Consider the following 71,912-nt stretch of genomic DNA (forward strand, 5'->3'; position numbering starts at 1 on the left):
TTATATAGATAGTATGTATCATGAGTCATAGTGTCTTGCCCTTTTGCAACAAGGAAGCTCTGAGTCAAATTTGTATATGTATCCTACTTCTGTGTTGAAGGTGGCTTGATCAGATATGTTTGAAAGTCTGCTTTAATTAGAATCAAAGCTATTCAGGAGTCAAATAATTTTACAGACTGTTTAGTCCTTAGCTAACTACAAAACACACACACACACACACACACACACACACACACGTGTGTTGACATGTCAAAATCTGACCAACTTTAGAAAGTTTAGTGAATCACTCCTTTCTCTGTTCAGTGGTTCATAACTCAGGGTGTGCATACATCCATGTACAGGATGGAAAGAGAGGAAATAGAACACACAGATTTATCTGGAACATATATCATTACAAACAACTGAAATCATAATTGTGATTCACCAGTAGAGGACAAAGGGGTATTCACAGCTTGAATAAACCCAAATATCCCATAGACAAATTGCTGGCAAGTCAATTATTCCAGGGCATTAACTGCTGGTTACTAGATCTAAATTTAAACTGTTAAGCTTTGTGTGGACACATCACACAGTATTTCTTTTCTTTTAATTTATTTTTTATTTAAGAAAGGATAAATTAACAAAACCATAGGGTAGGAGGGGTACAACTCCACACAATTCCCACCACCCAATCTCCATATCCCATCCCCTCCCCTGATAGCTTTCCCATTCTCTATCCCTCTGGGAGCATGGACCCACGGTCATTGTGGATTGCAGAAGGTAGAAGGTCTGGCTTCTGTAATTGCTTCCCCACTGAACATGGACGTTGACTGGTCGGTCCATACTCCCAGTCTGCCTCTCTCTTTCCCTAGTAGGGTGGGTCTCTGGGGAAGCGGAGCTCCAGGACACATTGGAGGGGTCTTCAGTACAGGGAAGCCTGGCTGTCATCCTGATGGCATCTGGAACCTGGTGGCTGAAAAGAGAGATAACATACAAAGCCAAACAAATTGTTAAGCAATCATGGACCCAAAGGTTGGAATAGTGGAGAGGAAGTGTTGGGGGGTGGGGGGTACGCACTACAAACTCTAGTGTACTTCTGCTTTCAGGTATATATTTTGCAGTAGTTTATGGATACGTGTGAAAATATGCTCTCACAAAACCTGGTGTATATCTAGGTTTTGGGACTTTGTTAGAAAGTGATCCACCTGGGATGGGATTAGAGAATGCTATGAAAGGAAAGGTCTCACCCGAGTAATGAAGCTGAAGGGTTGTCATTCCACACCTGAAGTCTCTGGATACAGTCTGAGCTAAAGCATGTTGAGGTGGCAATCGTTGCATTGATTAGGTTGCGATTGGCTGATGCAATATTATTTGATATGGATTGGGAGAGGCATGCGGGAAAGTGGGCCCTATCCTAAGGTTCCAGGACTGGGAGAAATATATGCTCTATAGTGGAGATGTGAGGTTCCTGCTGTCTTAGGGTTCAAAAGGACAATGCATAGTTAATGTTATCATCACATTATTTGGTAATTGTGTTCACTTTGAAAAGTCCTTTTGTTAGGGTCTTTCTTAACATGGTCCTTTTGTTAGGGTCTTTCTTAACATGGACACATATACCAGCTTGCCAGGTGGTGTGACTTTGTTTTAATTTATTTAGCCATTTATTTTTTCTTAATATTTTATTTATTTGTAATAAATATTAGAGACATAGAGAAATTGAGAGGGGAGGGGGAGAGGAGGGATGGAAAGATTCCTGCAGCCCTGAAACTTTCCCCCTGCAGGTGGGAACTAGGAGCTTGAACCCGGGTCCTTGTACATTGTAACATAAGCATTCAGCCAGGTGTACCGCTATCTAGGCCCTTAGTCCTTCGTTTTTAATATGCAGCTTATATTTTTCTCCCAAAGCAAAATTATGCAACATCTATGGAATACTGCCTAAGAACATTTGTGTACCACGTCGAAAAAGCATAAATGGGATCATGACTATGTTCGTTACTGGTTCACCTGTACAACAGAAGTGGATGGAACTCAGCGCCCACAGTGTGTACTGTGTAACTTTGTGCTTTCCGATGCTGACCTCAGACCATCAAAACTGTCCAACCATTTTGACAGACAGCACAATGGTATAGGTGGACACGATCTCAGTAGCCTGAAGCACATGCCGACACCATCCAATCAGAGACCTTGAAAGCACTTGGAGTTACCTCTCATGAGGATACCTTGTTACAAGCATCATATCAGTTTGCATATTTATGTGCCAAAGAGAAGAATCTTCACACCATAGCTGAAAAACTAGTGAAGCCTTGTGCTTTGGAAATTGCACAGATAGTTTTAGGATGAGATGCACAAAAGAAGCTTTAGCAGATCCCCCTGTCAGATGACATGATCCATTCTTGGATTGACGAAATGAGCCAGGATATACTACAACAAGTTCTAGAAGATATCAGAGCCAGTCCTCTTAAAGTGGGTATTCAGCTGACTGAGACAACGGGCATGGATGACCACAGTCAGCTCATGGCATTTGTGAGATACATAAAAGAAAAACAGATCATAGAGGAATTTCTATTCTGTGAACCCCTGCCATTAACAACAAAAGGAGTGGATGTCTTCAATCTCCTAAGAGACTTCTTTTTGAAACATAAGGTATCACTCGATGTGAGTGGTTCTCTGTGTACTGATGGTACCTCCTCGATGCTAAGACAAAATTCAGAGTTTGTTGCTTATGTGAAAAAAGAGGTACCTAACATTCTGGTCACACATTGTTTGTTGAACCCTCATGAACTGGTCATGAAAATATTGCCTACACACCTAAAGGGTGCCCTGCTTACTGTGGTCAGGGTAATAAATTTCATCAAAAGGCATGCTCCCAATCATCGCCTATTTCAGGCCTTCTTTAAAGAAATTGGTAAAGAATATAGTGTTCTCCTTTTCCATACTGAAATGAGGTGGCTTTCCCGAGGCCAGATATTGACTCACGTTTTTGAAATGTATGAAGAAATAAACCAGTTTCTTCATCACCGAAGCAGCAGTTTAGTTGATACCTTTGAAAAACAAGCATATAAAATTCACCTAGCATATCTTGCCGATTTATTCAAACATCTAAATGAACATCCATGCAAAGGACTGGAATGAACACAATATCAGCTAGAAAGAAGTTGTCTGTTTTTATTAGGAAGTTTCCATTCTGGCTGAACAGAACTGAGAAAAAAAATTTCACTAACTTTCCTTTTCTCGAACAAATAATTGTTTCAGAGAAAGACGGAGTGTGCATTGCCACTGAAATCACACTGCATTTGCAACAGTAGAGCAACTTCTTGCATGGGTATTTTTCCATGGGAGATCTTGATGAGGCAAGTAAATGGATACTGGACCCATCTCTTTATAACCTGGATTTTGTAGATGATGGTTATATAATGAAACGTGATCTTGCTGATTTACAAGCTAGTGGTCAAATCCTAATGGAATTTGAGACAATGAAGCTGGAGGGTTTCTGATGTGCTAATTTCTTTGTGTTTCCAAACCTAGCTAAGATAGCTTTAGAAACCCTCGTACCGGGAGTTGGGCTGTAGCGCAGCGGGTTAAGCGTAGGTGGCGCAAAGCACAAGGACCGGCATAAGGATCCCGGTTCGAACCCCGGCTCCCCACCTGCAGGGAAGTCGCTTCACAGGCGGTGAAGCAGGTCTGCAGGTGTCTATCTTTCTCTCCTCCTCTCTGTCTTCCCCTCCTCTCTCCATTTCTCTCTGTCCTATCCAACAACGACAACAACAATAATAACTACAACAATAAAACAACAAGGGCAACAAAAGGGAATAAATAAATAAAATAAAATATTAAAAAAAAAAAAAAGAAAAAAAAAAGAAACCCTCATACCATTTGCAACCACATATCTTTGTGAGTTGGGACTTTTCAGCCCTTTTACATTTTAAAACAAGATCCAAAAGCTGCTTTAATGTGAGTGATGACATTCATTTGCCTATTTCAAAAACAGTTCCTCATTTTCTCAGACATCATTGAACTAAAACTGCAGCAGAAGTTACTGTAAGGTTATATATTTTAATGTATGATTTTATATTTGTCCTTAATTTCATTGTACAATTAAACTACCATTCTGTCCCTTTTATGTTTTTGTTATATGGAGTACTATTTATGTTGTTTTAGGAACTACTATGTTTTTAAAATTTTAGTGATTTAGACTTTTAATGAGGCACATAAAGTTATGTATTGAGAATAGAGACATAAAGCAGCAGACAAGATTAAGTACTACTGCCTAACTGATAACTTAGTTTTCTTTCTGATTTATTATTTTTATCCACAGAGACAGGAAGGCAGCAAGAGATTGAAAGAGTTTCTTTCATTACAATGAGAACCAGGCTTAAACCTGGATCATGCCTATGGTAAAGCAGCACACTATCCAACTATCCAAGTGAGCTATTTCCTGTTCCTGTTTGATTGTTGGGGTTTTTTTTTGTTTTTTTTTTTTGATAGCTTTTGTTATCATGGGGATGTTTTCTGTTTTCCCTAGTTGTAAAGTTAGATCAGAGGAAAGAGAATGGCATGGACTTCATGAAGGCAAAACTGAGAGAATCAGAAGTATGCTGATTCAAATTTTCTCTCAACTGTTGGCTGGTGCCAAGTTATTTAATAAATTACTTAACCCCTTCTAGTGGGACAAGAGTAGGATTGTCATATATCCAACTATCAAAGAGAACTGAAAAAGAAAAAATGCATCTCTAACCCAACAAAAATATTGCCATATCAAAAACTTGATCATGTAATATGGATGAAGCATCTCTTGTAATCCTTAAGGATCTCTGTCTGAAGATCAACATCCCATAGAGATTCCTTTGCTCTCCCAGTTTGCAGCAATTTTGAATCTACTGAGGCCTAGCCACATCTTGCAGAGATCAGGAATGGAAAGGAGTATGTAAGGTATAATGTACACAGCTCAGCAAAGAACAAGGGAAGTGAGAGATTATCTCCCCACTTGGCATTGAAATGATACATTCTTATACTGAGTTTTAGTAACAAAAATTTGGTGAAAGTCTCATAACTGTGAGATGGATCTCACTGATGTCTCCCTGCCCCTCCAGATTTTTTTTTTTTAATTGCCATCATGGTTATCGTTGGGACTCTGCCTACACAATGAATCCATTACTCCCAGTGGCCATTTTTTTCCTTTTTTTTTCCTTCCTATTTTATTGGCTAGGACAGTGAGAAATTGGAGGGGGGACAGAGAGAGAGATACCTGCAGACCTGCTTCACCACTTATGAAGTGTCCCCCTTCAGGTGGGAAGCAGAGGCTCGAACCCAGGTCCTTGTGCATGGTAATATGGGTGCTTGAACAGGTGCACCACCACCCAGCCATGATACTTAGAAATGTTTAATTCAGATTATCTGTTTAACCGAATGCTATCACAGTTGATTAAAGCACTAGGATATCCAGCTAAATAGTAGAGTAGACTAGGCATAGAGCTAAGAGAAAAGACTTTCCAGCACATACATCTTCATTTAAAACAGAAAAACATAAGAACATACTGAGTCCTTCCATCTCCAAGAGTGTTGTTATAGGGAGCTTAATGAAACCAGGAGAAGAATTATGAAATGTTAAAATGGGAATTATTCTCTTTTACATAAGATTTTAAAATGTATACTTTGGACTTAGGCTAATGATGTTTATTCCTCTAGCTCCCTTACTCTAAGTCCCATTGTCATTAATAAATATCCCAATATCCAATTGGTTATTCTTTGTCTCCTTTCCAGTTACATTGGGACACAGAATGAGGCTTTTACAAAAGATATCTCAGAGGCTTATCTTAGAGACTGTGACCTAGAATTTCTGAGATATAATCACAAATCTGCTTTCTTAATCAGTTTTCATATAGTTCTTTGGTCCTGTGGTATCATTTTTTTTTGTTTGTTTACTTAAGCCTTTTTTTCCTCAGTTTATTCATTCATATTATATCATAAGTGGTAATACTTTATATAGTTTTCTGATGGGTGCAAAGCTTTTAAATGAACCAGAATATAGCTAGCAAGTCAGCAGAAAAAAAAAAAAACCTCACTGAGTTAATTCAGGGCCAGCAAAAAAAAATTCCTAAGGGAATCTCAATTAATATGCTTTTTCTGGATAGTAATTTGATAAAACATAAGTGTTGGACTAGCTTCACGGGTGTTTCTTCCCAGGCACATGCTCTCTGGGTAGGAAAGAACTCGACTGGAGCCAACCTGGGCTGCTGCTTACTCAGCGATGTGGGAGAGGAACCAGGAACTCATGGCAGAGTGGGAACACAGTGCAATGCCTTTATTGATCAGAGACAACGCTTTTTATATATCTCTTTAACCAGAAGTGGCAAGTGGGAAAAGGAAATGGCTAGGAGAGGGGGTGGAGAAAAGAAAAGAGCTCGAATGTAGAAAGCTTCCATAGCAGATGTTCCGAAGGTTCTAACCAATGGGATAAACCAATACCCTGCAGGCAGGGTAGGTTTCAGGCAAAACAATGATTGTGTAAATAGACCATAATATCAAGATGGAGCAGGGCGGGCATAATGCCCAACACATAAGTAAGTTTACATTTTTATTTCAAAACTTCACTGTTTTTTTTTATTTCTTTATTGGGGGATTAATGTTTTACAGTCGACCAAAAATGGTAGTTTGTACATGCATAACATTTCTCAGTTTTCCACATAACAATACAACCCCCACTGGGTCCTCTGCGATCATGTTCCAGGGCCTGAACCCTCCCCCCACCCCCCTACACATACCCCAGAGTCTTTTACTTTGGTGCAATACACCAACTCCAATCCAAGTTCTGCTTAGTGTTTTCTTATCTTGTTTTTCAACTTCTGCCTGAGAGTGAGATAACCCCATATTCATCCTTCTGTTTCTTTTTTTTTTTTTTTGTATATGCATAACATTTCTCAGTTTTCCACGTAACAATACAACCCCCACTAGGTCCTCTGTCATGGCTTTCCAGGACCTGTACTCTCCCACCCACCCCCATCCCCACCCCCACCCCCAGAGTCTTTTACTTAGGTGCAATACACCAACTCCAGTTCAGGTTCTATTGTTTTTTCTTTTTCCTGCTTTCCTTTTCACTTCTTGGGTATAATACACAGACACAGTGTTTTAGGTTTTTTTTTAATATTTATTTATTTATTCCTTTTTGTTGCCCTTGCTGTTTTTTTTTTTTATTTATTTCTTTATTGGGGCATTAATATTTTACATTCAACAGTAAATACAATAGTTTGTACATGCATAACATTTCCCAGTTTTCCATATAACAATACAATCCCTACTAGGTCCTCTGTCATCCTTCTTGGACCTGTATTCTCCCCCTCACCTACCCACCCCAGAGTCTTTTACTTTGGTGCAATATGCCAATACCAGTTCAGGTTCTGTGTTTTCTCTTCTGATCTTGTTTTTCACCTTCTGCCTGAGAGTGAGATCATCCCATATTCATCCTTCTGTTTCTGACTTATTTGACTTAACATGATTTCTTCAAGCTCCATCCAAGATGAACTGAAAATGGTGAAATCATCATTTTTTATAGCTGAGTAGTATTCCATTGTGTATATATACTGTTGGGTAGTATGCCAGCTCTGCTGACTTAAAGCCTCTGTCTCTAATCCTGATTAACTAAGCACTACCATGCCTGCAGGGTTTGATCCCACTTAATGCTGCGGTCTATTTACATAAACCACTGTTAACTAACCACCACCCTGCCTCCAGGGCATTGGTTTAATCCCACTGGTTCATACTCTCTTTTTGCTTCGCCCCCTCTCCTTGTCATACCCTGATTTCCACCAATCTTTTTTTTTGCTCCACCCTCTCTACGTCACATCCTGTTTCCACCCTACTTGGCGAGTATATATATAACAGCTGCTCTTCTATTTTAACACACTTAGAATTGCTTTCTGGCTCTGAGAGTTTCAGAGTGTATCTCCTGCGATGCTAGCTTGGCACGAGTTCCTGATCCCTCTCCCACACAGCAGCCTAGGTTGGCTCCAGTTGACCGAGAGAGCACTTGCTCGGGGGAAAAAGCACCCTCAGGCTATCCCGGCAATATACCACAACTTGCTCAGCCACTCATCTGTTGTTGGACACCTGGGTTGCTTCCAGGTTTTTGGCTATTACAAATTGTGCTACTATCAACATGGGTATGCACAAATCTTTTTGGATGGGTGTGTTTGGTTCCTTAGGATATATCCCCAGGAGAAGAATTGCAGGGTCATAGGGTAGGTCCACTTCTAGCCTTCTGAGAGTACTCCACACTGCTGTCCCCAGAGGTTGGACCAATTTACATTCCCACCAGCAGTTGTCCCCACAACCTCTCTAGTATTTGTAGATGCTATCTTTTCTGTTGTATGGCATTGTCACAGAAGTGAAGTGGTATCTCATTATTGTCTTTATTTGAATTTCTCTAACAATCAATGACTTGGAGCATTTTTTCATATGTTTGTTGGCCTTTTGGATCTCTTCTGTGGTGACTATTCTGTTCATGTCTTTTCCCCATTTTTGGATGGGGTCATTTGCAAAACATCATTGTTCTGTCAAAATACTATATGCTCAATGTTGGGGAGGAGGGATCCTATAATGAAAAAATAATGCAGCTCCTCCCTTCCCTCTTTCCTTCCTTCCTTCTACTTTCCTTACTTTTCTTTTTTTTAATAAAAAAATACATTTTTTAATTGGGGAATTAATGTTTTACATTCAACAGTAAGTACAATAGTTTGTACATGCATAACATTCCCCAGTTTCCCATATAACAGTACAACCCCACTAGGTCCTCTGAATCCTTCCTGGAACTGTATTCTCCCCATCCTCCCACCCCAGAGTCTTTTACTTTGGTACAATATGCCAATTCCATTTCAGGTTCTACTTCTGTTTTCTTTTCTGATCTTGTTTTTCAACTTCTGCCTGAGAGTGAGATCATCCCATATTCATCCTTCTGTTTCTGACTTATATCACTCAACATGATTTTTTCAAGGTCCATCCAAGATTGGCTGAAAATGGTGAGGTCACCATTTTTCAGAGCTGAGTAGTATTCCATTGTGTATATATACCACGACTTGCTCAGCCACTCATCTGTTATTGGACACCTGGGTTGCTTCCAGATTTTGGCTATTACAAATTGTGCTGCCAAGAACATATGTGTACACAGATCTTTTTGGATGTATATGTTGGGTTCCTTAGGATATATCCCCAGGAGAGGAATTGCAGGATAATAGGGTAGGTCCATGTCTAGCCTTCTGAGACTTCTCCAGAATGTTCTCTACAAAGATTGGACCAATTTACATTCCCACCAGCAGTGTAGGAGGGTTTCTTTGACCACATACCCTCTCCAGCATTTGCTGCTGTTACCTTTTCTGATGTATGACATTCTCACAGGAAAAGTGATTTTTCATTGTTGTCTTTATTTGCATTTCTCTGACAATCAGAGACTTGGAGCATTTTTTCATGTGTTTCTCGGCCTTTTGGATCTCTTCTGTGGTGAATATTCTGTCCATGTCTTCCTCCCATTTTTTGGATGGGATTATTTGTTTTCTTGTTGTTGAGTTTGGCAAGCTCTTTATATATGTTGGTTATTAAACTCTTATCTGATGTATGGCATGTAAAGATCTTCTCCCATTCTGTGAGGGGTGTCTTGGTTTGGGTAGTGGTTTCTTTTGCTGTGAAGAAGCTTTTTAATTGATGTAGTCCCATAGGTTTATACTTGCCTTAGTCTTTTTTGTAATTGCATTGGTTTCATTGAAGATGTCTTTAAAATGTATGCAGAAAAGAGTTCTGCCAATATTTTCCTCTAAGTATCTGATAGTTTGTGGTCTAACATCCAAGTCCTTGATCCACTTGGAATTTTCTTTTGTATTTGGTGAAATATAGTGGTTCAGTTTCATTCTTCTGCATGTTTCAACCCATTGTTTCCAACACCATATGCTGAAGAGACTCTGCTTTCCCCATTTAATAGTCTGAGCCCCTTTGTCAAAGATTAGATGTCCATAGGTGTGGGGGCTTACTTCTGGGCTCTCAATTCTATTCCACTGGTCAGTGTGTCTATTCATGTTCGAGTACCAAGCAATTTTGATGACAATGGCCCTATAATACAGTTTGAAATCTGGGAGTGTGATGCCTCCAGTTCTGTTCTTTTTTCTCAAGATTGTTTTGGCAATTCTAGGTCTTTTCTGGTTCCAGATAAACATTTGCAGCATTTGTTCTATTCTCCTAAAAAATTTGGTTGGGATCTTGATGGGGAGAGCATTAAATTTGTAGATGGCTCTGGGTAGTATATTCATTTTGATGATGTTAATTCTACCAACCCATGAACATGGAATATCTTTCCACTTCTTTTTCAATTTCCTTGAGTAGTGACTCATAATTTTCAGTATACAAGTCTTTCACTTCTTTGGTTAGGTTTACTCCTAGATATTTTATTGGTTTTGTTGCTGTAGTAAAAGGAATTGATTTCTGGATTTCAGTTTCTTCTAGCGTAGTGTTTGGATAGAGGAATGCCACTGACTTTTGAATGTTAATTTTATAGCCTGATACCTTACTGTATTGCCTGATGATTTCCAAAAGCTTCTTGCTGGATTCCTTAGGTTTTTCTTTGTATACTATCATGTCATCTGCAAATAGGGAGAGTTTGACTTCTTCTCTTCCAATCTGTATCCCTTTAATTCCTTGCTCCTGCCTGATTGCTATGGCAAGAACTTCCAACACTATGTTGAATAGTAATGGTGATAGTGGGCAGCCCTGTCTAGTACCTGATCTGAGGGGAAATGCTTCCAGTTTTTTACCATTGAGTATGATGTTGGCTGTAGGTTTGCTATATATAGACTCCACTATCTTCAGGAATTTTCCATCTATTCCCATTTTTTGTAGTGTTTTGATCATAAAGGGATGTTGCATTTTGTCAAAGGCTTTCTCTGCATCTATTGATATCACCATGTGGTTTTTGGTCTTGCTTTTATTGATGTGGTGAATCACGTTGATTGATTTACGTATATTAAACCACCCTTGCATGCCTGGGATAAACCCCACTTGGTCATGATGAACAATCTTTTTAATATACTGCTGCATCCAGTTGGCTAGAATTTTGTTCAGTATTTTAGCATCTATGTTCATCAGAGATATTGGTCTGTAGTTTTCTTTTTTGGTTGTGTCCCTGTCTGCTTTTGGTATCAGAGAGATATTAGCATCATAGAAGCTGGCAGGGAGTATTCCAGTGTCTTCAATCTTCTGGAAAACTTTTAAAAGTAGGGGTATTTGTTCTTCTTTGAAGGTTTTGTAGAATTCATTTGTAAAACCATCTGGTCCAGGACTTTTATTTTTGGGGAGATTTTTGATAACTGTTTCAATTTCATTAGCTGTGATGCGCCTGTTCATGTTAGCCACTTCCTCTTTACTTAGTTTTGGAAGTTGGTAGGTATCTAGGAAATCGTCCATTTCCTCCAGGTTCTTTAGTTTGGTGGTGTATAGTTGTTCATAGAAGCCTCGCATGATATGTTGAATTTCTGCGATGTCTGTTGTGATATCTCCTCTTTCATTTACTATCCGATTTATTTGGGTCTTCATTTTTTGTTTTGTGAGTCTGGTTAACGGTTTGTCAATTTTGTTCACTCTTTCGAAGAACCAACATTTACTTTCATTGATCTTTTGTATGGTTTTCTTATTCTCAATGTTATTTATTTCTACCCTAACTTTAGTGATTTCTGTCCTTCTGGTTGCTTTAGGGTTCCTTTGTTCTTCTTCTTCTAGGTCTTTAAGTTGCGCAATCAGGCTGTTTATTTGTGCTTTTTTTTTTTGTTTCCTAATGTGTGCTTGTATAGCTATGAACTTCCCTCTCAGTACTGCCTTAGCTGTGTCCCAAATATTTTGATAGCTTGTATCTTCATTTTCATTGAAGTCTCAACACATTTTGATTTCTTCCTTGATTTCCTCTTTGACCCAGAAGTTGTTAAGAAGTGTACTGTTGAGCTTCCACATTTTGGGACTATTACTAATCTTTTGTTGATTGTTAAGTGTTAGTTTGATTCCATTGTGGTCTGAGAAGATGCTTGTGATGATTTCAATACTCTTGAATTTGCTGATGCTGTCTTTGTGGCCTAACATATAGTCTATCCTTGAGAATGACCTTTGTGGATTTGAGTAAAATTCCAGTTTCTTGGGATGAATGACTCTGAAAATGTCCAATAGTTCTAATTTATCTAGCTCTTCATTTAGCTCCCTTATGTCTTTATTGACTTTCTGCCTGGATGTTCTGTCAAGTTGAGAGAGTGGGGTGTTGAAGTCCCCTACTATGACTGTGTTGCTGTTAATATATTTCTGTAGCTCTTTCAGTAGACGTTTGATGTATTTAGATGGCTCCTCATTGGGTGTATAGATGTTAATAATTGTTAAGTCCTCTTGATTGACTGACCCTCTGAGCATTAAGTAGTGCCCATTCCTAACTTTTTAATTTTATGTGCTTTAAGAGTTACTGTGTCATATATGAGAATAGCTGTTCCTGCCCTTTTTTGTAGGCCTTTTGCCTGTATGACAGTTTTCTATCCTTTCACTTTGAGTTTGTGTTTGTCTTGTTGAGTTAGGTGTGTTTCCTGTAGACAGCATATTGTTTGGTTGTGTTTTCTGATCCATCTTCCTACTGTGTCTTTTAATAGGTGAATTCAGGCCATTGACATTTATTGATATCAAAGATTGAAGATATTTTAACACCATTCTTGTAGAGTTTTAGAGTGTTCTCATATATGTCCTATTTATGATTATCTGACTGTTTATAGAAGACCTTTCAGAACTTCTTTCAGGGAAGGCTTGGTGATAGTTGATTCCTTCAACTGTTGCTTGTCTCAGAAGGTTTTGATGCCTCCATCTAATCTGAATGACAGTCTAGCAGGATATAGTATTCTTGGTTGAAAGCCTTTCTCCTTGAGTACTCAATAGATATCTTGCTATTCTCTTCTGGCCTGTAGTGTTTGTGTGGAGAAGTCTGCTGCTAATCTTATGGGTTTTCCTCTGTAGGTGACTCTTTGTTTTTCTCTTCAGCCTTCAGTATCCTTTATCCTTATTCTTTTTCATTCTAAATATGATGTGTCTTGGTGTCTTTAAGTCTGGGTTAATTCTGTTTGGGACCCTCTGGGCTTCTTGAATCTTTATGTTTTTGATGTTGTCTATACTAGAGAAGTTTTCAGCTATTATAGCCTGAAGAATGCTTTCTTCTCTTCCCTCTCTTTCTTCCTCTGCTAAGCCAATAATGTGCATATTGTTTCTTTTGAAGTCATCCCATAGATCTCTGTTGTTTTTTTCAGCATCTCTTAATCTCTTTTTGAGATCTCTTACTTCTTTTTTAGTTGTCTCTGATCCATCCTCGATCTTGCTAATTCTGTATTCAGCCTCATTGATTCTATTCTCTCTGCCCTCTACTGTTTTCTGGAGTTCATCTATTTTGTTTCCCTGTTCTGATACTGTTTTGGCTTGTTCAGCTAGTTGTGTTCTTAGCTCAGCTATTTCAGCTTTCAGCTCTCTAATAACCTTGAGATAGTGTTTTCTTCCAGAGTCTCATTTGTTGTTACTGTATTTCTGATTACAATTCTTTCAAACTCTTTACTCACTTCTGTGATTATTTCCTTAGCTAATGTTTGGATGTTGAACTCGTTATTTTGTGCTTCACCCTCTGGGGGGCTTTTAGCTGAACTGTTGTCCTGGTTAGTTTCTCCAATATTTCTTCTTGCTGGTTTACCCATTTTATATATTATGTTATGAGTTCCCTCTCTTAGTACTTTTCAAATTACTGATAACTATTTCCTGGATTGACTTGTGTCTAAGTAAGGTAATTAAAGGGTTCACAGTGGTGGAAGTTAACAGTTGTTTCAATAGTATTTTAATCCCTGAGTTGGAGCTCAGTGATTTAAAAGCCTCTTTTTTTTTTTTTTTTTTCTTCTCTGTAGGCTATGGGAGCCTGAGGGCTTCTAACTATAAGTAGGCTTCTTAACTTAATCACTGACTCCTGACCAAGAGATAAGGCATGGTGTGGCAGAGATAGTCCAGTGGTTATGCAAAGAGACTTTCACAGCCTCACAACTATGCCACTGAGGTATAGGTCTTCTCCTGAGTTTCCTGGTTAAACCTCTGTCCCCCGGTGTCCCTCCCTGCTGCTGCTCCAGATTCTGAGGGCAGTAGCAAAGGAGACTCAGGGTTGTACTTGGTGAGTCTCTGGGGATTCCTCTCCTCCCTTCAGCTGTCCCCTTGTTGATGGAACAGACTGGAGGTGGTGTCTCAACTGATAGACGTCAGACTGTTACCTGCCACTTAGTCTCTTCCTATGCTCCTCTCTGTCACCAGTCATGTGTGTTTGCACTCACCATTGATTTGGTGGGTTCCTGTAGTCATTCTAGTCTTGTCTTGTTTCAGTCCCAGGTGGTCTCCTTTGATATTCCTAGTTGATCCCTTTCTTTACTTTTCCTTGAAGAGTGTACACATTCTCACTTGTCATCATGGACATAGTTGAAAAGTAAAGCCAAGGAGGCTACCAACAATATGAGCTCAATCTCATATTGAGAATCTCAGCTTCAGTTTTTGTTTCTAGGAAAGATTGGATTGAACGAATGTTACAAAATATAAAAACTACATTAAGTCTTCATTTCTACTTATGTGGTAGTTGACTTGATACAATGCAAATAAAATGAAGTTGTAATCCAGAAGTATTTCACAATCTGATAACTAAGTCATTACTTGGTTAGCGAATGTCGGTTTCTGATAGCCAGGTCCCAGACATCATCTATGTACCATACTTTGGAACTAAGATTTTGACCTGTTAAAAACCATCTCAACTTTCCTGAAGGAAGCTTCAGTGCTACAGTGTCTTTATCTCTGTTAGAAGGGGGGAAAAAAAGTCAACCTGCAATGATAAAGTCCTAGTAACAACTAAAAACTTCTTCAGTTTTAGCTACTTATAGGTAGACCCTCTTCTCTGTTTATACCCATGCACAATCCACTCCTGATTTATTAGCTTCTGAAATTATATAATGACACCTGTAGTTAGTAGATGAGGGCTGAACTTATTAAACAGCCATTTTCTCTACTCATAACATTTATTTATTTAGATAGAGACAGAAATTGGGAGAGAAGGGAAAGATAAGGAGAAAGACATGCACACACACCTGCAGCACTGCTTCACCACTTGTGAAGCTTTCCTTCTACAGGTGGGGACTGGAGGGTTGGACCTAGGCCCTCATGTGCTCTCCCAAGTGCACCACCACAAAGCCCCTTCTCATAGTTTATAAAATCATATTAACACTAGTTTCAGTTACTCTCAATTATTTATAGTCCCTTGAGACGTTTTCCACCATGGAAAGAAGCAGACGTTCTTGAACATATTTTTTTATTATTTCTTTATTGGGGAATTAATGTTTTACCTTCGGCAGTAAGTACAATAGTTTGTACATACATAACATTTCCCAGTTTTCCATATAACAATACACTAGGTCCTCTGTCATCCTTCTTGGACCTGTATTCTCCCCCTCACCTACCCCCCCCAGAGTCTTTTACTTTGGTGCAAAATTCAGAATATCAGTAAACATGTCTTCTTTTATTTAAAAAAGCAGTTATAAAATACAAGTTCTGATCTCCCCTAGTATAGTCTAACATCAATAGAAGTGGGAAATAAGCATCCAAGAGGTGGTACAATGGACAGGATTTGGGATTCTCAAGCACGAGATCCTCAGTTCAAACCCTTGGCATCCCATGTAAAAGGGTGGTGCTGTGGTTTAAAAGCAAGCAAACAAACAAACAATAAATAAGTAAGCAGTAAGAAGACTTAGGCTTGCAAATGTGCAGTTCCAAGTTTGATCTCCAGCATCATTTGTACCAGGGTGATAATCTGGTTCTCTCTCCTCGCTGTAATAATAAATCAGTCTTTAAAAAAAAACCTAAAAAGTGGGGAATTTTTTCCCACTGTAGTTTTAACTAGAGTACTGCTCAACTCTGGCTTATGCTGGTGCTGGGAATTGAACCTAGGACTTTGGAACCTCAGGAATGAAAATCTACTAAATAAATCACTGTGCCATTCACCTGGGTGAGAAGTGTGAAAATGTTCTAAAGTTGGTATAACTTTGGAAATCCAGCTGAGTGGGTATAAAATTTAATTGCATATCCAAAGATAGGAAAGAAGTGGAGCTGGGAAGAAGGACATATGTGCAGCCTAAGGCTTAACGACATAGGACTGTGATGAAATGCCAGAAGCAAATGACCTGTGCTTGACAGTCATCACTAAGTCCACCAGAGCTTTCTCATAGACCAAATTCATTCATTTCTGCTCTGAAACAAAAAACCAAAGAAGACTCTAAAGGAATTAGCTGCATATTTAATATAAATTCTATAATAGTTTATTTCCCCCTGGTTGAGGACTATATTAAAATGAAGCTTAGGCATTTTTTGATTAGTAATTTAATAATGGTCAACAAAATTGTGGGATAAGAGTGGTGCTATTCTATACAATTCTTACCACCAGAGTTCCATATTCTATCTCCTCCATTGGGAATTTTCCTATACTTTAATCCTCTGGGAATATGACCAAAGATCTTTATGGGATGTAGAAGGTGGGAGGTCTAGCTTCTGTAATTGCTTCTCTAGCTTGGTTATTTTTAAAGCTTTTTTGATTAATTTATTTATTATTAGACAGAGTAAGAGAAATTTAGAGGGGAGAGGAAGATAAGAAGAGATACAGAGAGACATCTGCATCCCTGCTTCACCACTCATAAAGCTGCGCCCCTGCAGATGGGGACCAAGGGACCTGGACCTGGATCCTTGTGCACTGTAATGTGTGCATTTAACCAGGTGCACCACCATCGGTCCTGCTTAGGCATTTTTAATCTAAAAAATATCTCCTGTAATGATATGGTCTTTGGTGTATATGTCATATATATCAGCTTCTTTTTCTCCTGAGGAAGAAACTATTATTTTCTTACCTATTTACTATATAGTCAAGGTAATTGATAAAACAAAAGGAAGTCAAGGCAGAATAAAAATATGATCTTTTTAAAAAATTACTTATTTAATAATGAGAGATAAAAGCAGAGCATTACCCTGGCATATGCAATGCCAGGGATCAAACTCAATTTTTGTATATGTGTTGCCAAAACGAGCACAAGGGATCAAACTCAAGACCACATACCTGTGGGTCCAGTAAGATGTAATCTTTATGACCAGCAGGTGGCGCTCAGCATACTGGTTGAAAGCAAACTTGCTTGCATTGTAGATTGTACCTGGCATCTGATTTTAAACATTTTAAGAAAAGAGAGTAGTGGCTTGAATTAAATGCCCATCTGAACCTCAGGTGGCATAAAATGCCAGACTGAGAGCTCTGCTGGAGCCAGGAACTTGACTCTGAGAAATCATTGGGGAGCAAGGTAGGAAAATGGGAGTGGAAATACCATTTTTCTCTTAGCTCACTTGGATAGCATACTGCTTTGCCTTGTACACACCTCAGGTTCAAGCCAGGCCACATCACACTGAAGAAAGCTTCTGTACTATGGTCTCTCTCTCTCTCTCTCTCTCTCCCACCCTCCCCCTCCCTCTCCCCCTCTTCCTCTTCCTCTCTCTATCTAAAACAAAACAAAAACTGTTTGCTCTAAAACTGACGAGCAGGCAAATTGCACATACTGACTGATTCTCATCCTCTCTCTCTCTCTCCCCCTCTGTTTTTCCTTCCTTTTTACTTAATAGGACAGAGAAAAACTGAGAGGACAGGGGGAGAAAGAGGGAGAGAAAGTGAAACACCTGCAGCCCCGCTTCATGGCTCATGATGCATCCCTCCCATAGGTGGGAGACAGGGGCTTGAATACAGTTCCTTGCACATGGAACTGTGTGCACTAAACTGGTGTACCACTGCCCAGCCCCACTTGACTGATTTTCTAAACCACCCAAAGCTACCTGAAGTGGGTAGATAGGTCAGCACATTTAGACTAGATCCAATGGGAGTCAAAAGCAGGTGTTGAGGAAGAGGCCCCGCTTAATTGGCGTTGTTTTAGAAACTTACAATTCGGAAGGATGGGTCCTAGATTTGGCTGTTGCTACAATCTCTGAGCAAGGGCATGCTAGGGCTTACTCTGAAGTGTGGGAAAAAATGGAAAGTTTCAACCACTGCTAGAATCACCTCTCATTATTAGGGTGAAGAATCACTGCAGAGAAAATACAGCAGTAGTTACCTGTACTTCTGACTGACTGGCTGTGAATCAGAGGTTTCTACCACCCTCTCCTTGAGCTCAGTTAATTTGCTCAAGAAGCTCACTGAACTCAGGGAAACCCACTTACTTGTTAGGTTGCCAATTCATTACAAGGGATAAGCAGTTAAATGAAGAGGTACATAGGGTCTGAACAAAGGAGCTTTTCTCCATGGCACTTGGGGCTGATGTGTGTAACTCTTGGAAGCATTCTGGTTTCATAATCTAGGAGATCCCTGAGTTGCCTTTTATTTTAAATTTTATTTATTTATTATTGGATAGAGACAGAAATTGAGAAGGGAGGGGGAGATAGAGAGGGAGAGAGACAGAAAGACACTGCGGCCCTGCTTCACCATTCGTGAAGTGTCCCCCTGCAGGTTGGGACCAGGGGCTTGAACCTGGGTCCTTACACATTGTAATGTATGTATTTAATCAGGTGCACCACCACCTAGCCCCTTCCTGAGTTGCCTCTTTGGTTTGTTTGTTTGTTTGTTTTTGTTTTTTGTGTGTGGAGGCATTATTATATAGACCTGATTAAATAACTCATTGGTCACTGATGACTAAGTCAGCCACTAGTTTCTCTCCCCTAGTTCCTCTCCCCTACCGGGAAATGGGGTGGTACTAAATGTTTCAGCCCTCTATCCTCCATGGTTGGGGCTGTGGAAACTAGCCCCTTATCCTTGGATGATCTTCAAAAATTACCTCATGAACATAGACCCAGTTGTGAGAAGGAGTCAGTTATAAATAAGACATCAACTTTACCTTTAGGGCCCTGAAGCATGTTTTCACCAGGGGACAAGTAACAATGTTTTTTGTTTGTTTGTTCCACAAAGCCAGGAGATAGCTCAGTATCACTGACAACATCTTGGAGGAGGACTGGAGGGTGGGGTGAGAAGCAGAGTTTTTGTTTTTGTTTTTTAACCTGCTCTTTCCTCTCTATTTTTTCCTTTTTATTTTTTTCCTTTCTCTTTTTTTTTTTCCCTCTCTCTAAGGATATAGAACAAACAGACAAACAAAAAAGCTGGGGAGGCTGCTCATTGGTCTTGTGCGTTTATTTGTGAGACCCTCACTTCATTTCTTAAAGTCACCATAAAAATGGCTCCACAAACCTTCCAGTGGAAGGGATGAGATAAGGCACTCTCGTGTTGGAATTGTATGATTTGTAGCCCTCTTATCCCACAATCTTGTCGACCATTATTAAACAACTAATAAAAAAAGAAGTTGAAAAATAATAAAGCACAACTTGCACTGGGTTGGTGTATTGCACCAAAGTAAAAGACTCTGGGGTGTGGGGTGGGGGGGGGGTTCAGGTTCTGGAACATGATGGCAGAGAAAGACCTAGAGGAGGTTGAATTGTTATGTGGAAAACTGAGAAATGTTACACATGTACAAACTACTATATTTTACTGTAGACTATAAACCATTAATCCCCAATTTAAAAAAATGGCTCCACAACTGTCTGCTTTCACAACCCTCACAGCACAAGCATAAGACAGCCAGTGCTCCTCTCAACTTTTAAATCACTAGAAGTCTGTTATTCCCCTGGTGAAAACATTTCTCCTCTGGAAACTGAGACACTCAAACTCTCAGAGCTCAGTTGTAGTATGGCAAATGAAAATTCTGTGAGTGTTCTCATTTGAACCTGATCCCCAATGCACTAGAGGAAGTTTTGATGCTGTAGTGTGGTGTGTCCTCTCTCTCTCTCTCTCTCTTTCTCTCTTTCCTCCCCCTCCTCCTCCCTTCTCAATTTCTCTGTCTCTATCTAATAATAAATAAATATATTTTAAAAATAAAATATTTTTCTAAAGTTGTGGAGAATGCTATAGGTGTCTCTCCTCTTTCTCACACTCTTTGAGAGAAACAGAGGGGGAAGACAAAATAAAGAATAGAAGAAAGAGGTTCTAAATATACAGATTCAGTAGAGATCAGGGGTCCACAGCCTCTTAATTTCATCATATTCAAAATGCAAGAGATGTGACAAATTAGTCCAGTTAATATCCAAAATGGATGCTACAGTTGAGAAGGGATTTACACCACAGTGAGATGGTAAACAGACTGGGATGTGGGCTAGGGGAAAAGAAAAACCTGATTTGTGGAATTTGCTGTTTCCATGGTGCAGAAGCCCCACTATGACATTTTCAAGCTGCCATCACAATGCCACTAAACTCAAGGCTGGAAAGAAAGGCACCCAAGTGGCTGCTGGCTTCAGCAAGCACCAGCTAGGAATGCAAAGAAAGCATCGTCTTCAGACAGTCCTGAGAGGATTCCATGCCAGAGGAGAACTACATGTGGCAGGATACAGCATCTAGCTTGGCACATACTGGGTGCTTATTGAACTAGTTTTTAAATTTTTATTTATTAGTATTTGATTTTAATTTGATAGAGAGAAACTGAGAGAGGATTGGAAGATAGAAAGGGAGACACCTGCTGCACTGCTCCATCACTCAGGCAGCTTCCCCTCTGCAGGTGGGAACCAGGAGCTTAAACCTGGTTCTTGAACATAATAACATGTCCACTAAACCAATATGCCCCCACCCAGCCCCTAATTATTTGTTGAATGAATGTTTGGTGGGCACATTAGTTTCATTCTCCAAAATTATTTGCAAGAGGTGATATTAGTGGTGACTATCTACATAGTTCAGTGTTTTAAAATGCCTCTGCAGGTGAGTATCTCAACTTTGGAAGAAGGAGACAATATAGTAGTGTAATTATTCTCCCTATTCTTCAGAAAATGAAGCACCATCTCTGAGGCAAAGACTTGTTTCAGGTGGCCGGCACAACATGAGAATCCTAGTGTGTACCTGCATTAAGATACTGAGCAGAGGGGGAGTCGGACAGTAACGCAGTGGGTTAAGTGCATGTGACTCAAAGCAAAAGGACCAGCATAAGGATCCTGGCATAAGGATCCCAGCATAAGGATCCCAGTTCGAGCCCCCGGCTCCCCACCTGCAGGGGAGTCACTTCATAAGCGGTGAAGCAGGTCTGCAGGTGTCTATCTTTCTCTCCTCCTCTCTGTCTTCCCCTCCCCTCTCCATTTCACTTTGTCCTATCCAACAATGATGACATCAATAACAACAACAGTAACTACAACAATAAAAAAAGGGCAACAAAATAGAACAAATAAATTAAATAAATAAATAAAGATACTGAACAGAGCCTTAGGGGTCATGAACCATCTGTTATGCAGATGCTCTGGCAGCCAAAGGAAATAGCAGTAGCTCCAAGAAGATAGTGGAATGGAATTGGAGTATTACACCAAAGTAAAAGACTCTGGGGTGGGTGGGAGGGTGGGGAGAATACAGGTCCATGAAAAATGATGAATGAAATAGTGGGGGTTTTATTGCTAAATGGGAATCTGGGGAATGTTATGCATGTAAAAAAAAAAAAGAAGTAGAAACGCAAAGCAGAAATTGACTGAGTTTGGAGTATGGCACCAAAGTAAGAAAGCAGAAGTATACTAGAGTTTGCAGTGAGTACCTCCCTAATACTTCCTCTCCACTTTTCCAAGCTTTGGGTCCATGATTGCTCAACAATTTGTTTGGCTTTGTATGTTAACTCTCTTTTCAGTCACCAGGTTCCAGGTATCATCAGGATGCCGGCCAGACTTCCCTGGATTGAAGACACCACCAATGTGTCCTGGAGCTCAGCTTCCCCAGAGACCCATCCTACTAGGGAAGAGAGAGGCAGACTGGGAGTATGGACCGACCAGTCAACGCCCATGTTCAGCGAGGAAGCAATTACAGAAGCCAGACCTTCTACCTTCTGCAACCCTCAATGACACTGGGTCCATGCTCCCAGAGGGATAGAGAATGGGAAAGCTATTGGGGGAGGGGGTGGGATATGGAGATTGGGCAGTGGGAATTGTGTGGAGTTGTACCCCTCCTACCCTATGGTTTTGTTAATTAATCCTTTCTTAAATAAAAATAAATAAATAAATAAATAAATAAATAAAAAAAGAAGATAGTGGAATGAACACCAAGAAGCAAAAGCCAGGCCTCCAGTGGTTTTTCTTTCCTGCTCACTACCTAGACAGAATGGATTGGTGATACTGCCAGGAGATATCTCAATGATTTGAAACTGGGCCAGTGAGTTAGACACACCAGCGAGACTGGGACAAAGGGGTGCCTGTCCACACTGCTGTATGTGTAAACACTTGCATCTGGACAAAATCCACCTGGAGGCATGCATATAGAATGCACCACTGCACACACAGGTGCAAAATGTAGACATCTGATGACCATAGCCTCATATGGGGTCTTCACTGAAATGGGATCCAAACTCACATGCAAGCATTAAGGCTCAACACACCTCCAAGCTACCGTTGTGGTGTGCACCTGCAACTGAAGTGCACTCACTCACAAAACACAAACTCACAAAAAGCAATCCTGGACATTTGCATGTGCCCCCAATGCACATTTAGATACATGCATTTGTAAGTGCACAGGCCCAACCACACATGCACACACACACAACTCACACTCACTGGCAAGTACACGCTCAGTACTCTGGGGAATGCAGCCTGCTATAAACTGGCATGCCCACACATACCCTCTGAGCCACAATGAGACAGATGTATGCTCACCAAGCAACACTGATGACTGCAGGCATTTACTTGCACGCGCACCCACACATTCCTGTGCAGAAGCCCAAGCAGCAATCCATCTCTTCCAGGGAAAGCTTCAAATCCACTGATACGTTCTGTATGGAAAGATGCACGGACAGACCCAAGTGATCACCAGAGCTTGGTTGGTTTCTTTGTTTGTTTTTTTGTTTTCCCAGCCCATGCAAAGCCAGAGTGCCGACCCACGTGACCGGGGGAGGGCGCTCTCTGCCGTGACGGGGTGGGAAAAGTATGCCTGGGGCGGCGGCTGCTGCAAGAGGCGGACCGGGAGGTCGGCCCAGAGCCTCCGTGCTCAGGACGCCCCTGGAGGTAGTGGCCGAAGGGTGAGTGTCCTGGTGGCCGCAGGGGCGGGAGTGCTGCGGACAGGAAAGGGGTTCAGCACTGGGGTGCCCCGGGGCCCGTGGGGCGGGATGGGGCGGTCCCGGTGCTGCCAGCGCCTCTCCTCCTCGCAGGCCCTGCAGCCCTGGAATTCCTGGCTCCCCACTTCTGCCCTGTGAATATAACAAGATCGCGTGAGTGCAGAGTGTCTACTGTGCGTCAGCTTCTGCGCTGAGTGATTTCTTCGCGGGTGAAACAACTCTGCTATTTATTGAGCTACTACTTTTGTGCCAGGCTGGGTCAACCATCCCTTTCCTACCGGTCATGTTTCATCTCCATGACAACAGGTTATCCCACCTGCAAAAAACGGGAAAGAAAGGGGCGCACAGACGTTCTTGCCTTGCTCACGGCTGCGTGGCAAGTAGCTGACCGTAAAAGAGTTTGAGTCCTAGGAGATCCCAGTCCAATGGCCAGGGAAACGTGATGCTTCACATTTAATGTGTGTGGATCATCTCATTTGTGCTTGTTTGTTTTTACTTTTACTCATTTTAATCTTAATTTTTCAATGTTCATTTATTTTTATTATTTCATTATTTTTACCAGTCAGCTCTGATTTATGGTGGTGTTAGGAGATTGAACCTGGGACTTAGGAGCCCATGCATTAGGTCATCATGCTATTCCCTCAGTCCATATTTTGTCTTATTTATAAATACTTTATACAGGCTGACAAGCTGAGTTCAAGTGGCAAAAAGTAACAAGCTGAGATTCACACCCACTTGACAATTCTCTTCACCCTCCCTGCAACTCCAATTACCTCTAAGACTTGTCCTTTTTACTTTGTGGTAATTTCTCCTTTCACCTGCCCCGTTGCAGGCTTCTGTGTCTCTGCAGATGATGACAGTGGCCCTCCACAGCCTCCCAGCCTATGTTTTACCCCTAACACCTTCGGCAGATGCACAGCCTCAGTGCCATCCACACTGCTCTTTGCCCACAAAACTCTCCAGCCTGGAACCCTTCAAAGGTCAAGCAGGGGAGGTGGCCCAGAGGTTGAGTGCAGGACTTGCACCTGAATTTGATTCCTTCCACTAAGTATACTGGAAGGATACTCTGGTTGTTTTCTTTTATCAAGTGATATATATATATATATATATATATATATATATATATATATATATATATGTAAAGAAAGATAGAGAGGAGGGAGAGACATAGAGAGAAAGAGAGAGACACATTGCTTCACCACTTGTAAATTTTCCCCCACCTGCAGATGGAGACTGGGAGCTTGAGCCCCCCTCCCCCCTTGCCCATTGTAACAGGTGCACACAGACCAAATGAATAAACTTTTTAAATTTAGGACTAGGGAGATACCACAATTGTTACTCAAATAATACTAATGCTTGAGGCTTTGAAGTCCTATGTTTAGTCTTTAGCACCACCATCAGCCAGAACTGAGCAGTGATCTGGCCTCTTTCTCTGTATCTCCCTCATTAAAATAAACAAATAAAGTGGTCCAGGAGGTTGTGCAGAGGATAAAGCTCTGGACTCTCAAGCTTGAGGTCTTAAGTTCAATCTTCAGCAATACATATCTACCAGAGTGATACCTGGTTCTTTCTCTCTCTCCTATCTTTCTTATTAATAATAAAATCTTTGAAATAAACAAATAAAATATTTTAAATATTTATTTATTTATTAATAAGAGAGAGTGAGAATGAAAACCAGAGCATTATTCTGGCATATGCAAAGCTGAGAACTGAACTCAGATCATCATGCATGCAAGTCCTATGCTTTATCAAAACACAACCCCAGACTGTAGTAAATAGGTGTTACAAAAGAAAAGTTCTTTCCTTAGACCAGTCATCCAAGAGACCTCAAAAAACTAGCAGCAGTAACAATGACATGTCACCCTAGACTGCTTATGCTCAGGGCACCATATTATTTATTTTATTTTATTTTATTTTTCATTTCTACCATGGTTATCACTGGGGCTTGGTGCTGGCATTATGAATCTACCTCTCCCAACAGCCGTTTTTTTTTTTCTTTTCTTTTTTCTTTTTTTAGCCATTTCTTCTCCTTCTCCTTCTTCTTCTCCTCCTCTGTCTCCTTCTTCTTCTTTTTTTTTTCCTTCTAATTTCTATTAGGACAGAGACATTGAGAAAGGAGGGGAAGATAGAGGGAGAGAAAGAGACATCTGCAGACCTGCTCCACTACTCATGAAGTGTCCTCCCTACAGGTGGGGAGTGGGGGGACTCAAGCACTGGTCTTGCAAGTGGTAATATGTTTGCTTAACTGGATGTGCCACCACCTGGCCCCTCAAGGCACAATGTTTAAAGTCCTCACTTGTCCCTCACTCCTGCTCTCCCATCTGCTCAGCTCTCCTCTGACTTAGTCTGCGCTCATGTCCATCATGTCCATTCAGCTGCCAGCTCCTCAGCCCCCCTCACACTGTTTAGGTTATCCCCTCTACCATCCCATCTGACCTCAAGTGCCCACAGTTTGTTCCCTTGCCAAATGTTAATATCTGACGTGTCCCCAAGCCCCACAGGCACACTGACTTTGCCTTAAATGTTCAACTTACCTTTTGTTTTCAGTGACATAAGCTAACAGCCCTGGTTGGAAGAAATTCATACAGTGCTAAAGACAGGATATGAAGAGTAAAAGCCACACTTCTTCCCATTCTGATAAGTACCCATTTGAACAAGATGTTGTGTCCCTTTCAGAAATTCCCCAGATGTTTATGTGTATCTGTCTATGTTTGCGTGTATTTCTTTTTTTAACTCAAAGGAGGGAATATTTTCCAGTCCATCCTGCAACTTTGTTTTGTTGTTTTTGTTGTTTTAATGATCTCATGCATCATGGTTTGCTTTTCAAAGGAATTCTATGCCAAATGTTCTTTTGGGGAGATAATCCTCTCGGATTTTTTGTGTTGCTATGAATAGTTGTATCTCTCACAAACACACACACACACACACACACACACACACACACACACACACACACCTGCCTTATCTTTTAGGGCTTAATATACACAGGTCCTGTTTCAAACAGATGTACTATGGTAGAGAGGCATGTGCTTTTGTCCCTGAGTCAACAGACCCGGGTTCTATCCCAGGTCCTGGTTTCAAGGCCACACTCATGCATGCTCTCCTACACAGTCTTCTGTCCATTGCTAAGCTAAATAATATCTCTTATAGTCACATATCTTTGTATCTGGGAGCATGAACACACTAGAGGACTCAGATATGCGGAGCAAAAATAAACACCCCGTCCTCCCCTCAACTTGAAATGTCAGGACAGACATGGAGGTCCTGCATGGCTTTCTAGGACTCCTTTTTGGTAGCAAGTGACAAGTCCACAACTCAAAGTAAGCTTAAGTGAAAATGGAGAGGTTATTAGAACTGATTAGAAGAATTAACAGACCTCCACCTGAAATTTAGCCAGATTCACAAAGAGAAGTCAGGACTGCTTTCTGCTGTTCAACTGTGATTGGGGATAATGAGTTTTAAACAAGGCCTTAGTTTTGGCATCATGTTTAGCTTTTAACAAGCCCGGGTTTTGTCCCCATTGCCCAGGCAGCTAAGCACAGCTAAGGTCTGGTTTCTGATGTGCTTTGGTGAGTACCTACCAAGCTCAGCCCTGGGACATCCTGAATCTTGAGAGCCATTAGGGTTTGACTGGTTCTTGAATCTCTTCTTCTTCTTGACTAGGCCAGAACCGGAGGGAAAGAGAGAAAAAAACAGACCCGATTATTTCCTGAGGCCATGGGACAAGTGGACCTAATGATTCTGGATGCTGGAAAGAATTTGAGGTCCCTGAAAGAGACTATTTGGTGAGGTCTGTGTCGGGAGAGGCCCCTAACTCCTCCCTTCTCCATCCTGTCTTTTCTCCCAGCTTTTCAGAGAAGCTGAAGGGGGTTGTTTCCAACTTGTTGCCTGGAATTCAGAGAGGACTGAGAGTGTTTTTCATTATAGAAGTCTGACTCTCCTCAAAGTGAATTTTCAGCAAGCTTCATCTGCTAGCAAGTTTCACCCCAGCCCTGCCACCGGCCCTTCCTTTTAGCTGTTAACACAGGGAGAAATGTCCAAGTTAGATTCAATACTAGGCAGCCCCAGTCCCCAGCAACCTAGGGGCTGTATGTGGGAGGTCAGGCCTGCCCACTGTTAGTTCAGCTGCAGTTGGCAGCAATTCTAGTTGTAAACAAGGCTCTAACTTTCCTGTCATGTTTTGCTTTCAGCATGCCAGCTATCTTGTTTGATCCTCTCAGTCACCTGGTAAAACCAAGGGTGAGCTTTGTTGTTGCTTTATCACTTTCTATCCCCTTAGTTCAGGTGAGAAACTGGAGGCTCAGATAAGAAGAAATGACTTTTCCATAGTCACATGAACAGCAAATTACTAAAACAAGGACTCAGGCCTTCCAAATCCAACATCTGTCACTTCACTGGGCTTTCCTTGGTGGCCAAGAGGGCTTGCTGAAATCCTTCTGTGCCATTTTGTTCTTTGCTATGAAAGTGGCCTTATCATTCAGAAACCAAGTGTGGAGCACTGAACTTTGTGTGTATATGTGGCAGGCACTGTGCTGGGCTCCTAAGCAGTGACAGAAGGCCCTACAGTGATTGACTTCAACCCTGAGGAGAGTCACAATTTCCAGGAAACAAGAAAATATGTCAGCATATTGAGCCAGGAGCTTTGACAGGAAGCTCAGGGTGGTCTGAGCAAGTGAGCAGGATTGGGAAGATACCACCATATCTCACTGAGAGACAGGGATAAATTCATAGAAATGTATTGGTAGGCGATCCTGTGTCTATCATAGGGTGTCATTTCACAGTGTTGTATGGTGCAGTTATCTGAACACCTTTGCTCCATGGTATGCCTTACTGGGACCTGTTATGTGGTCATGTGTCACATGATTGTACTTTAGCTTCTGTGACTGAGACAGGTTTATCTGAAGAGCCAGAGATAAGCCTGATGTGAAGACTGAGGCAGGAAGCTGAGGATTCAGGAAGGAGGGGGATTTCAGACAGAGTTCTCTCTCAGTGTGAACATGTATAAAGCCACACACTGGGCTAGAAGCTTTGAATACATGGCCTCGGTATTCCGTGAGGTGGATATAGTCTCATTTCTACTGAGTAGGGGAGAAAAACAAGTGGCTGGATTTCCATGCTTATGTATCAAGCGTTCAACATCCACCTCCCTGCCAGTGTGTCATGACCTCACCCCCAACAAGGCAGATGATCTAAATGGAATTTTATTTCCCCATATCTAGAAAAGAGTATCCAGAACTAATGCATCCTTGCTTAAGGTCTAGACAAGCATCCTGGAACTTCTACTGACAGACCATATCCAGGAAGAACCAGGGAGAGATGATCCCACCTCTTGCTCAGTCTGGGTGCAGGGACCTTGGAAATGAACCCAGAGGTTGGGGGATGTGTTCTGAGAGCCAGGACAGAAAGGAAGAGGGGGGCTGCTGTCACCCTGGCAATGGATTCAGCCTGGGACACTACAATTCTCAATATTTTCCTAGAGCATTGGATATTTATGAGTCATTAGCTACTTAACTAAGAGATGGATGGGGAGCCCAGGGACTGGGCAAATTACAACCAGACTGGACAACCTCATGGATAGATTACAAATTACTAATTCCATTTGAGTTAGGTGTCACCAACTAACACTTTTTTCCTTTTCAGCCTGAAGATGATGGTGTAGCCATCCAGCTTTCAACTCACACCAGAAAGGACAATTTAGGAGCTAAGAGATGAGGAAGGACCGATGCTTTTTCTGTTCTGACTGATTAAACAGATTATTTATAACACACCTACTGTGAATGAAATATTTTGCAAGTCTGGCATGAGAGTGGGGACCCTGCACTCTGGGAAGTGAAAAGGATGAAGGGAAACTCTGGTTTGATTCAGAAAAACATGAAAGGAGGAAACTGGTTTGAATCAGTTCCCTTTGGATTTAGGCCACTGCCTCATTTTCCTTTCACTGTAGATTTTCTCAAGGTTGGAGAGAGGTTCATTAGTCAAACAAATATTTCTTTCTTTTTTAAACTTAATTTAATTTAATTTATTTATAAACTAGCAAATATCAACAAACTTATAGGATAAGAGGGGTAAAATTCCACATATTTCCCACCACCAAAGTTCCACATCTCATTCCCTCTACTGGAAACTTTCCTATTCTTTATCCCTCTGGGAGTATGGACCCAGAATCATTATGGGATGCAGAAGGTGGAAGGTCTGGCTTCTGTAATTGCTCCTCCGCTGAATATGGGCATTGGCAGGTCAATCCATACTTCCAACCTGTTTCTATCTTTCCCTAGTGGGGCAAGCCTCCAAAGAGATGGGGTTCCAGGATACATTGATGAGGTCATCTGCCCAAGGGAGTCAGGTTGGCATCATGGTAGTATCTGATACTTGGTGTCAGAGTACTGGAGCTGAAGACTTGACATTACAGGCCTGTCATCTGTGGACATCGTCTGAAGTGAAACATATCAAGGTGATCCTGGTTGCATTGATTAGGTTGAGATCAATTATCAGTATCAATTGATATGGGTTGAGAAAAGCCTGCTGAAAAACGAGCCACTCCCCAAAGGTTGCAGGACTGGGAGAGATACGGGTTTTGTAAAGGATGGGGAGGGTTCCTGCTGTCTTAAGGTTTAAGAAGGGAATAGACAGTTATTACTATAACCAGGTTATTTGGAAATTTGATTGACTTTGAAGTTCCCATTGTTAGGATTTTCTGTATAGCACAAGACCTCACCATGATTTATGTCATTTAATGCTATTTACATATAGCTCTAATATAGTGACTCAGCTAGTTGCTTCTGAAATATATTTTTAAACTTTTTTTAATCTTTATTTATTGGATATAGACAGCTAGAATTTTATAGGGAAGGGGAAGATAGAAAGGAAAAGAGACAGAGACACAGCTGCAGTACTACTTCACCACTTGTAAAGCTTTCTCCCTGCAAGTGGGGCCTGGGGACTTGAACCCAAGTCCATGAGCATTGTAACATGTGCACTCAACCAGGTGCACCACCACCTAGTCCTGCAAATATTTCTTTCTTTTTTTTATTTATAAAAAGGAAACACTGACAAAAACCATAGGATAAGAAGGGTACAACTCCACACAATTCCCACCACCAGAATGCCATATCCCCTCCCCTATAGCTTTCCTATTCTTTATCCATCTGGGAATATGGACTCAGGGTCATTACGGGATGCAGAAGGTGGAAGCTCTGGATTCTGTAATTGCTTCCCCACTGAACATAGACATTGACAGATTGATCCATACTCCCAGCCTGCCTCTCTCTTTCCCTACTGGGGTGGGGCTCTGGGGAATCAGAGCTCCAGGACAAATTGGTGGGATTGTCTGTCCAGGGAAGTCTGGTTGGCATCATCATGGTAGCATCTGGAACCTGGTGGCTGAAAAGAGAGTTAACATATAAAGCCAAACAAATTGTTGACTAATCATGAACCTAAAGACTGGAATAGAGCAGATGAAGAGTTGGGGGCGGGGGTCTCTGTTCTGTAGATAGCTAGAAGGCACATTTTAGCTATATTCCAAAGGGCCTGTGACTGTACTAGTTTTTTTGTTTTTCCCTGAGTCTGAAATCTGATATACAGATGGATCAAAGTTATTGTCTGGGGAGATGATGTCATGGCTGAAAAAAGGACCAGAAAGCTGGATCAAGGAAGAGAGTAGCTCCCAAATATGGCAAAGGTGTATAAATATTGCTGACTGTAAACCCCATCGATTTGATGTGATCTGGGGCCCATATTCAGCTTAGGAGCCTATGTGACCTCTGCATCCCTGTAGATCTGAGTTCACATTCTGTGGTCATGAGTAGGAATGTTCCAAGCTGCCCCAATTTCAGGACCCTTCTTCCTCAAGTGGAAGATAGAGTATGTTGTCTACCCTCCCTTCGGAGGATGGAACATTCTCTACTATTGTTGATGCAAGTTGAGGGCAAGGTCCTATGGGGACCCACAAAGGGGTCTATTGTGTTGTTCTTGTTAGAGATGACTGGTAACATGGGGAGAGGGACTTATTTGAGGTTTAGGCCTATCATGTCTGTTTGGGAATCTCAGGACTCCTTGACTAGGGCCCCAGCTGGTGGGGTGGCCTGATAAGTGACTAAAGTATGACTAAAGTTATCATTAAAGTATGACAGTCTCTTGCTCTTATTGAGCTTTCCTGCAAATATTTCTCTTTTTTTAATATTTATTTTCCCTTTTGTTGCCCTTGTTATTTATTGTTGTTGTAGTTATTATTGTTATTGATGTCATTGTTGTTGGATAGGACAGAGAGAAAAATGGAGAGAGGAGGGGAAGACAGATACGAGGAGAAAGACAGACACCTGCAGACCTGCTTCACTGCCTATGAAGCAACTCCCCTGCAGGTGGGGAGCTGGGGGCTCAAACCGGCATCCTTATGCCAGTTCTTGCGCTTTGTACCATGTGCGCTTAGCCTGCTGTGCTACCGCCTGACTTCCATATTTCTCTTTTTTAAAATTTTTTAAATATTTATTTATTTTCCCTTTTGTTGCCCTTGTTGTTTTTTATTGTTGTTGTATTAATTATCGTTCTTGTTATTGATGTCATCATTGTTGGATAGGACAGAGAGAATTGGAGAGAGTAGGGGAAGACAGAGAAAGAGAGACACCTGCAGATCTGCCTCACCACCTGCAAAGAGACTCCCTGGAAGGTGGGGAGCCGGGGCTTGAACCAGGATCCTTACAATGGTCCTTGCACTTTGCGCCACGTGCTCTTAACCCGTTGCACTACTGCCCAACTCCCTAAGTATTTCTTAAAGAGTCAGAGAGAACCAGAGCAGTATCACTCTGGCACATGCAATGCCAGGGATCAAACTCAAGACCCCCATGCCAGCAAGTCCAGGGCTCCAGCCACTGTAACACCTCCTGGGCTGCTGAGAAAATATTTCTTAAATGTCCACAAGGAAGGATGGAAACTAGCAACCCCAGAATATGGCAGGTTGTAAGCTGGAGCCCTTGCTCACACATAGCCAGGGCAGTGGGCCCAATGAGGGGGTAAGTGGGCATACTGGGCCATGAGGGAGAGCTTTAGTCAGGGTTAGAAGGAAGCAGACTCAGAGCCAGCATTTAAAGGCTGCCATCTGAGAGGGCACCCCAGAGGAGCCTTGAAGGAAATGTTTTCTATTATTATTATTATTATTAATTATTATTATTACCACCAGGGTTTACTGCTAGGGCTTAGTACCTGTACTACACAGGCCACCCCTCTCAGTAGCTATTGTTTCCTTTTATTCCCCTCCTTTTTATTTGATAAGATAGAGAAATTGAGAAGGGGGAAAGATAGAAAGGGAGAGAAATGGAGAGATACTTGTAGCATTGCTTCACCATTCATGAGACTTTTACTCCCTGCAGGTGAGGACTGGGGACTTTAACTCAGGTCCTTGTATGTTGTAATATATGCACTTAACTAGGTACACCACCAGCCAGGTTCTGGAGGAAGTGGCTTCTAAGCCTAAGCAAATGGGTAAGGAGCTAGCTAGTTTTAGGTGATTGAGAGCTAGATAGAATAATGGTTATGCAAAGAGACTGTAATGTCTGAGGCTCCAGAATCCCAGGTTCAATCCTCCTTACCACCATAAGCCAGAGCTGAGCAGTGCTCTGGTAAAGGAAGGGAGGGAAGGAAGAAGGAAGGGAAGAATGGAAAGAAAGAAAGAAAGAAAGAAAGAAAGAAAGAAAGAAAGAAAGAAAGAAAGAAGAAAGAAAGAAAAAGAAAGAAAAAAGAGAAAAGAAAAGAAAGGAATGCAGAAATAGGCAGAGGATGAGAAAAGGTTGTGGGCAGGAGGAGGGTCCAGGGAGGAGGAGGGAGGAGCTAAGGTTGTATTGGCACTAGAGGGATCATGTAGGGCCTTGTTCCCTTATTTGTAGCCACTGGAGCAAGCCTCCCCAGGAAATGGTGGCTTGCATGAGTTTTGTAAGAGTTCCTTCTGGCTTGGGCAAAGAGTTGCAAGTGGGCAGATCTCAGGCCAGGAGAGCAAGAGACTATGGAAGAAGCTTCTGTCAGGGACAAGCTAGAAATGAGCTGATACCATGGGGTGTGTTGAGGTGCAGGAGGCTGCCCCCACCTCCATCATCTTGGTTAAACCAAGTGCATGGCTTGAAAGAGACAGATTTCTGCAAGCTTCCATTTGTTCCAAGTATCCTGAGGATCCAAAAACATCACTTTGACATCTTCAAAGTGTGTGTGTGTGTGTGTGTGTGTGTGTGTGTGTGTGTGTGTGTGTGTGTGAGAGAGAGAGAGGGGGGGGGGGAGGGAGAGGGAGAGGGAGAGGGAGAGAGAGAGAGAGAAAGGAAGAAACAAGATTCAAGATGTTAAATTTCTTTGTTGCTGTGGGTAGCTTAGGCCTGTGAGACTCAAGGAATCTTCTGTAATCTGGAATATTTAGGAAGAAAAGTCTAAGAAACTCTGACATAATGGAAAGTATTTGGGCATCAAGGTCAGCCAAACCCAAGTTCAAATATAATTTCTGCCATGAACTAGTTGTGAAAGCATGAGCAAATTTGCTTCTCTGAGTCTCAGCTTCCTTGTCTATAAAACAGAAAATACATCAGGAGACTATTAAGAACTGTCAGGAGGACTAGGGGTAGGGGAGTGAGTATATTCTGAGATTCCCTTGAAAATGGGGTTCACACTGTCCCCTTACTCCCTGAGTATGGCTTTGGGTAAACCACTGCCTTTTATCAAGTCTCTGTTTCATCTTCTGAAAAAAAAATAGACAATATATGTCATATTATTTTGTTAATAGTATATGTTAGTTAATTCAGGTAATGAGCTTCCTAAAGTGCCCAGAATATTGTAACTGTTCAATAGGGTCTGTTTGCCTCTGTCTCAGTTTCCTTCTGTGTAAACTGAAAGGGTTGGAATAGACAGTAACTCAAGAGCCTCCAAAAGTTTGAGTCTAAATTTTTTTCCTCCAGGGTTTTTGCTGAGACTCGGTTCTCATACTATGAATCCACTGCTCCTGGCAGCCATTTATTCCAATTTATTGGCTACGACAGAGAGAAATTAGGAGGGGAGGGAAAGCTAGAGGGAGAGAGAAACATAGACAGCTGCAGACCTGCTTCATCACTCATAAAGCATCCCCCCTGCCGGGGAGCGGGGGCTTAAACCTGGATCCTTGCACTGGTCCTTGCACTTAGTGCTCTTAACTGGGTGTGCCATTGCCCATCTCCCAAGTTTAAATATTTGTAAAAGACCCAGAAGACTCAACCAGTGTGATCCTTTAGGGCCTCTCTCCCCACCCCCCCAAGCACCATCACCCAGATCTTCTCACCAGGAGATATGCAGAGCAGGCTGGAAGCTTAAGATACAGGGAGCAGGGCTGTTTGGAGTCCCATTTTTCTTGGAGGTATCCTGAAGGCAAGGACACACTGCTGCTCCCCCTCCCTCTCAGTTTGGAAGCAGAACCTTGGCTCTGTTAGTTCCAAAACACACCCTGCCTCCAAATGCTAGGGCTGCAGGAAGCTCCAGCCTCTGAGAAATCCCTTCCACCCACTGTGCCCCAGTGCCTTGAGCCCCCACCCAGGCATTGTACCTGCCCTGGTCCAGCTGCCACTGAGATGGACCCTCTTGTTTGAAGAAGCTGGTTGGTGTAGGGCAGATATAGCTGGAAAGCAGAGCGTCTATCCCTACTCCCACCCCATGTGGTACATGTGGCCAAGAGAGGGGAGCAGGGAACTGGAACTGATAGCTCTGTCTTTCTCCTTCTCTCACATCTCTCTCTCTCTCTCTCTCTCTCTCTCTCTCTCTCACACACACACACACACACACACACACCTCTCTCCCTCTCCCTCTCCCTCTCCCTCTCCCTCTCCCTCTCCCTCTCCCTCTCCCTCTCCCTCTCCCTCTCCCTCTCCCTCTCCCTCTCCCTCTCCCTCTCTCTCTCCTGTCTGTCTTCATTTGGCTCTTTGCTTGGCTTCTCTGCCTGGGAGACACACCCACTTCCTTCCTGCCTTTCTCCCTAGTCCTTGCAGACTGCAACTTCTATCCCTTTTCAGACCTACTTTCAGAGTTTGGACTTTGTCCCTGGGTCCCAGATGTGTCTCTGCTCACAGGCAACTCTGCACAGTTTTCCTAGATGCTTAAGTAGACCAGGGAAGGAGAAAGAGGTTCCTGGAGTGTATCTAGAAGTACTTATAACACGAGCAGTGTCAAACTACAACTTTTCCCTTCCTTCCTTCCTTCCTTCCTTCCTTCCTTCCTTCCTTCCCTCCTTCCTTCCTTCTCTTTCCTCCTTTCTTCCTTTCTCCTTTCTCTTTCTTTCTTTCTTTCTTTCTTTCGAGAGAGATACAGATAGACACAGAGAGAAAGACTAGAGCACTGCTCAGCTCTGGTTTACAGTGATGCTGGGGATTGAACTGGAACCTTCGAACCTCAGGGATGAACGTCTTGTTGCACAGCCACTATGCTGTTTCCCCAGCACTGTAACTTTGTTCTTGCCTCCGTGTCTTTGCATCTTAGCTAATGATGGGAGCTCTTGCACTCCTATCTCTCCCAAGTGATCTTCCCTTCAGACTTCACTCAAAGGGCAGACTTCCTCCTTCTTGCCCCCCTCCCCCCCCCCCCCCCCCAGTGAAGGTACTAGCCTGGTAGGACCACTTGCTTGCTTTCTCAGCTGCCCTCTTTCCAGGTTGCAGGAGGGAACAGGGACAGACTGTGGGTTCTTATATGGACTCTGCCAGCCATGACATGGCAGGACGTCATGTCCAGAGTATCCCCTCCTCTCAGTTTCACTCTTGGTAGAGAGGCTGTTGTCTGCAAAGTAACAAGGCCAATTTGTTTGGTTCCTGCTGGGGGAACCTTGGCTTCTGTGTCTTCACAGCTGCAAAGAGCTCTTCTCCACACAGCACACCAGCTTCCAGCCAGCTCTGACTGCCACCAGCCTTAAAGAGACAGTACAGAATTAAGAAGTTAAGAATTTCAAAATCTCTATAAATATTGCCTCCCAGACCTCTTTTACAGGAAGCTATTAATAGCACATGGATCACTGAGATGTAAAAAAAAAATTAGATAAAGATATTTAAAAATAGAGGAAAGAGGCATAGAATCACTGTAATTCTATAGGAGAACATCCCAAGATAACAAGTTTATCACTGAAACTAAATATATATATATATATATATTTGAAATTTGAGGAGCACAGAATTAGTTACCAGCCCTAATTGTGTACTGATCGGATCATTATTTAAAGGGGTTTTGAGGGCTACTGAAAAATCTCACTTGGATAGTGTGTTGCTTTGCCATGTGGTATGACCCAGGTTCGAGCCCAGCCCCCACTGCACTGAAGGAAGCTTCAGTGCTGTGGTCTGTTCCACTCACTTTCTCTCTCTCTCTCTCTCTCACTCCTCTCTCTCTCTCTTTCTCTCTCTGTCTCTCTCTTTCTCTCTCTCTCTCTTTGTGGGTGTCTGTGTGTGTGATGTGATGTGTCTGCCTTTAACCAAAAAAAAAAAAAAACAAACAATAAAATAAAGGGAGTTTGAAGAGAAACATGGGATCAAGAAGAATATTGGGCTGTCAGAAAAGTCATAACATATTTTCCTGTTTTCCTATGCAAAAAAGGAGCCATGAGTTTTCCAAGAGCACAATAGAATTGAACAAGAGCTAGGTTTGGTTACAGACCATATTTCTTAGATTTCATCAGCTATTTAGTCAAGCTGGCCTGGGTTTCTACTGTATCTCCCCCCTGCAGTCTCCTTCTCTGGGGACCTTTTTGCCTGACCCCCCCCCCCCCCGTTGGCCCTGCAGCTGGACTGGCCTGCTCACACTCTCTTGTCCCCACAGGTGTCCATCATGATCCCCTGGGTGCTGCTGGCTTGTGCCCTCCCTTGTGCTGCTGACCCACTGTTTGGTGCCTTCGCCCGCAGGGACTTCCAGAAGGGCTCCCCTCAACTTGTCTGCAGCCTGCCAGGCCCTCAGGGTCCCCCTGGACCCCCAGGAGTGCCAGGGCCCTCAGGAATGGTGGGAAGAATGGGTTTCCCTGGCAAAGATGGCCAGGATGGCCAAGATGGGGATCGAGGAGACAACGGAGAGGAAGGTAAGTACATGGCCCTCCCATTCCCACTTGAGGTTGACAGCAAAGTGACTCAGAGAAGCTGGTAGAATCCTGTCTCACTGTGAACCAAATAAATGTCTCTCAACAAAACAGAACACCACATTCTATGGGAAGGGGATTTTCCAGGTAGCTTTGGGCAAGACTCCTGAAACATCAGTCAGAATCTGTTTGGTTGCAAGTGACAGAAACCAGTTTATAGCCCACAAATAGAATTGATTGACTCATGCAAGTGGGAGAGCTGAGAAGAGAGCTTTAGGAATGGCTGCAAGCAGAATCTCCAATATGGCTGCCAGGCTTTTGCTTCTCTCTGTGCATTTTCTCGGTCTTGTTCTTGCAAAGGCTGGAGGTCCTGAAATGGCCTCATATGTGTTCAAGACTTCCACTTCCTGATTTGATCCACAAAGTAAATGTCATGGTGATCATTCTGATCACAGGTGTATCCAGGACTAATCCTTTTTAAAAATTATCTTTATTTATTTGATAGAGACAGCCAGAAATCAAGAGGGAAGAGGGAGATAGAGAGGGAGAGAGACACCTGCAACCTTGCTTTGCTGCTTACAAAGCTTTACCCCTGCAAGTGGGGACCAGGGGTCAAACCTGGGTTATTGCACACTGTAACATGTGCACTCAAACAGGTGTGCCACTAGCCAGCCCCAGGACCAATCCTTTTAATCTTGGAGATGACACCATAGTTTGTCAGGACTGGATTGTGTGTCCTTGCATGTGTGTGTGTGTTGAGGGCAGCTGGTCACTGTGATTGATAGACTTACTGGGACCCCAGAAAACACATCATTGTTTACTATCCTTGAAAGCCATCCTGTGAAGGAGGTACTACTTATTATCCCCATGCTCTTATTATTATTATCCCTGTGTCTAGAGAGGAAATTTAATCTGAGTCACTCAGTTGAGAACTGCATGTGCCAGTGTGGACATGCAGTCTAGGCAGGGCCACCCAGTTCCCCTGACTTTGACCCCCTGGATCCTTGGGTAAGGAGAAGAGAGTAGTATTGTCACTGCTGACTTCCCCCTTCCATCAAGGACTGTGTGGTTATAGGCCTGGGGCTGCTTTGGACCATTTCTCCTATGAGGCATTGCATTTCTGCTGAGAAGTAAGCCAAGATACCCAGGAAGGCTTTGTAGAAAGACAGAGAGCTGGGACATGTGTCATTCAGGAAAAGCCACCATTGCCAACCCTGCACCAGTACAGGGTGACATCCAAACACCCTTCCCAGTACAGCCATACAGATCTATCTCTAGAACGTAAAATCAGCATTTTCCCAAACTACTTCTTCTAAGGGTAACTAGGAAGGAAACACACCACTTTAATGAGTGGTACAACTTCCAAAAAAAAACTTTCTCATCTATTATTCATCTCTCCTCAAAATGCCAATCCACAATGACTTGTCCTTACTCTTCCTCTGCTGTCAGACCTTTCCCTACCTTTGTTTATTTTCAGTTTTTCAAGGATCAGCTTAGTTTTATTTATTTTAGTTTCTTATTTTATTTTGTTTACAAAAAGGAAACATTGAAAAAACCATAAGATAAGAGGGGTACAAAAAAAGAGGGGTACACACAGTCCTCACCATCAGAACTCCATATCCCCTCCCCTCCCCTGATAGCTTTTCTATTCTTTAACCCTGGGAGTATGGACCCAAGGTCATTGTGGGATGCAGAAGGTGGAAGGTCTGGCTTCTGTAATTGCTTCCCTGCTGAACATGGACATTGACAGGTTGATCCATACTCCCAGCCTGCCTCTCTCTTTCCCTAGTGAGGCGGGGTTCTATGGAATCAGAGCTCTAGGACACATTGATGGGGTTGTCTGTCCAGAAAAGTCTGGTTGGCATCATGGTAGCATCTGAAACCTGGTGGCTGAAAAGAGAGTTAACATATAAAGCCAAACAAATTGTTGACTAATCATGAACCTAAAGACTGGAATAGTGCAGATGAAGAGTTGGGGGGGGGGGGTCTCTGTTCTGTAGATAGCTAGAAGGCACATTTTAGTTATATTCCAAAGGGCCTGTGACTATACTAGTTTTTTTTGTTTTTCCCTGAGCCTGAAATCTGATATGCAGGTGGATCAAAGTTATTGTCTGGGGGAGATGATGTCATGGCTAGAAAAAGGACCAGAAAGTTGGATCAGGGAAGAGAGTAGCTCCCAAATACGGGAAAGGTGTATAAATATTACTGACTGTAAACCCCATCGATTTGATGTGATCTGGGGCCCATATTCAGCTTAGGAGCCTATGTGACCTCTGCATCCCTGTAGATCTGAGTTCACATTCTGTGGTCGTGAGTAGGAACATTCCAAGTTACCCAAATATCAAGTTTCTTAAGTTTTATTCCTCCCCCTCTTTACTTATTTTCAATGATACGAGGAATACAAAGGCAGCACATTCTCACTATAACATATTCAGAGAATGCAAATAAATCAAGAGCCCCCTCCCCCCTTAATTACTAACCTTCCTGAGGCTCCCTTGTCATCCAGAGGGTTATTGGTTTCATGTGACCTGTCCTGGCCCTTCTCTACATTTTCATATACATCTATAATGACACCAGGCACTGCCAAGCATTGTACATAAGCAAGCAGTTCTTGAAAGTTAGAAAATACTACTTGAGACTCTATTTCCCAATTACTTAACAGAGGAGAAATTGAAGTGCATTACATACTTATCCTAAACACTAAAACACAGTAAAGTGTGTATATACAACCATTTCTGTATAAGAAGCAGAATACATGGCTAGCATGTGAAATGCTTAAGACATTGCTTCCTGAGCACTCCACTCATGATACTTAGTGAACAGCTGTTTTGGGTACACTGGTACTAGGTTGTTTTGAAGTTCTAGTAACCCGGAGGAGCAGGCTATTCAGTGAACAACTGACATGCTTTTCAAAACATCTTCACACAGCCTGGGAGGTGGCACAGTGGGTAGCTTGCCTACAGTGCCGAGTTTGATCCCCAGCATAGAATATGCCAAATAATGATCTAATTCTCTTCTTCTTTCACATCTCATCAGTCATCTCTAATTTTTTAAAATCTTCATTCAATTCTCCCCTTCTAACAGTTACATCCATTATACAATTGCATTTAGGAATGACTCAAAAGTTTACTCGTATATGTTTTTTTTTTAAATGTTACATTATGGGAGCTGGTCTTTGGCGCACCCAGTTAAGTGCACATAGTACTAAGAGCAAGGACCTGCACAAGGATATGGGTTCAAGTCCCTGGCTTCCCACCTGTAGGGGGGATGCTTCACAAGCATCTACAGGTGTCTCTCTTTCTCCCTCCTTCTCTGTCTCCTCCTCCTCTTTCAATTTCTCTCTGTTCTGTCCAATAAAATGGGAAAAAATGGCTGCCAGGAACAGTGGATTCATAGTGCAGGCACTGAGTTCTAGCGATAACCTTAGAGTCAATAATAAAGACAATAAATAAAAATGCTGTATAAGGGGTTCAAGCAGTGGTACACCTGGTTGAGTGCACACATTACTATATATATTTTTCTTACCAGAGCACTACTCAGCTTTGTCTTATGGTGGTGTGGGGATTAAGCCTGGGACCTCAGAGCCTCAAGCATCTTTTTGTATAACCATTATGCTATCTCCCCACCCTAAAAGTATATTTTATTAAGTTATCATTTACTGGGTAGAGACAGAGAGAAATCAAGAAGGAAGAGGGAAATAGAAAGAGGAAGATAGAGAGGAGTGCTAGACAACACTGCTTCACTGCTCTTGAAGCTTTGCCCCAGGGACGGTGGGGGGGGTGGGCTTTGAACCAGGTGCAACACCGGAGGCCCCCTTCTAGTTCTTTCTTTTTTACTTTTTTATTTATAAAATGGGAATATCGACAAGACCATAAGATAAGAGGGGTACAATTCCACACAATTCCCACTACCAGAGTTCCATATCTCATCTCCCCTGAAAGCTTTCCCATTCTTTATCCCTCTGGAAGCATGGACCCAGAGTCATGGGGTGCAGAAGGTGGAAGGTCTGGCTTCTTTAATTGCTTCTCCACTGAACATGGGTGTTGGCAGGTCAATCCATACCCCCAGCCTATTTCTATCTTTCCCTAGTGAGGCAGATCTCTGGAGAGATGGGGTTCCAGGACACATTGGTAAGGTTGTCTGCCCAGGAAAATCAGGTTGTTGTCATGGTAGCATCTGTAACTTGGTGGCTGAAAAAGCATTAAAATACAAAGCATGACGAATTGTTTAATAATCAGGAACCTAAAGGCAAGAATATTACAGAGGAGATTTGGGGTCCTATTTTGGAAAAAGCTGGTAAATCTATTTTAGGTATATTCCAAGGGGCCCATGACTTTACTAATTTTTTTCCTGAGCCCAACAGCTAACATGCAGGTGGACCAAAGGGGGGGAGATGGTGTCAGTGTTGGCAACTAGAAAGCTGGATCAGGGAAGAGAGTATCCCAAATATGGGGAAAGTATATAAATATTGTTAACTGTAAACCCCATCGATTTCATCTGGGTCTCTTATTCATCACAGTGTAATCTCTGCATCCCTCTAGGTCTGAGCTCGCATTTTGTGGTCACAGCTAGGAACATTCTAAGCTGCACTAATTTCAGGACCCATCTTCCTCTAGTGGTAGAAGAAGTTGGCCCAACCTCCCTTCAGAAAATGGGGCTGACCTCACCATTCTTGCTCATAGAGGGCAAAGCCCTATAGGGAGGGGCTCACAAAGGGGTCCATTATGTTGCTCCTGATGGAGATGAACGGTGACAGTGGTTCTTTCTTTCTTTTTTTTTTTTTTAAGGGAAATCAGGGCCCAGAATCTTTTGGCATTAGCCAATTTTGGATCTAGTAATCCCAAGGTTTCCTGACTTTGTTTACCAATTCTCAGTTTTACATATTTATTGAAACTCTGGGCCCCAATGAGAAGAGAGCAATCTGTACTCTTTTTTTTTTAATTTTTTTTTATATTTATTTTATTTATTCCCTTTTGTTGCCCTTGTTTTATTGTTGTAGTTATTGTTGTTGTTGTTGGATAGGACAGAGAGAAGTGGAGAGAGGAGGGTAAGACAGAGAGGAGGAGAGAAAGATAGACACCTGCAGACCTGCTTCACCGCCTGTGAAGCGACTCCCCCTGCAGGTGGGGAGCCGGGTTTCGAACAGGGATCCTTATGCCGTGGTTCTTTCTTTCTAAAGGTGCATGCCCCAGGTGTCAATGGGGAGGCCCACAACCCCCACCTAGCTCCCCGAGGCGCCAGGTAAAACCAGCTGCTCTGTTTTCCAGGTCCACCAGGCCGGACAGGTAACCGGGGGAAGCCTGGACCAAAGGGCAAAATGGGGTCCATAGGACGGGCTGGCCCTCGTGGCCCCAAGGGGCTGAGCGGTGCCCCGGGGAAGCACGGCACTCCTGGCAAGAAAGGGCCGAAGGGCAAGAAGGGAGACCCAGGCCTCCCGGGCCCCTGCAGCTGTGGCAACGAGCGCGCCAAGTCTGCCTTCTCGGTGGCGGTGACCAAGAGCTACCCGCGGGAGAGGCTGCCCATCAAGTTCGACAAAATCCTGATGAATGAGGGCGGCCACTACAACGCATCGAGCGGCAAGTTCGTGTGCGAGGTGCCTGGCATCTACTACTTCACCTACGACATCACGCTGGCCAACAAGCACCTGGCCATCGGGCTGGTGCACAACGGCCAGTACCGCATCCGTACCTTCGACGCCAACACTGGCAACCACGACGTGGCCTCGGGGTCCACCATCCTGGCCCTCAAGCAGGGGGACGAGGTCTGGCTACAGATCTTCTACTCAGAGCAGAATGGGCTCTTCTATGACCCCTACTGGACGGACAGCCTCTTCACAGGCTTCCTCATCTACGCTGACCAGGAGGGTCCCAATGAGGTGTGATTGCACCTGTGCCAGTTCAGGGCCTGGGAGGCACCCCCCCACACCCCACCCCCCGCAACTGTCTGCAGTGCGGAAGCCAGAAGCTCCTAGACCCAGGCCCATTTCCTCTGCCTCTTTCATTTCCCCTATCATTAAATCCAAGCTTTTGTCCTCACCCTCCCCTCCATTCAGTCACTAATTTGTTAGTGTGATGGATGCTCTGCTTCATCAGAGAACAGGACAGACAGAGGCCATGGCCCCGTGGGGTTTACATTCCCTTCCCATGGAAGAAAAGATTTACAGACAGCCAGACAAACACAATATGCTTGCTAGGATGGAGATATGCTCACCAGGATCCAGGGGAATAGAAGGGAGTAACAGGAGATAGAACAAAGGTTGATTTTTTTTTCCTGTAGAGTTCATCTGGGGGGGGGGGGCTCTTTACAACAGTAAAGTTCATAACTTTTTAATATTTATTTATTCTGAATAGAGACAGAAATTGAGAGATAAAGTGGATATAAGGAGAAACACGTACAGCACTGCTTCACTACTCATCAAGTTTCCCCCCCTGGAGGTGGGGGGCAGGGGCCTGAACTCAGATTCTTGTGCATCCTAACATGTGTACTCTATCATGTGTAGCAACATCCAGAGCCAGACAATTAAAAAAAAAAACAACCCTCCATCATTTCATGTGGTATTGAGGATCAAACCCAAGCCCTCATACATGCAAGGCATGTTTTGATCACTGAGACCGCCCCCCCTTTCTCAAATCTTAAGTGGAAGCTCAATGAAGTACGTATTTTGTGCACTCACCCTCTGTAAATCCAGAGCAGAAGTTCCCAGCCCCTCAACCTCCCACCACCCAAACTTTTAAGACTCACACAAGTCCCCTCCAAGCTAGTACAAGAAAGTGGTAGTTTTGTTTTATTTATTTATTTATTTTGTATAGGGACAGAAAGAAATTGAGAGGGAAAGGAGGAGATAGACATCTGCAGCATTGTTTCACCACTTGTGAAGCTTTCCCCCTAAAAGTGGGGACTAGGGGCTTGAATCTGGGTCCTCGTGCACTCAACCAGGTCCACCACCACCTGGCCACATAGTTTTGTATTTTTATTTAGCCAAAGCTTCGAGATTTGCAAACTTCATTTTGACAGTAAGTGTTGCTCTTGCAACATGTCTTGGTTATCAATAACTATGTATCAGTTGCTTCAGGGAAGAATAAAACCCTTAAAAGTCCTTGCAGCTCTGAGCAACAAAGCTGAGTTTAAAACTTAAAAATCAATATAAGGGTCAGACAGCTCACCTGCGTAGTGTGCATGTTTTGCCATGTTTTCATCCCAGAATCAAGCTTGATCCCCCTCCCCCATAGCACAAGGGGAAACTTCATTGCTGCAGTGTCTTTCCTTCTCTGTCTCTCTGTTTCCATCTGAAAAGTCATTCTAGAGTGGTGAAAGCTCCAACAATCACTAAGGAATAGGAAAAGAAAATTGCTCATCCTTTTTGAGCTAAACAATGTTCTTTCACATTCTCTCTCATTTTCGTCTTGTATCAAAATAACAAGCATGGGTTGGGGGTAGATAGCATAATGGTTATGCAAAAAGACTCTCATGCCTGAGGCTCCAAAGTCCCAGGTTCAATGTCCCACACCACCATAAACCAGAGCTGAGCAGTGCTTTCATGTTTAAAAAAAAAAAATGGGGTCAGGCTGTGGTGCCACCAGTGAAGTGCATCAGTTACCATACCCTAGGGCCCAGGTTCAAGCTCCTGGTTTCCACTTGCAAGGGGGAAGCTTCACAAGGTGAGGAACAGGCTACAAGTGCCTTCCTTCCTTCCTTCCTTCCTTCCTTCCTTTCTTTCTTTCTCTCTCTCTCCTCTCTCTCTGTCTCCATCATAATAAAAATAAATAAATAAGTAGGAAAAAAATAGTTTCCAGGAGCAGTGGATTCATCATGTGGGCACCTAGCCCCAGCAATAACCCTGGAGGCAAAAACACAAACAAACAAACAAAACCCAAGTATATTTTGACAGGAACCTGAAATTAGTAGTACTTTGAGAAATAAGTTACAACAGCATAGCTCACTAGCTTTTTGGGTAAACAATGCAGTTAACTCTAGATTTATACATTTGTATGACTTAATCTTTAAAAAAAATGTTATTAGTGATTTAATATTGATTTACAAAAGTGTAAAATAACAAGGATATAATCCCACATCTTTCCCACCATCAAAGTTCTGTGTCCTCATTCCTTCCACTGGAAATTGCATTAGTTCTCCTAAAATAACAGATATAGGATGACTATTATGTCTACAACTATCTATCTATATTTACCCCCCCTTTTTCTTTCTGTAGTCCTGCCTTCTCCTCTTCCTCCTCCTCCACCTCCTCCTCCTCCTCCTCCTTTTTCTCTCCAGGGTTATTGTTGGAGCTCCATGCCTGCAGTATGAATTCACTGTTCCTGGCTGCCATCTTTTCTCCATTATTGTTGTTGCTGCTGTAGTTGGGTAGGACAGAGAGAAATTGAGAAAGGGTGAGGAGACAGAGAGGGATAGAGAAAGACAAACACCTGCAGACCTGCTTCACCGCTTGTGAAGCGACCCTCCTGCAGGTGGGGAGTGAGAGGCTCAAACTGGGATCCTTGCGCCAGTTCTTGCACTTTGCACTATGTGCGCTTAACCTCCTGGCCCTCCTTCTCCTTCATAATGTGACTTACTCTTACTTGCATCTCCCCTCCCACTTTATAAAAGCAGAAATTTCACCTCCCTCAAAACACCCACACATGGAGAAGGATGCCAGTGCCCTTGGAAGGATTGATGGTGTCAACCAGAGCACATGATTGATTAGATACTCTAGATAACACAAATTTGGCAACCTTTGCTTTTGAAGAAGAGGCATTTTATGGCAAGGGATGCGGGATTGTCAGTGTACCTACTGTATTTATTTATTGATCTACTTATGTATAAGTGACACTAGTTTACAATAGTATACAGATTTCAAGAGTAGAGATTTTTTTTTTTTTTTTTTTTTTTTTTTTGCCACCAGGGTTACCACTGGGTTTTGGTCCCTGAACTATCACTCCACCATCCCCAACAGCCTTTTTCCTCTTTTCTTTTTAGCTTCCTTTTTTATTGATAAGACAGAGAAAATGAAAGGGGGAGGGGAGATAGAAAGGGAGAGAGAAAAATAGACACCTATAGACATGCATTAGTGCTTGCAGGGAGCAGGGGCTCAAACTCGGATCCTTGTGCATGGTAATGTGTATGTTCAACTAGGTGCACCACCACCTGGCCCCGTCAAGTGTTCATTCTTTTTAGTTTACTTTGGTTGTTCCAGGGCCTCACGTATATGCAATATCATCTTTCCTGAGCCAATCCTTTCCTCCTTCTGTGAAAGAGATACAGAAAGAAAGATACACATACACACAGAGGAAGAGACTAGAACACTCCTCAGCTCTAGCTTATGATGTTTTGGAATTCCAATGGATTAGTACGTGAGTGGAGGTTCCACCATGTACCCCTTCCCCGCCACACACACACACACACACACACACACACACACACACACACACACACACACACACACTAGCCTTCAGTAGGAAGAGGTGAGCTTCTAAGCTCAAAGGGTAGAACCACCCTCTGTGAATAGTTGTTTGTTTTCTTTTCCTTTATTAAAAAAAAAAAAATTCTAAGAGTTCTTTTAACCACTTCCTCTTCCTTCCCTCAGGGATGTAGAATTTTGAGTGTAGTCAGCATGATGTTTGGTAGCATGGGGAATAAGTTCAACCTAGCATGAAGGGCAGAATCCCAAAGTTCTGTGGCTGCTGGGTCTGACCTAACCCATGAGCCTTTGGGCATATGAAAATGGGGCTGGAGGTTCTTGGCTCTCTTTGTGAATGGTGAGGCAGAAGGAGGCAGAGACATGGCAGGTCCAAGGCCTTGTCTTCTTTGAGTGTGGTCTAGACCTAATGGAGGTGTTGGGATAGGAGCACTGACCTAGCAGCTGGTAGGCCAAAGTGAGTGACATAATTGTGGGAAGTTTTTGTCAGTCAGCCACTGGCAAGGCTGAGGCCTGGTTTACCCTCTAGCCCCTGAGGGTGCTGTCTTCTTGGTGATTCTTGCTGTTCTCAGGCAGATGAAGCAAGATGGAGGGACAGATAGGAAGGCATTTGGTATCTCAGACACCCTGGGGCTGCAGCCTCTCCTCCCTGCTCTGGCTGCTTCCTGTGGGCTCTACAAACAGAACCCTGTTCAGACCCTCAAAGGCCTGATGAAATAGGCCTGTGTCCTTAGGGTCTTTCCTCACAAGAGACACACTGTACAAGGCAGCCTTTATCAAAGGTAAACTGGACACCAGCCAAAGTAGCAAAGAATATTTTAATCAATGTTACACCACTGCAGTATGGAAACGAATCCAGTGTGAACTGGACTCCACCTCAATCCATAAAGACTTGGCTTGGTTATTTAAAGGAAGAATGAAGGAGCAGGGAGGGAAGTGAGTTGGGGGTGCTATAGAGTTAAGGGAGATGAGAATTTAACAACAACAAACACGACTTGCATGGCTGAAGCCCCAGGTTTAATCCCCAGATATATCACAGTGGTACACCAGTCTTTCTTCATTTATAAAAAATAATTTTATAAAGAAGGTTTTTTTGGTCCATGTGAGATCTATCTGGCCTTGCTAACTGGTGTCTGTGGAAAGGGTGCTCCTCGCACTGATTGGGAGATGGGGTGCTATCTTTAGAGGTTGTCTGCAACAATGTGTTCTCCCCTGCCTGCTTTCTTAGGTAGCCAATTGGAGGGAGACAGAGGCCAACCTAAGGAGGTGACCTTGAGCTGTTAGAAACTGTTTCTCCAGATCTTTAAAGGCTGAAGTTGGTAGGCCTTATAAGAGCACTGAGGAGCTTGACTGGAGTTTGGGCAAAGAGACAGACTTGGTCACTTTCTTGGGAAGCTTTAGCTCTGAATGTTTTTTAAAAAATAGTAATTGAATTTATGTATTTATTTTAATGAAAGAGAGAGATTGAGAGAGAGAGAGAAGGAGAAGGAGAGGGAGAGGGAGAGAGAGAGGGAGAGAGAAATGGACACATATCAGAGCACTGCTCAGATCTGGTTTATGATGGTATAGGAGATTGAACCTGGGACTTTGGAGACTCAGGCATGAAAGTCGTTTGAGTAACCAATATGCTGTCTCCCCTGCCCTGCTCTGAGTATTTCTGAGCAAAGAACAGGAGCCCCACAGGGCCCTCAGAAGACCAGCCAGGCGTCACTAGGCCTCCCTGGGCCTCACAGCTCATTTGACAGATGGGGTGGTCTCCATGGTCTGTATGGAGTGGAAGTGAGGGGTCTAAACACTTGGATTAGGACTATAATGAGGTAAATGAGTCAGACACTTATCTCAAGCACAATTTTTTTTTTTTTTTAACCAGAACACTGTTCAGCTCTGGTTTATGGTGGTATGGGGGACTGAACCTGAGACTTTAACCTCAGGTATGAGAGACTGTTTGCATAACCATTATGCTATCTACCCTCCACTCATGCACAAAATTTAAGGGGAGTGTCCCAAAACCCAGAAATCAATATAAGTAGCATTTAAATGTAATCTCTTCGTAAATCAAAATGAATGCAAGCAACTTTATGGTAAAAAAATACAGAAATTTTAAGTAACAGCAGGACAGAATCGTTCTGGGAAGTGAGGGAGGCCAAGTCCAGCGATTGCTAATAGATTGCTAATAGGTCTTCCATCAGTGGACCCCTGACTCGGCCACCAGACTACATCAGAACGGAAACTTTCCTCACTCCCTACCTGTCACATTTACTGGATCCACTAGGGGGAGAACTGTACCACCAAATTTTCCTTTCTCTTCAAGGTGTTTTCTACATTCTGAACCACAGATCAACAACAAAAAGAAAGAGTGAGATTCTGGCCCACAGTATCATGTAACTATTATGCTTTACTAAGGAAAAATGAACCAGACATCAGGAGTTGTCTTTCCAGCATTTTCAGTTGAAGGGGTTTCACATATGTTCTGAGCTACAGAAACAGCTGCTTCCCAGGAAATGAGAAATTTGGTTTCCTATTCTCCGAAGATTCTTTTTCTTTTTCTTTCTCTATTTATCTTTCTTTCTCTCTTTCTTTTAGTGACTTAGTAGTGATTTAAAAAAATACAAGATAACATGGGTGCAGCTCTACACATTTTCCACCACCAGAGTTCTGATCCCCATTCCCTCCTTGTAAGCTATAGCATCTCTCTCTCTCTCTCTGTCTCTCTGTCTCTCTCTGTCTCCTTTATCTCTGGGACATGGTACAAGAAGTACAAATACACTGCTCCAGGCAATATTTTTTTTCCATTTTACTGGATAGGACAGAGAGAAATTGAAAAAGGAGAGGTAGAGAAAGATAGACACCTGCAGACTGCTTCAGCACTTACAAAGTTTCACTTCTGCAGTTAGGGAGTGGGGACTCAAACTCAGATCCTTGTACAGGTCCTTGCGCTTTGTACTGTGGGCACTTAACTGGGTGCTCCACTGCCTGGCCCCCAGCTACAGCCATTCTCTTAAGGTTGTAGATATGGGTTGTCTGATGATTGTTTATTTGCCTTTGCCCATGTCATCTCATATCTGGTGGCCTCGGTCTTCCTGTCTGTTACATGAAAGGTTGAGGTAATTGATCTCAATGTCCATTTTGGTACTAAATGTTTATGAAACTTTCCCCAGTGCAGAGCTAGAGAAGACTCTCAAATTCCTGGCACATATTAAAACAGCCTGACTCATCAGCCCAGCCTCCTTAGACATACTAATTCCATGTTCAGCCTTCTGCTCTCCCTGAAGACCTTCACACAATATTCGTTTATTTTGTTTCCTGAGCTAGAAGACAAATAATGGCTAACACTGACTGAACATTAGCCAAAGGATGTAGTGGGCAAATTGCTTTTTAAGAATTTATTTAATGGGCCAGGTGGTGGTACACTCAGCTGAGCACACATGTTCTCATGAGTAAAGACCAGGGTTTAAGCCCTTGGTCCCTACCAACAAGGGGGAAGACTCATAAGCAGTGAAGAAGTGTTGTAGGTATATCTCTTTATTTCTCCTTCCCTATCTCCACCTTCTCTATCAATTTCTCTGTGTCTTTCTCTGTCCAATAAACAAATTATAATTTTTTTATTTAAAAATTATAAATCTAGTTATATTTTTCCTTTGGAAATAGAATGACAGTCTAACTTCATCACTGTTTTTGTTGTTTGTTTGTTTGTTTGTTTATTGACACATGGTAAGCTTTCAAGGTCCATTTATCCCATGGCAGGGGTTATATATCTTAGGCTGAGAGACTAGCAGTGTCCTGGTATGACAAGTTCATTTCCACATAGGGCTCCCTTGTCCCTTCAAATGATTTAAGGTAGAAGCATAAACATAGGAGACCCAGGACCTCTGAAGTGAAACGTTACCTAGGGCATGACTTAATGGCCCAGTTTTCAGCTGCTGTACTCCATAGTTCTGGGAAAGGCCCTCCTAAACCCCAATTGAGTCTTTGACCTTGCACAACCAGACTCTGTCTACAAGAAACAGAGCCACCATCTACAGGAAACAGAGGAGAGAAAAGGGGTCTTGTGACAGAGAACACTAATGCCTTGGAGAACTCTGGAGGGCAGAAATAAAACAGAGTGGATTTTACCAAAAGGTCAATTTCCACTAGTTTATTTATTCAACAACTATTTACTAGCCCTCCACACTGGGTACCAAGCACTAAGGTAGGCACTGGGCATGCCAAGGTGAGTTAAGCCAGAAATGGTCTCTGTCCTTGAGCTTAGGTCACAGTCTACACGTTGAACAAATGACCACCAAATAGATGTGAAATGCCAGCTGTGCCCTGGTGCCACTCATGCCATGGAACTGTCGTGAAGGTCACTGGTTGAATAACAGAGGCTCAAGGGTAGATTGGTCAGGCTACAGGGTAGGGAGGGGGGCAGGGTAGTGGTACATTTGGTTGAGAGCACATGTTACCATGTGTAAGGACCAGGAGTCAAGCCCCCAGTCCCTATCTGCAGGGGGGAAGCTTCCAATTGTTTCTCTTATTCCTCTTCTAACTCCCTTTTCTCTATCAATTTATCTCTTGTCTCTCTCTTAAAAAAAAAAAAAGGCAGCAGAGCAGGGAGGGAAGGCACTCAGGAGAAGCAACCTCACATGCAAAGACCCTGTGGTGAGGGGGAAGCCATCAGAGAAGCCATCCCTTGGGGGAAAAGCGGTGGAAGATAAAGTGGAGAGTAGAGCCTAGACCTGGAGGGCTGCAGGGTTAAAGCACAGACAATTAGCCTGGACCCTGACAGTAACAGAAAACCACAGACTGACTTGACGTGGGCAGGTGACATAAGTAGCGTTTTGAGAAAGTCACTTTTGCAGCCCTAAGAGGCCCATTCCCTCTCCTCTCCTCTCCAACTGAACCCAAAGAAGCACTTTGTACCAGCCTGTTCTGCCCCAGAAAAGGCCTGACAGTAAACACACACTGAACTGAACAAGATTTTACTAGGAAAGGAGCACCTAGCCACATACTCTCAGTAGCTGGATGCCCTTGGCCTTAAGAATTACGTAGAAAGTGTACATATTGTAATGATGTGTTTTTTACAGAGGAGTAAATAGTCATGGAGTTGGCTGAGTGCACTGAGTTGTCAGAGTTGGAGAACAGGACTCACATCCCATTCTGTCTTGTCCCAGAAGCCCAGAACTCTGATAGCCAGGAAGCTGCAAGCCACCAGAGCTATACCCACCCCCACCATGAACCCCACCTCCATCCTTGCAAAAGAGAGAGAGAAACGTTGATGCTGGTTAATGGGAGGACAGATTGGGTGTGAGGGAATGCTAATTGTCCGGGTGAGTCATCAGTGTAGCCAGGTTGAGACCCACTGGCCTGCAGTCAGGTAAACATTTGGGGCGGCTCCTGCCTCAGAGTCACCTCTGGCTGGACTCTGTGACCACCCACCCCCCCAAGTTCCCTGTATGTTGGATCATCTGTGGCTTCTTCTGTGTGTGAGAGAGGCTTATTTAAATACACTATTTACTCCATTATAAGAAATCCTACCTGTTAAGAGTTGAATATCCACTGATATTGTAGATATAGATTGTACATGTATACTACAGATGCATATTTTTTTCTTTACTAGGGGGATTAATGGCTTACACTTGACAGTAAAATATGGTAGTTGGTACATGTGTAACATTTCTCAGTTTTCTACATAACACTCTAACCTCCCACGCATATATATTTTTTTTCTTGCTAGAGCACTACTCAGCTCTGGCTTACGGTGGAGTGAGGGATTGAACCTGGGACCTCAGAGCCTCAGGCATGAGAGTCTGTTTTGCACAATCTTTATGCTATCTCCCATGCCCAGTTCCATGCCCAGTTATAGATTTTTAATATTTATTTATTTATTCCCTTTTGTTGCCCTTGTTGTTTTATTGTTGTTGTTATTGATGTTGTCATTGTTGGATAGGACAGAGAGAAATAGAGAGAGGAGGGGAAGACAGAGGGGGGAGAGAAAGATAGACACCTGCAGACCTGCTTCACCACCTGTGAAGCGACTCCCCTGCAGGTGGGGAGCTGGGGGCTTGAACCGGGATCCTAATGCCGGTCCTTGTGCTTTGTGCCATGTGCGCTTAACCCATTGCACTACCACCCGACTCCCCAGATATAGATTTTTTTAATTGAAACATTTAAATTCATATCAGTGCCTCTGTTGGGGTAGAGTGAAACTCAAAAGTTCAGAATTTACAGCTAATTAAGAAGTCATTTTTCCATTTTACTTCAATTTTTATATAGACTTTGTTATCATGAACTTAGGAGATAAAGAGGAATGTATTTCCTCATTTCTATAAATATTCATTCTTGGATCATGTCTAACTTCTGTAATTCTTAATAACTAAAACATTTGAATTTTTTTAATGGGGTAGTGGGAGGTTAGGTTTTATAGTAAATGCTATTATTGGCACAAGTGTAAAATTTCTCAGTTTTCTGAAAACACAATCACCTCCAGGCCAGATCCTCCTCCACTATCACCCACCAGGACTTGAAAGCCCCACTATCACCCCCAAAGTCCTTTACTTTGGTGCAGTAAAAGGACCAATAATGAAATTCTTTTTTTTTTTATGTATAAAATGGAAACACTGACAAGACCATACCATATCCCCTCCCCTGCCCTAATAGCTTTCCTATTCTTTAACTCTCTGGGAGTATGGACCCAGGGTCATTATGGGATGTAGAAGGTGGAAGGTCTGGCTTCTGTAATTGCTTCTCTGCTGATCATGGGCGTTGGCAGGTCAATCCATACTCCCAGCCTGTCTCTCTCTTTCCCTAGTCAGGTGGGGCTCTGGGGAAGTGGGGCTCCAGGACACATTGGTGGGGTCATCTGTCCAGGGAAATCTGGTTGGAATCATAGCAGCATCTGGAACCTAGTGGCTGAAAAAAAAAGTTAACATAGAAAGCCAAACAAATTGTTGACTACTCATGAACCTAAAGGCTGGGATATTGCAGGTGAAGATTTGGGGTCTCCATTTTGGAAATAGCTAGTAGGTCTATTTTAGGTATATTCTAAAGGGCCCATGACTATGTAGTTTTTTTTTTTTTTCTTTTTCTGAGCCTGACATCTGATATGCAGATGGAACCAAGTTATTGTCTGGGAAGATGATGTCATGGCTGGTAAAAGGGTTAGAAAACTGCATCAGGGAAGGGAGTAGCTCACAAATATGGATGGGAAAGATATATAAATATTGTTGACTGTAAACCCCATGGATTTGATCTGGGGCCCATATTCAGCATAGGAGCCTATGTATTCTCTGCATCCCTGTAGGTCTGAGCTCGCATTCTGTGGCAGGCAAAAAGGTGCCCATCAAAGTGAGTTCTGATATAGCTTGCTTTTAGGCCTGAATCTTTAACTCCTCAAAGTCAGAGTTGGCCAGACCAGCTCGATCTCAGCCTAATTTTTCCCTTTGGCCTCTGTGAGTTTTATTCTTCATTTATTAAAATAATAGTGGGCTGGGGAGATAACATAATCATTATGCAAAAATACCTGAGGCTCCAATGTCCCAAGTTCAACTCCCAGCACTATTATAGGTCAGAGTTAGGCAGTGCTCTGGAAGGTGAAGGTGAAAGAGGAAGAGAAGGAAGAGAGAGAGTAACAGTTGGAGGGTCTTTCATGGGTGGACGAGTGGGGTCCAGGTAATTGATCCTTCTGATTTAAATGCATGAAACCAAGGCCAGGCAGTAGCTCACCCAATTGAGCGCACATGTCACTATGTGCAATGACCCAGGCTCAAGCTCTCAGTCCCCACCTGCAAGGGGAAGCTTCAGGAGTGATGAAGCTGTGCTACAGCTGTCTCCCTCCCTTTCTGTCTCCCCCTTCCCTCTCAGTTTCTCTATGTCTCTATCAAATAAATGAATAAAGTCTTTTTTAAAATTAAATACATGAAGCCTTCCTTACCTTTCCCAAAATTTCAGCCTGGCAAGATTTCAGCCTGGCACTGTGGTGGTTTTCTCATCGATGCACCATGATCTCAGAAATCATCTCTGGCTTGCTTTCAGTGGCAACTTAGTGCTGACACACAAAGTGCTTCTTCCTCTGTTCCTCATAGCTGCCAAGTGGCAAGCTGTGATTGACTAATTGGAAAGACCTAATGAAGAAATCAACTTTATCTGAGTTTTCCAGGACTCAAGGCCATGGCCCACTTTTCCTTCAAGCTTCAATATTACTCAGAGGTTTGGCAAAGAAGAACATATTCTTTGTTTATATTTATATTACTTTATTTTATTTTGGTTTTTTGTCTCCAGGGTTATTGCTGGGGCTCGGTACCCGTACTATGAACCCACTGCTTGTGGTGGCCATCTTTTGCATTTTTTGTTAGGATAGAGAGAGATTGAGAGAGGAGGAGGAATAGAGAGAGGTAGAGAAAGATAGACACCTGAGGGCGCTAGGCGGTAGTGCAGCGGGTTAAGCTCACATGACTTGAAGCTTAAGGACCGGCATAAGGATCCCAGTGGGAACCCCCGGCTCCCCATTTGCAGGAGGGTCACTTCATAAGCTGTGAAGCAGGTCTGCAGGTGTCTATTTTTCCTCTCCCCCCCATCTTCCTCTCAATTTCTCTCTGTCCTGTCCAACAACAATAGCAATAATAACAACAAGGACAACAGAAATGGGGAAAAATGGCCTCCAGGAGCAGTGGATTCATCATGCAGGCACCGAGCCACAGCTATAATCCTGGAGGCCAAAAAAAAAAAAAAAAAGACCCCACCAATGTGTCCCAGATCCTTACCCCACTAGTGAAAGAGAGAGACAGGCTGGGAGTATGGATCGACCTGCCAATGCCCATGTTCAGTGTGGAAGCAAATACAGAAGCCAGATCTTCCACCTTCTGCACCCCATAGTGATCCTGGGTTCATGCTTCCAGAGGGATAAAAAATAGGAAAGCTATCAAGGGAAGGGATGGGATACGGAGTTCTGGTGGTGGGAACTGTGTGGAGTTGCGCTCCTCTTATCCTATGGTCTTGTCAATATTTCTATTTTATAAATAAAAATTAAAATAAACAATTTAGAAATTAAAATAAATAAAAAAGAAAGAAAGATAGACACCTGCAGACCTGTTTCACTGCTTATGAAGTGACCCCTTGCAGGTGGGAAGCCAGGGGCTCAAGGCAGGATCCTTGTGCAAGTTCTTGAGCTTCATACTATGTGTGCTTAACTCAGTGCACTACTACCACCCTTCATTTGTTTATTTATTTATTTGCTTATTTATTTATTTATTACTGGTATCAGGGTTATTGCTAGGACTCAGTGTTGGCACTGTGAATCCACTGCTCCTGGCAGCCATTTTTTCCTTTTTTTTATTTCTTTTTTTTTTTTTAGACAGGATAGAGAGAAATTGAGAGAAGGGAGGAAAAGAGAGATGGGAAAAGAGACACCTGCACACCTGCTTCACAGCTCCTGAAGGATGCTTCCTGTAGGTGGGGTGCGGGGGCTTAAACCCAGGTCCTTGTGCATGGTGATGTATATGCTCAACTGGGTGCACCACTGCCTGGCCCCCCCTCCATTCTTTAGTCTTTCTGTCGGTGTGCACTCTACCAGGTGTGCTACTGCCCAGCCCCCAGAAAAACACTTTCTTGCTAGGTTTCAACTCATTAGAGGTTAATGAGTTGAAGGTCAAAGTCATATATATTTCAAGATTAAATCGGATCAGCAAACTTCAGAGCTGAACCAGGGAGCAGTAACTCGATATAGATGGGGGTGTAGCAGGAGGCTCCATCTTCTGATTTGAAGTCCTGCTAGTTTGGGATTGAGAGCAACTTTTGGTGTCAGCACTGGTGGAGAGAGAAGGATGGTGGAATCATTAGCTGAACATCTAGGTGGAAGGGCTTGTCAATTATGAAATGAAGGTGCGGGGGGCTGGAACAAATGGCTATTTGTGGGCTCAAGTCACTAACCTTAAACTTGTAACTGTAGAAATTTAGATGTCTTTGCTGATAACATGGGTGTGATGACTCAATATCCTCAACACTTACCCTTCACGTTTTAACATTTCTACTAATGAATATGGGTATTAAAAAAAAAATCAATCTGTGGGAGTTGGGTGATAGCACAGCAGGTTAAGTGCAGGTGGTGCAAAGTGCAAGGACCAAGGACCGGGCTAAGGTTCCTGGTTCGAGCCCCTGGCTCCCCACCTGCAGGGGAGTTGCTTCACAAGTGGTGAAGCAGGTCTGCAGGTGTCTATCTTTCTCTCCCCATCTCTGTCTTCCCCTCCTCTCTCCATTTCTCTCTGTCCTATCCAACAATGACAACATCAATAACAGCAACAATAATAACTACAACAATAAAACAATAAGGACAACAAAAGGGAATATATAAATAAATATTGTTAAAAAAACAAGCTGTTCAGAGAGGGGTGGTTGTCTTTCAATGGAAATATATATATATATTTATATATATATATATATTGCAAAGGATTTCTTATTCTGGCTGTAATTTTAAAACATAATGAAGCAGCCAGCAGCCAGCTCAAGGTGGTTGTGAGAACTTGGTGAGCTGAAAGGACATGCCTGTAAAAGCATTCAGGAGGGTCTGGACTTGGTGGGAGGTGGGAGGAGGAGTAGTGCAGACCCCCTCCCACCCCCAGTGCCATTTGCTGCTAAGAGTGTTGTCTCTTCATCAGAGCAAAGCTTGGCAGAATTCAGCAAAGAGGAGGGGGGGAGAGAGAGAGAGAGAGAGAGAGAGCACTTCTACCCAGCTTTGAGGGAGAGAGAGAGAGAGAGAGAGAGAGAGAGAGAGAGAGAGAGAGAGAAGAGGGAGAAAGAGAGAGAGAGAGAGAGAGAGAGAGAGAGGACATTCCTACCCGGCTTTGCATTCTGTGGGGAGGAGGGGTTCTTATCTGTAAATTGCTGTAACTAGGTTCCAGGAAGTGCATTTTTCCAGAGCTGTTTTCCACTCCCCAGCCCCCACTCCCTCTGTTTTGTGAATCACTAGGAAGCCTATTTGGGAAGAATTGGCCCACCCAGGCAGCAGCACCTCTGCAGGGGGGTGGGGAGAGCATTTTTGTCTTGTTCACAAGACCATAAGTTTGTTCAAAACTCTGCAGCATATGCCAGAAAAAGTCAAGGTCAGACCAAGGATCCATATGATCTGTGACATCCCCCTACACACAAACACACACACAGCATTGCTAACCCCCACCTTGGTCATCTCTACCTGTCATACTCTCACTATAGTCCTTCAGAGAAGCTTGCCTTCCCTACAAAGTCTTTGTTCAAATGTCATCTTTGCAGTAGCACCTCCCTAAAGTGCTGGTTCAGCCTTTACCAGCCCCCACCCTCTTCTGTATCTTCTGCCCATGGTGTTGCCTGTCTACTAACAAGGCTTCATGGAGGCAGGTAACTTTGTAACTATATCCCCAACATCTACATAAAACATGCAGCTCACACATAAATGTACTCAGTGTTATTAATTTAAACAGCTAGTATGTGTGTGTGTGTAAGGGGGGTTGTTTGCTTTTATTGCACACACTTTTCAAGATGGGGCTATTGACTCAAAGGGATGAATTGGTTTTAAAGTTCCTCCTCCAGTTGTTGGGTGTATCAAGGTTGGTTCTTTTGTCACTGCTGAGCAGGATTTCCGGGTATGCATGTGCTGCAGTTCAGCCAGTCATGCACTGAAGGTCACCTGGGCTGTTTTCAGTTTGGAGCTACTGTTACTAAAGTTAGACTTGTCAATATTTGGAATAAGTAGAATTAAGAAACCTCTATGCTAGTAGTGGATGGTGCCTGATAGCCAGGTCAGCAAATTTTTCTATAAAGGGCAGTATAATATGGTTTATGAGCCGGCTATTCTGTGCCATTGGAGGGAGAAAATGTGAGCAAGAAGACATGACTGTGTGCCAATAAAACTTTATTTGCAAAACCAAGTGGTGGGCCAGATTTGGCCTCAGGACTGTATTTTGCTGACCCTGCTATAGAGAGATGCAATCCAAGACCAGTGAAATAGCTAACTTGGAGAGTGCATTGCTCTGCCATGTGTGCGACCCAGTTTTAAGCCTGGTCCTCACCACATTGAAGTAAGCTTTGGTGTCATTGCCTCTTTCATTGTAACTCTCTCATGCAAGGAAAAGAAAAAGAAAAAAAGCTATTAGGGCCACCTTATTATTATTATTTTTTTGTTAGTAGAAGTCCTTTTTTTCTTCTTTATTGGGAGATTAATTGTTAATAGTTGACACTAAATACAATAGTTTGTACATGAATAACATTTCTGAGTTTTCCACATAACAATACAACCCCCACTAGGTCCTCTGCCATCATGTTCCAGGGCCTGAACTCTCCTCTCACCCCACCCCCCACACATGCCAGAGTCTTTTACTTTGGTGCAATACACCAACTCCAGTCCAAGTTCTGCTTTGTGTTTTCTCTTCTGATCTTGTTTTTTTCAACTTCTGCCTCTGAGTGAGATCATCCCATATTCATCCTTCTGTTTCTGACTTGTTTCTCTCAACATGATTTCTTCAGGCTCTATCCAAGATGAAGTGAAAATGGTGAAATCACCATTTTTAATAGTTGAGTAGTATTTCATTGTGTATATATACACCACAACTTGCTCATCTGTTGTTGGACACCTGGGTTGCTTTCAGGTTTTGAGTATTACAAATTGTGCTGCTATGAACATAGGTATACACAAATTTTTCTGGATGGGTGTGTTTGGTTTCTTAGGATATATCCCCAGGAGAGGAATTGCAAGGTCATAGGATAGGTGCATTTCTAGCTCTTCAATGAAAACTACAGAATGCCTAAAGCTGTGAGGAAGCTCTGAGGCCTAAGCAGATTTGACAGACAGAAGGGAACCATGCTGTGAGGGGAAACCTTACATGGGGGAGGTCTGTGGCTGGGTCAGTTCTTAGGTGTATTTCAGAGCTCTTGCCAAAGTATTTTGCAAATGTACACTCTGAGAAAGAGAAAAGGGCTTGACTATTGTGTTCTGCAGGCCATAATATCCAACACAAAATTTAAGGACAGCAGGAAATACGTTTCCAGCAGATTCAACAGATCAAGGCTCACTGGATTTAGCATTTAACTAGTTTTTCTGAGAGCTAAGTTGACATAAATAGATGGGTAAAGAATCAAATAACCACCTTTCCTTCCAAAGATTTACTCATGCATCTTAAGAGAAAGCATCTCTCTAAGTGTATAGAATGCTAGGGATCAAACACCAGGGCCTCTTGCATGCAAGTCCTGCACTATACTTGCTGAGCCACCTCCTTGGCCACAGTAATCACATTAAAAATTTTGTTTCTTTTATTCAGAGAGAGACAGAGGCAGAAACAGAGACCAGAGCACTGCTCAGCTCTGATTTATGGTAGAACTGGGGATCGAACCTCGGACCTCAGGCATGAGAATCTTGTGCATAGCCATTATGCTGTGTCCCCAGCCCCAATAATCACATTTTTTTAAATACTCCAGTCTTGCTGGAGAATACAGAAATGTGAATGAGGGGCCAAGTGGTGGCACATTTGGTAAAGTGCTCATGTTACAATGTGCAAGGACCCAGGTACAAACCCCTGGTTCCCACCTATAGGGGAAAAGCTTCATGAGCAGTGAAGCAGTGCTCTGGGTGTCTCTCCTTCTCTCCCTTTCTATTTCTCTTTCTCACTCAATTTCCCTATTTCAATCTAGTAAATAAAGTACCAAAATATTATATATTTTATATGTATATATACTTCATGCATGTAAATGTATATATGAATGAAAGCAATGGATTCAATTTCACAATTACACTGGGGAATTTTTAATATATCTTTCTTTAAAAAAGACATAATAATTTTGAGATAGAGTGAGACCATAGTACTCCCTTGGGTCACATCTGATGTCAGGGATGGAATCTGAAGTCACATACATGCAAAGCATTGCATTGCCTGCTGGATCACCTCCCCAGAAGATTGATTTATTTATTTATTTACTTACTTACTTATTTACTTACTTACTTACTTACTTATTTATTTAAATGGTAACTTAATCATGATGAAGGGTTCTGGGAAGCCAGCCCTTTCTAATATTGTGTTGATAGGAATGTGTTTAGGTATAATCTCTGTAGAGGCCAATTTATAACTGGTTTCAGAAGCCTGAAAACTGTTTAGCTCTGTGGTTACAGGAATTTCCTTTCCTGGAGTGTAGCCTAAGAGAGATACTCAGAGAAGCATATATAATGTACATTTTGGGGGACCAGGTGGTGGAGCTTCTGGTTAAGCACAAGTAATAGTATGCACAAGGACCTGCACATGGGCCCGGGTTGGAGCCCCCACTCCCCACCTGCAGTGGGAATGTTACACAAATGGTGACTAAAGTCTGCAGGTGTTTATCTTTCTCTCCCCCTCTCTCTATGTCCCCCTCCTCTCTCAATTTCTCTTTATATTATCCAATAAAATAGGGGGGAGTGATGGCTGGGGGGAGTGGATGGTGGATTCATAGTGTCGGCACCAAGCCCCAGCAATAACCCTGGTGGCAAAAAAAAAAAAAAAGTACATTTAAAAGATATTTATCTCTGTAGTGTTTACAATGGACAGAGGGGGGGAAAAAAACTACAATGAGCTCCCAATAGGGCTTAGTAAGATTTTTAACTAACAATGTGAGGCTGGGAAAAAATGAATGGTTCAATTGGTAGAGTCATCTGACTTGCATGTCTGAGTTTCCTGATTCAATTTTTGATGCCACATATGCTAGACTGGTACTCTAGCTTCTCTCTGTCCTCCTATTTCTTTCTGTTTTATGTAAAACTCTCTCTCATATAATAAATAGAATAAATCTTTAAAAATAAATAAATATCCAACAATGAAAAGATTTCTTCAGTAAATGATTTACCTACATGAAAGAATATGATGCATTGATTAGAAATATTTGCATTTTAGTGGCCTGGGAATAGCTCACATGGTGGAGCATGCACTTTACTAAGCTCTAGGAGCAAGGTTCAAGGCCCCAGCCTCCACATCAGAGCACCATACAAACAGGAAACTTCACAAGTAGTGGAGCAGTGCTATGTTGCCTCTCCTTCTCTCTTTCTCCTTCTCTGTCTTTCACCCTTTATCTGGAAGAAAAAAAAAAATAGAGGGAGTCTGGCAGCAGTGCAGCGGGTTAAGTGCACGTGGCGCAAAGCACAAGGACCAGTGTTAAGACCCCAGTTAGAGCCCTGGCTCCCCACCTGCAGAGGCGTCACTTCACAGGCGGTGAAGCAGGTCTGCAGGTGTCTGTCTTTCTCTCCCCCTCTCTGTCTTCCCTTCCTCTCTCCATTTCTCTCTGTCCTACCCAACAATGATGTCATCAGTGACAACAACAATAACTTCAACAATAAAAAACAAGGGCAACAAAAAAGGGAATGAATAAATAAAAAAAAAAGAGAGAGAAAGGAAAAGAAGAGTCTATTGGGAGATCCAAAACTCCAGCAAAGCCCTGGCAGTAACAAACAAATATATCTTAGAGAGAGAAAAAGGAAGGAAGGAAGGAAGGAAGGAAGGAAGGAAGGAAGGAAGGAAGGAGGGAGGGAAGGAAGGAAGGGGAAGGGAAGGGAAGGGAAGGGAAGGGAAGGGAAGGGAAGGAGGGAGGGAAGGAAGGAAGGGGAAGGGAAGGGAAGGGAAGGGAAGGGAAGGGAAGGGAAGGGAAGAGAAGAGAAGGAAAGGAGGGAGGGAGGGAAGAAGGAGGAAAGAAAAGGGGGCAGGTGGTTGTGCACCTGTAAGCTCACACATTACCATGCACTAGGACCTGGGTTTGAGCCCCAGCTCTCCACCTGCAGGGAGGATGCTTCATAAGTGGTAAAGCTAGTACTGCAGGTGTCTCTTTATCGTTCTCCCTCTCTTTCTTCCTCTCCCCTCTCAATTTCTGTCTTTTCAAATAAAAAAAGGAGGGGGAAGGCTGCCATGAACAGTGGATTTGTCATGCAGGAACTAAGCTCCAGCATTAATCCTGGTGGCATTAAAATTTTTAAGAAAGAAAGGTTTAACTTTTTAAAGTATCTCATTAAAAAAAAAAATCCCAAGATAACTTTAGGCTAAGAATCAGCCAGACATAAAACTACATATACACTGGGCCCTGTGGTGGTGGCTCATCCAGTAGAATATGCATATTGCCATGTGAAAGGGCACGGGTTCAAGCTCTCAGTCCCCATCTGCAAGTGGGAGATTCATGAACAATAGAACTACCTCTCTTTCCTGCTTTATCTCCTTTTCACCTTCTATCAAAGAAAATAAAGAACGACTGCTGGGAATGGGACTGATGGAGTTATGTAGGATCAGAGCCCTCACAATAACCCTGATGATAAAAACAAAAACACCTATGTAACCATATGTCATAACTTAATGATCAGACAACAGCTTGGACTCTCACTTATCCAGTTCCCTCACATATCATGTGTAAAACTCTTCCATCTTCATATAATTCCATAATGGTAATATTTTGCAGTGAGGGAGTTACGGTTAAGTAACTTGCTGGAAAGCATCAATTAGAGGTCTATCTAAATAGGAAGTCTCAATGCAGCTTTACCAACTGAGCCGGTGAGAAGCCATGTGACCAGGAAAGGCAGGCCACAGATAATGCTGTGAGTAGGGAGATGGGTCTTCTTTTCAGTAAAGGAGAACTTCAGCCTTCAGGTACCCAGAACTAAAACCCTGAGGTCTCCTGGAGCCCTATTTCACTCACATCCTTCCTCTGGCCAACAGCAGATACCATCAGCACTGACCTCACAGAGTGCTCCCATTGGAGGAGGCCTGACAATGGTGCACCTGGTTAAGTGAACAAGTTACTATGCGTGAGGACCAAATTCAGCCTCTGCTTTCCCACCTGCAGGGGGAATGCTTCACGAGTGGTGAAGCAGGTCTGCAGGCCTACCTATCTATCTATCTATCTATCTATCTATCTATCTATCTACCTACCTATCCTCCCCCTCTCAATTTCTCTCTGTCTTGTCAAATGAAATAGAGAAAGGAATGAAGGAAGGAAGGAAAGAAGGAAGGAAGGAAGGGAGAGAGAGAGAGAGAGAGAGAGAGATAAAAGTATTCCCATTAGGGTCCTTCCTCACTATCGACTCTATTTTCAAGTGGAGTTTCTGAGCTGATATCCACCCTCCTTCTCCCCAGACTCTCACTGTCCACATTGTCATCATGGGGTTGGCTGGGATACATAGGAGACTGGGTTGTTCAGGACCTTAAATGTAGCATTAATCATGCTTTGCTAAATAGCAGAGCAGCTGGGGAGAAAGCATGTGTGAGGCCTTGGTTTTGATTCTTGGATTGGCATATACCAGAATGATGTTCTGGCCTCTTGCTCTCTCACAGAAAATAAATATTTTTTTTTAATTTGATGGGACAGACAGAAATTGAGAGGAAAGGGGGATAGAAAGGGAGAGAGACAGACAGACACCTGCAGCACTGCTTCACCACTCAAGAAGATTCCTCCCCTGCAGGTGGGGATCGATGACTTGAACTCAGGTCATTGTATATATAATATGTGCAGTCTACCAGGTATGCCATCACCTAGTACCTAAATAAGTCTCTTAAAAATTAAAAAAATTCTTATCATCAGATTCCATTAAAGATTGTTGTTAGAGTGCATCAGGGAAGTGATACATTAAGACTCAAAACAAATTCTTTTTAGAGATCAATAGGACCTTGTCTGCAACCTCCTTCAAGCACAAACTCTTCCCTCCACCTGAGTGATTATTACCCTAGTCACTGGCTTTTCAACCTAGAGGCTTTACACACCTGGGAGCTTTGGATGTCCATCATTAAAAGTGACCTGTGGTGCCCAGTGTCCCAGAGAGTAGCACCCTGTAGCTGGCTGTCAATCCTCTCAGCAAACTACCCCCACCCTACCCCCACAGGCTCATCTGGTTGCTTTTTACTGTCCAGTCTCAATTTCCTTCCTGTTCATTGTCTGTCAGAGGAGGGGTGTCTGGCAGACTCAGGGGCTTTGAAGTTAATGGCTGCTTTTATTTCCCTCTCCTGGACTCTGGAGAATTCAGAGGGTCTCCACCATTGTTCCCTTCAGACTCCTGGTCAGACTGGACGACTCCTTACCACACACCTATTTCAACCCCATAGCCTGCCAGGGCTGGTGCTGTGTGTGGTCACATGACATTGAAACAAAGCAAAACAAAATGGTATTTTCAAAGTCAGAGGGACATCCCCACTTCTTTCTTTGAAAAAATGGAATCATCTGACAGTAATGAGCCCACATTCTGGAATGAGAACAGAGGACATCTGGAAGGGCCCCTTGCTCTGGATGTGCCCCAACTTTTTGACTTTTCAGCAGTCCCCACTGCTCTGTTCTGCTTCCCTGCCACCTTGGCTGGGGTGGCCCCTTACCCTGAAATACCTACTGTTTTCCACATAGAGAAGCATATCTCTGTCTCTGTGTCTCTGTGGGAGGTGGAGGCTAGGGGTGAGAATTAGGGTGGGAGAGTTCCTAGCCTTCTGGGTTTCTGCACCCTGCCCCCCCCCCCCCCCGCAACCCCTTATCTCCCTTGGTTTACAGCCTAGGGATCTAATCCCACATCCTGCTTTAACAGAAAAAGAAACAGACCCAAAGGAAGTCTGTCCACCAAGTGACCCAAGTTTACACATTACTGGCTTCCTTTAGGTGCCAAAGAGGGGCACATTCTAGGGTCAGGAGATAGCCCACCCGATATATAGCTATACTTTACCCACTTTGAGACCCGAGGTTTGAGCCCCAACATCACATGGGAGCCTCATGGATGGCACCAGGGAAAGCTCCACTGGTGATGGAGCAGTATGGTGGTGTAGTTCCCCATCCACTCTGAAATAACAAGAATGAAAAAAAGTGATCTGAGAGCAGTGGAATTGCACATGTGAGAGATACAAGCACTGTAGAGAAAATAAATGAAAGAGATAGAGAGAGAGAGAGAGAGGAAGAAGGGATGAAGAAATAAGGAAGAGGAGAGAACAGCACTTCATAGGGAGTTTTTCTTACTTTTTTTTTAAAAACAATTTAAATGTTACCCCAGGAGACTGGGGATATAACAAAATGTTTATGAAATGACTCTCATGTCTGAGGTTTGGATGCTCCAGGTTCAATCCCCAGCACCACCATAAGCTAAAGCTGAGCAGTGATCTGGTCTTTCTTTCTGGGTGTCTCTTTCTGTATTTTTCTCTCTAGTTAGAATAAAATAAGTAAATAAAATAATAATATTGTATGGCCTGTGAATGGAGCTATAAATATCCAAATGGCCCTTGGCGGAAAGCAAGGCTCCCCCCTCCAGTTCTAGCCACTGCACTACCACCTGGGCTGCAGGAAGTTTCTATCAAGGAAAAAGTAGTCCTTGTGTTCACTGTAGTGATATGAGTCATGTTGTCCCAAAAGCCTAAGTGTACAGGGTCACAAAATTTTCTGGGTCTCACTTCAGAAATGGGAACAGTAACTGCTTACCAGACTCAAGTCTGGACAGAGTGGTTCCTTCAGGCCTCCATCAGTAAAGCCATCCACATGTCCATCACTGCTCTTCTGATTCAGTAAACCTTTTCTGACCACCTCCTTAACCAGAGAACTGAGCTCAACTTTGAATGTGGCCTGAAAATGCTGCAGTGGTGAGGGGTTGAGTGAGAAAGGGGTGGGAAGACAGGATGGGGAAGGACCATCCAGGGGAAAGGTAAGTGAGCTCAGGAAGAAAAAGGTGTTCTAGTCTGTTCCATAAGAGCACTAGACCCATTCATGAAGGTTCTTCCCTTTTACTAAAGACAGTCAAAGGCTAACACTTTTTTGTGTTAAGATTTCAGCAAGGTGGTAGTGAGAGGAGAGGTGTTTGTTCAGATCATACATGGCAATAAACTTCCTCTGGGGTAGTTTAGAGGTTATGCAATCTGCAAGACTCTGAGCAGAAAAAGAGTCATCATGGCAGATGTAATCAGGTATATGAGATGACACTAGAGCCAGGTGGGTCATTAGATCTGTAAGACTGACTGGTGTCTTTATTTTATTTATTTATTGAAACTTGAGGATCATCAATTTCTTTAGAATTATTATTATTTTATTTTATTTTTAGATTTACTAGAGAGAGAGAGAGACAGAGAGAGAGAGAGAGAGAGAACCAGAGCATGCCAGGTATCGAATTTATGGCCTCATACCTGAAAGTCCATTGATTCAACCACTGAACCACTTGAGATATACCACCTGCACCACCTGACTGGTGTTCTTATAAGAAATCTGTGAAGATGGAGGAAGGAGAGATGGAGGGAGAAAGAAAGAGAGAGAGAAAGAGAGAGGGAGATGGAGAAAGGAGTCAAGGGGCATTCAGAACTGAGGGCCACACCAGGAGCTAGGAAGAGGCCAGGAAAGATTCCACCCAGAGCATCAACATGAGTTTGGCTCTGCTGACACCCTGACTTCTGACTCCTAGGCTATAGGACTGCTATTTTAAGCCACTCAGTTTGTGGCATTTTGTAACTGCCACCCCAGGAAACTGATAAGCCTTCTTTCTGCATTCTTATCAAGTTCTAGACCTTGTTCAAACCCTCTTGTCTTCTTCACCTCCAGTTTCTGTTGTAACTCACTGACTGATCTTACTGAATCCCCATGCCTAGAAGGTTAAAGGGAATTCAGTGCTTGTGGGGCACAGAGAACATACAAATGGGTCAGGGAGGATTCCAAATGTTCACTGAGTGAGTCTGCTCTGTTCAGGTGCAGATTCTTTTGGAATAGAGAAAGATGTCATAGCACTGAAGCTTCCTCCAATTCAGTGGGGAATAGGCTTGGACCTGGGTCACACACATGCATAGCAGGCACACGACTGACTACATGAAATGTTTTATTGGCCCCAAACATGAAATTGTTATACATTTTAAGATGGCAACAAGAAAGCATGAACCAGGAACAAAGCTTTTGTAAGTGCAACCATGTGTTACTGCACAATCATGTCCCCTTGAACAGGGTCAGATATGAGGTAAATTAGGTTTTCCTTTTTCCTTGCCTGCCTTTTTGCACTTACTTATGATTGAGATAATCATTATTTTCTTTTTAAAATGTTATTTATTTTATTTATTATTAGATAGAGACAGAGAAAAATTAAGAGGAAGGAGGAGATAGAGAGGGAGAGAGACAGACACCTGTAGCCTTGCTTCACCACTTGTGAAGCTTTCCCACTATAAGTGGGGACCAGGAGGCTTGAACCCAGGTCCTTGTGCACTGTAATGTGTGCACTTAACCAGGTGTACCACCACCTGGCCCCATCATTATTTTCTTATTTAGGAAGAAAAACTTGAATCAGTTTAACACATATACTAGGTTTTGAGTTGTGTTTGCAAGATGTTCCTTTTATTTTTCTTTTGCCTGTTTCTCAGACCTAATCTGTATCTCAAAAATTTGTCATCAAGGATCTTGAAGGATTTGGCCAGTGTTCTCTTGACTGTGTAGAGCACAGAGCTAGAAATAGTTGAAGGGGGTTAGCTTTGGTTTTGGTTGAAGACCAAAGTGGTAGTAAATAGGGCTTAAGTCTCAAAGTTTATGGGCCAGATGTTGATCTTCAGTCTCTATAAACCAAGCCAGCCTCACGTTTTGGGGCCTAAGTGGAACTATGTAAACCACTAAGACCTTAAGAAGACAGTATTTAAAGTATATGCCTCAACTTCGCCTACAGAGCGGAGTGCTTAAGGAATTTGTAAGCTGGACATCTCTGCCACCCACCCAGGATATTCACAGGCCTGTGATTTTGCCAGCAAAAGCCTGGAAACAATTTAGGTGCCCAGAAAAAGAAGTCTTCTCAAATCTATCCTGAAGCATCTGTACTATGTGGTGACCATGACAGGCACTGTCAAGGCACTACCATGTGGAGAGAGACAGTGTGGGGGGGATGGGGCTGGACAGTGGCACACCAGGTTAACGTGCACATAGTACTAAGCACAAGGACCCCCACAAGAATCAGGATTCGAGCCCCTAGCTCCTCACCTGCAGGGGGGATGCTTCACAAGCAGTGAAGCATGTCTGTAGGTGTCTTATCTTTTTCTCTTTCTCTCAATCTCCCTCTCCTCTCTCAATTTCTCGCTGTCCTGTCCAATAAAATAGAAAAAATGGCCACCAGAAGAGGTGGATTTGTAGTGCCAGAACCAAGCCCCACCTATAACCCTGGAAGTGAGGGGAGAAAGAGAGAGAGAGAGAGAGACAGAAACAGAGAGGAAGAAAATAGGGCAGAAGACATGTGCCATACACCGCCATCTACGGGAAAGGACAAGAAGCTTGCATATCTGTGGATAAACACATTGATAATTTGTGGAAGGAAACATATGACTGGTGGCTTGGGACCAGGGTGAGAGTAGGTACATTTTCCCCCATGTATTGGAGACATGATATCTAATGTCACATGAAAAAGAGAAAAGGAAGAGAAAATAGGGGCCAAGGAGATGGCTCAGTGGGCATGCCTTGTATGTATGAGGTCTTGTGTTTGATCCCTAGCTTAAGAGGTGCTATAGTGGCTAGAATGTTGTAATTAAAAAGCATGAAGTTGGGCTGGGGAGATAGCACAATGGTTATGCAAATGAATTTTATGTCTGAGGTTCTGAGGTCCCAGGTTCAATACCCAGAACCATCATAAAGCCAAAGCCGAGAAGTGCTCTGATTAATAAATAAATTAATTAAACAAAAGCTTGAAGTCCTGAGTTAATTGCCAATATTGTATGTGCTATAAGTGGTGCTTTGGTTCTCTCTTTCTTGTGTTAATTAATATTTAATTAATATTTGATATTAATTAAATAAAAGAAAAGAGAAAGAAAAGAAAGTTTAATGCAAACTTTAGTGCAAAAGTGATTGGTTTACAATATTATAATTATTCTCTGAGAAAGGACAGAGAACATTTTTTTTTTCTCATTGGATACCTGTGAAAATTATGGCTATGTAGGGTACTCTCACTCTGATTTTTTTATTTGTTTGTTTGTTTAAGTAGAATGTTCTCACCCTTTTTGACTGATTTTTTTTTTGTTAAGATGTATTTATTTGGGGAGTGGGGCGGTAGCGCAGCGGGTTAAGCGAAGGTGGCACAAAGCACAAGGACTGGCATAAGGATCCCAGTTTGAGCCCCCGGCTCCCCACCTGCAGGGGAGTCTCTTCACAAGCGGTGAAGTAGGTCTGCAGGTATCTATCTTTCTCTCCCCCGTCTGTCTTTCCCTCTCTCCATTTCTCTCTGTCCTATCCACAACAATGACATCAATAACAATAGCAATAATAATGACAACAATAAAACAACAAGGGCAACAAAAGGGAATAAATAAATAAGTATGTATTTATTTTATCTGCAAGAGAGAGAATAGTACTACTCAGCTCTGCCATATAGTGGTGTTAGGGATTGAACCTGAGACCTGAGTTCTCAGGATCAGAAAGTCTGGTACACTACCTGCGTACTATCTCCTCAACCCCAGGATACTCTGACTCTTAATCTGTGATTTCCCACCTGTGAGTCTCAGAGATTGGGGGTGGAAGGATAATAACTATTTCATAGTAAGCTCTTAATGAAAGTTGAATTTTTGGATGAATGAATGAATGCATGCGTGGATGAATTCTTAGCAATGGAATGTGTGGAAGAAACAATTACATTGTATTGTTCCCCTATTGTTCACTAGACAAAGCCATTTCTACCTGTGGACTGCCTCACCACTGAAATAATCAGTTTGTGGGTATCACATGTTGTTATTCTTCAAAGATATTGGGGAAACAGGGTGCTTGAGAATGATATACAAAGGGCCACAGAAGAGAAATGCTGTTTAGAATCCTCTAAAAATAGCCCTTGGAAACAAGTGCTGGTGAGGAAGAAGGAATTCTCTTAACATTGTTGGTGGGAATATGAATTAGTGCAACCGTCTTATTTTCTAAAGAAATCCCAGTTGTATTTTGTTGAGTTGTCAGGTGATGTTTCATTCCTTTTTCTAGTTGACAAGGGAAACAATGTAAGACAGTTTTTACTCCATAGCCATATCACCCCTTTCATTGTTCCTGGTACCCATTTTTGTATAGGATGAGAGACAGAGAAATGGAGAGGAAGGGAGAGGAGGACTAGGTATGTGTGTGTGTATGTGGGGAGAATTGAGGAGACACCTACAGCACTGCTTCACCACTTGGAAGTTTATCCCCTGTAGGTGGGGGACTGAGGGCTTAAACTCTGGGTTTTTAGGTATAGTAACATGTGTTGCCCTCTGGCCCCTTGGTGCAGCCCTTTTGGAAAACAGTGTGGTACTTATTCAAGAATCTAAAAATAGAGTCACCCTATGATCTTGCAGTCATACTTCTTGATATCTATCCAGAATATGAAAATATCAATTTAAAAAATCACATACACTTCAATATTTACTACTTGTATTTACAAGAACTAAATTATAAAAATAACTGAAGTGGCCGTATTTACGTAACTGGATAAATAGTTTAAACAGTGGTATCATATGTATATATATATATTGCCATGTGTACCCAAATGGAAGGAACTTCAGGAGGGAATTTCACAAGATGAAATAAGTTAAAAGGAGAACAACAAAACTGGATGTTATAACCTATGTGTTCAATATAACAAAACAAAGCAGGAGAAGGGACAAGACAAAGTAAGAATACACTACTGAACATTGACAACAAACTGAGGGAAGTTAGCAGAGGAGATGAGGATTGAGGTTGGGAGAAAAGTTGAAGATAGTTTAAATGTTGGTGTTGAGTGTTATTTTATTGTACTATTTTTTGAAAAAGCATGATATATAATGTAAAAATTATCATGTCCCTGGAGGTTGTGTAGCATTAGAGCACTGGACTTGTAAGTATGCAGTCCTGAGTTCAATCCTTGGTATGAAATAAAGTAGAGTAGTGCTCAGGCTCTCTCACTCCCCCTCTCATTAATAAATGAAATAAGGGGCAGAGTGGTAGTGCAGCTGGATGACTGCACACATTACCATGTATCTGGATCCAAGTTTGAGCCTCCTCTTCCCAGCTATAGAGGGAATGCTTCACAAGCAGTGAAGCAGGTCTGCAGGTGTCTATATTTCTCTTTTCCTCTCTCCCTGCCCTACTCCTCTCCATTTCTCTCTGTCCTATCAAGTAAAATAGGGAAAAGAAAAAGACAAAAGAAAAAAATGGCCACCAGAAGCAGTGGATTCATAGTGCCACACTGAGTCCCAGCAATAACTCTGGTGGTGGCTAATAACTAACTAAATAAAATAATATTAAACTTTACTTAAGACATCCTCTACACTCATAAGAAAAATGTCAATACAGAATTCAAAAATAATAAGGTAAAATAGTCCCTGAAAAAAAAATCCCTGGAAAAAACACTAAAGTTTCTGCCTTTTTTTCTCACCTATGAGAACTGCTGAAGCTTTGG

General features: G+C 42.7%; 2 protein-coding genes across 10 annotated transcripts; both read left to right on the plus strand.

Moving 5' to 3' along the window:
* Positions 1-1,918: 1,918 nt before the first annotated feature.
* Positions 1,919-4,021, plus strand: FAM200C (family with sequence similarity 200 member C; the record flags this gene model as incomplete). The annotated part of the gene is given in 6 exon segments (XM_016191048.2): positions 1,919-2,147; positions 2,150-3,085; positions 3,088-3,517; positions 3,836-3,881; positions 3,883-3,975; positions 3,977-4,021. Coding segments are annotated over 6 exon segments (1,779 nt in total), but the record flags the coding sequence as incomplete, so codon positions are not given.
* An 18,967-nt stretch (positions 4,022-22,988) lies between these two features.
* C1QTNF2 (C1q and TNF related 2) lies at positions 22,989-43,241 on the plus strand. Of its 9 annotated transcripts, XM_060197645.1 has the most exons (6): positions 23,026-23,132; positions 23,262-23,377; positions 23,475-23,628; positions 24,001-24,173; positions 36,957-37,209; positions 42,474-43,241. In XM_060197645.1, exons 3-6 carry the CDS (start codon positions 23,625-23,627, stop codon positions 43,085-43,087), a joined length of 1,044 nt encoding a protein of 347 aa, XP_060053628.1. In that variant the 5' UTR covers positions 23,026-23,132; positions 23,262-23,377; positions 23,475-23,624; the 3' UTR covers positions 43,088-43,241. The 9 variants fall into 9 exon arrangements, with proteins under 9 accessions (XP_007529632.1, XP_060053628.1, XP_060053631.1 ...); XM_060197649.1 differs by lacking the exon at positions 23,026-23,132 and having other exon boundaries at positions 23,141-23,321; positions 23,475-23,558; XM_060197650.1 differs by lacking the exon at positions 23,026-23,132 and having other exon boundaries at positions 23,141-23,321; positions 23,475-23,558; positions 24,019-24,173.
* The last annotated feature ends 28,671 nt before the right edge of the window (positions 43,242-71,912 follow it).

This window comes from Erinaceus europaeus, chromosome 9 (genome assembly GCF_950295315.1).
Source record: "Erinaceus europaeus chromosome 9, mEriEur2.1, whole genome shotgun sequence".
Lineage (NCBI taxonomy): Eukaryota > Metazoa > Chordata > Mammalia > Eulipotyphla > Erinaceidae > Erinaceus > Erinaceus europaeus.

Coding starts and splice junctions, on each gene's coding strand:
- C1QTNF2 (XM_060197645.1), top strand. Junction 24,174..36,956: donor GCAGGGGAGGTGGCCCAGAG/GTTGAGTGCAGG, acceptor TTGTCCCCACAG/GTGTCCATCATGATCCCCTG. Junction 37,210..42,473: donor AGGAGACAACGGAGAGGAAG/GTAAGTACATGG, acceptor TCTGTTTTCCAG/GTCCACCAGGCCGGACAGGT.